The 72,089-nt window shown below is 38.9% G+C and overlaps 3 protein-coding genes and 1 long non-coding RNA gene across 4 annotated transcripts; 3 read left to right on the top strand and 1 right to left on the bottom strand.

Moving 5' to 3' along the window:
* Positions 1-1,053: 1,053 nt before the first annotated feature.
* Positions 1,054-4,299, bottom strand: LOC116013225. The gene is made up of 2 exons (XM_031252871.1): positions 2,483-4,299; positions 1,054-2,212 (listed from the first exon to the last, which is right to left on the bottom strand). The coding sequence occupies exons 1-2, from the start codon at positions 4,297-4,299 to the stop codon at positions 1,054-1,056; spliced, it is 2,976 nt and encodes a 991-aa protein (XP_031108731.1).
* Positions 4,300-21,797: 17,498 nt separating this feature from the next.
* On the top strand, positions 21,798-26,225 carry LOC116013918 (ras-related protein RABC1-like). The gene is made up of 7 exons (XM_031253886.1): positions 21,798-21,881; positions 21,958-22,102; positions 22,389-22,457; positions 24,119-24,184; positions 24,394-24,515; positions 25,063-25,191; positions 25,855-26,225. Exons 2-7 carry the CDS (start codon positions 21,967-21,969, stop codon positions 25,960-25,962), a joined length of 630 nt encoding a protein of 209 aa, XP_031109746.1. The 5' UTR covers positions 21,798-21,881; positions 21,958-21,966; the 3' UTR covers positions 25,963-26,225.
* A 19,267-nt stretch (positions 26,226-45,492) lies between these two features.
* On the top strand, positions 45,493-47,241 carry LOC116012239. The gene is made up of 2 exons (XR_004097127.1): positions 45,493-45,854; positions 46,982-47,241. It is a non-coding gene; the product is annotated as an uncharacterized LOC116012239 (long non-coding RNA).
* Positions 47,242-51,887: 4,646 nt separating this feature from the next.
* Positions 51,888-53,845, top strand: LOC116013224. The gene is made up of 5 exons (XM_031252869.1): positions 51,888-52,511; positions 52,554-52,935; positions 53,062-53,098; positions 53,141-53,752; positions 53,836-53,845. The coding sequence occupies exons 1-5, from the start codon at positions 51,888-51,890 to the stop codon at positions 53,843-53,845; spliced, it is 1,665 nt and encodes a 554-aa protein (XP_031108729.1).
* The last annotated feature ends 18,244 nt before the right edge of the window (positions 53,846-72,089 follow it).

Here is a 72,089-nt window from a genome sequence, read left to right as displayed (position 1 = left end):
ACCTAATTTCCCAATTCTTTCAAGGACTTCATACGGTCCAATATATCTCGGACTCAACTTTCCTTTCTTCCCGAATCTCATTATTCCTTTTGTAGGAGATATTTTCAGCAATACCTTATCACCTTCTTGAAATTCAACCGATTGCTTTCTTAAATCAGCATAAGACTTTTGTCGGTCCTGTGCAGCTTTCATCCTTTCTTGGATCAACTTGACCTTTTCTGTCATATCTTGAAGATATTCAGGTCCTAGAGTCACAGGATTAACCAGATCTTCCCAACATAGAGGGCTTCTACACTTCTGTCCATATAAAGCTTCATACGGTGACATTTGGATACTTGCATGATAACTATTATTGTAAGAAAACTCAATTAGATCCAAATGTTCCTCCCATGATCCTTGAAAATCTAATGCACAAGCCCTGAACATATCTTCCAAAGTTTGTATAGTCCTCTCTGTTTGCCCATCAGTCATAGGATGAAAAGCAGTACTAAGTTTCAACGTTGTACCCATCGCTGCTTGTAAAGCTTGCCAGAATTGAGATAGGAATCGGGAATCTCTGTCAGAAACTATATCCTTAGGTACTCCATGGTACTTAACAACTTGGTTTACATAAGCTTTTGCCAATTGAGTCATGGTCCAAGTGTCTTTCATGGCTATAAACCTTGCTGTTTTGGTAAGCATGTCTACTACTACCCATATTTTATCTTTCCCTGACCTTGTCAAGGGTAATCCCCCCACGAAGTCCATAGAAATAGAATCCCATTTGCCAACGGGAATCTCCAATGGTTGCACCAATCCCTTAGGTTTACATCTTTCAGCTTTGACCTTTTGGCAGTTTAAACATTTACTCACGAATTCTGCGACTTCCTTCTTCATGTTAGGCCACCAAAAATGTTTCTTGATATCTTTATACAACTTGACTCCCCCAGGATGTACTGAATAAGGGGTATTGTGTCCTTCTTCTAAAATTTGCTGCTTGATCTCTGTACATGCCTTTGGAATACACCATCGACCATTATAGCGCAGGCTTCCGTCATTGTATAGTACAAATGGTCATTTCTTTCCATCAACCAATTCAGTCTTTACTTTGTTCAACTCTTGATCCTTAAGTTGTTCTTTCTTTTTTTCTTCAAACATGTTGGGAATAATTCTCATGTGGTATAACTCAATTTCAGCTTTGGTCCCACCTTGCTCTCTTACCTCCAAATTTAGTCTTTGAAATTCCTTGCATAAGTCATCTGGTAGTACCCAAATAGTATTAAGAGTATGACTCGTCTTCCTACTCAAAGCATCTGCTACTACATTTGCCTTTCCTTCATGATACTGGATTACCAAGTCATTGTCCTTAATGAATTCCAACCACCTCCTCTGCCTCATGTTTAATTCTTTTTTAGTAAAGATATACTTTAAGCTCTTATGGTCCGTGAAGATCTTACACTGCACTCCATAAAGATAATGCCTCCAAATCTTTAAAGCAAACACAACTGCCGCTAATTCCAAGTCATGGGTGGGATAATTCACCTCATGTTTCTTTAGTTGTCTTGATGCGTATGCCACCACTCTCCCATTTTGCATTAGTACACACCCAAGACCTTTCTTTGATGCATCACTATATATTTCAAATCCCTCAGTTCCTGATGGTAGAATCAATACAGGAGCAGTGGTTAACTTTTCCTTTAACTCCTGGAAAGCTTTCTCACAACTTTCTTCCCAACGGAATACAATAGTCTTCCTCATGAGATTTGTGATAGGTTGGGCTATTCGAGAAAAATTTGGCACAAACCTTCGATAATACCCTGCTAATCCCAGAAAACTTCGGACCTCAGTAACTGTCGTAGGAGTAGGCCAATTCATCACAGCTTGAATTTTGGTTGGATCCACCGAGATTCCTTCCTTAGTCACGATATGGCCTAAAAATGCCACACTATCCTTCCAAAAATCGCACTTAGACAACTTGGCATATAATTGATTTTCCCTTAGTGTTTGCAACACGATCCGAAGATGATCCTCATGTTCTTTCAGATTCCGGGAGTAGACTAAAATGTCATCGATGAATACAATGACAAACTCATCCAAGTAAGGTCTAAACACCCTATTCATGAGATCCATGAATACTGCTGGTGCGTTTGTTAACCCAAACGGCATCACCGTAAATTCATAGTGGTCGTACCTTGTCCGAAAGGCTGTCTTAGATATATCTTTCTCAACCACTCTCACTTGATGATATCCCGACCTCAAATCTATCTTTGAGAAAGTACCAGCCTCCTTTAATTGATCGAACAGATCATCAATCCGAGGGAGTGGGTACTTATTCTTGACAGTCACCCGGTTCAACTCACAGTAGTCAATGCAGAGTCGCACAGTCACCCGGTTCAACTCACAGTAGTCAATGCAGAGTCGCAACCCCCCGTCCTTCTTTTTCACGAACAATACTGGAGCTCCCCATGGCGATACACCCGGACGAATGTATCCCTTATCTAACAAGTCTTGAAGCTGCTCCTTCAATTCTTGTAATTCTATTGGGGCCATTCGGTATGGGGTCTTTGAAATAGGAGTAGTGCCCGGTACTAGATCAATGGTGAACTCTACTTCCCGTTGTGGAGGGAAGCCTGGAATCTCTTCGAGGAATATGTCAGGAAACTCCCTTACGACAGGGATTTGCTCAATTCCCTTCTTATCCACATTCAAATCTTCCACCATGCATAAGAATACTTCACACCTTTTTTCCACATACTTTCTCATCTTGGCCAAAGATACCAATCTCACCTCGGGCCGACTTGCAACTCCCTTATAGGACACACGTTTTCCTTTTGGGTTCCTCAGTACCACTTTTTGTTGACTACAAAAGATCTTAGCCCTATATTTTCCTAACCAATCCATCCCTAATATTATATCAAAGTCGTCTAACCCAAACTGTATTAAGGTACAAGGGAAACTTTCCCCTTCTATATTTATAGGTATATTCTCAAAAACATTACTACAGGTCACCACCTTCCCCGATGCAAGGTTCACTTTAAATTGTACTTGGGAACTAGGTACTAACTTTAATTTCTCTACAAACCTTGAGGATATAAAAGAATGAGATGCTCCAGAGTCAAATAATACATAAGCAGGTATATCACGAAGTAGAAAAGTACCTGCCACCACATCGCTCACATCCGCCTGAGCTTTACTCATCACAAAGATCCTCCCTTGCTGGGGTCCACTCCTGCTAGTTGGTGTCTTGCTTGTGCTCTCAATGTTACTATTTGCCATGTTCACTCCATTCCTAGCCTTCACTTGTATTCCAAATTGTTGGGTCTTTTCTTGACTCTGGCTAGGACGGAATGACCCTTCCCTCCTGCTAGTTTGACATTCAAATGAGCGATGGCCCTTCTTCCCACAATTGAAGCACTCTACCGGCATCCCTATACAATCGACACCGGGATGATCCTTCCCACATCTTTTACAGTAGAAATGCCTCTCCTTCATCCATCCTCTACTAGTCATCCCCGTACTTTGAGTTGGGAAATCCCTCCTAGGTCTGGGAATCCCACTTCTTTGGTAATCCCGAATAACCTCTCCTTGACTCATCTTAGAGTTCTTCTCTCCCCCTCTGCTACTACCTTCAAATTTCCTCTTACCCTTCTCACGAACCTCCTTCTGCATCTGCTGGACTCGATAATGTTTGGCAGCCCGGTTATAAGCCTCTCCAAGAATCTGACACTCAAACACACAAACAGCTTTTTGAGTCTCAAAATTTAATCCATTTACAAACTTCCTAGCCTTGCTTGGCTCATCCGGGGCTAAGGCAGGGGCAAATCGTGCCAGCTCAAGATACTTAGCATAGTAGTCCTGAACAGATGTCGTCCCTTGACGTAGATGTAGAAATTCCTCGTACTTAGCGGACTTAACATGCTCGGGATAAAAATGATCCCGCATTCGAGCTTTAAGGTCAGTCCATTGAAATTCTCCTTGTTGTTGATACATGGGTCCCATCATACTCCACCAGTTGTCAGCTTCTTGCTGGAAATAGAATGTAGCTATCTCCACCCTCCTTTCTTCAGGACATTCTACAGCCTCAAACATTTTGTCGAAAGTCCTTATCCAATCTTCTAACACTAGTGGATCTTCCTTACCAATGAAGAATGGCGGACGATGCCCAGCTATGATCTTAGCCACATCTGGCCCTCCCCGTTGATTATTGAGAAGCGCATTTCCCAAAGTTTGAGTCAATTGGGTCAATTGCTGCAAATTCTGCGCTAGCAGTTCCTCGGTAGGAGTTCCACGAGGTTCGGCTCTCCTTCCAGACGGAGCCATTATAAACTACTGCAGAACCAATACGAGGTTAAGACAAGCACAAATCACTATCTAACTTACACAGGTGCACACCAAATCGGGTGCAATAGTGACAGTTCTAAGGATTAAACATAATCTTAACCAAGTAAAATAATATCACACCCTCACCACGATTCCTAAAAAAATTTCATTCCTAGAATTTCATCTCTACCTTCTTAAGATCCAATACTTATTTCTTAGAGTTCCACCCTAAAGTTCATGCCTAGGTCTCAACCTAGAGCTCTGATACCAACTGTAACACCCCCAGATTTTCCATCATACAAAAAGGTATAATTAATCATAATTACTAATTTCCCAAAACGGAAGCGCATAAAATCCAGAAGTGCTACTCCACACCTAAGTTTGTTACAACTTAGATGCTAAGGTAGTCTTTACATCTACTATCCTTATTAATACATACTATTACTGCCTTGCATCTCAGTAATATACAACTCAAAAACCATAGTGATTTCTATCACCAAGAGTAGATCCATTTTCTCTTCTATCGCTCTCGGATATCAAGATCTATTCCATACCTGAAATTCATTTGGAAAACAGAATTAGCACATAGTGCTAAGTAATCCCTACTCCACCGTGTAAAATCATGGTTTTGGAAAATAGTTTTATTCTTTGTTTTCGAAAAACAGTTCATTTCACATGATAACACATTTTCAACAAGATTTCTCATATAAGAGATATTCATTTCCTCATTATTGTGCCAATAATCATAATTTCCACCTGTATACACAATATCATACTTATAATCATACCCATACTCACACTCGTACTCATAATCATATAAACATTTAAATAGAAAATAACCAGCTTTTACCATAATAACGTTAAAGATATTCCGATTAACACCACAATTTCCTTCTCGTTTCCACCACCTCACCACAACCTAGTTATTCCAACTAGGGGAAGCAGATCTAGGACCTTTAGTGTGCACACCCCTTGTCGGGATTCCAAGCCCGCAGGTTAGTCACTAGCTCTAGTAACCCTGGATCTGTTTCTACAAGGTTACTCAACGTGGTTAACACCAATCACTTCAGGGCCCAATGTTTGTGAATCCATTGTGAATGTTAAAAGGAATAGTCTCCAACCTCACACCATAATTTTATTTTATCTCATTCTTTACTTTCTCACATAACACACTTTAAATAGTATAAACTTACCTTCGTATATATATATATATCCATACACATATAAGATCATACCTATTTATACATATATAGTAATTTTTCATATCACTTACATACATACAGTACCAAATATGTACATATATATATACGGTAAACATATATATATATACGGTAAACATATATATATATATATATATATATATATATATACGGTAAATATATATATATATACTGTAAATATATATATATATTTATATATATATATATTCGGTATTATATAGGTATATATAAATAATAATAATAATAATAATAATAATAATAATAATAATAATAATAATAATAATAATAATGTTACACGTACCTATGTATATAATATATATATATAAGATTTTACATATATAGATGCCTTCTTCATATATTCACCACAACATGATCATATACTAATTACTTCACATAATCATACACATGTCTACACATATACTCATGATATACCACAATCACACCAAATTTCATCTACTAAAATCTTTATATCCATACTTTATCAAGAATTTCATGAATATCAAGGTGGAAAAAGGTTTTGGTGGACATAAAGATTACCTTTTCTTCTTGAACTCACACTAATTTCCTTTGGATGTTCACTCTTCCACTTCCTTTGATTCTTCTACACAATCCATAAATTATCCACAACATACATAATATTAGATCCTTGAGAACACTAATTATACTAGAATAAATAGCAAAAATAGGATTTCCTACCTAAAATTTTCCTAAAAATTCTAGGAAGTGTATAACATCATAACTCCATATTTAAGAAAACTATTCTTGGATTCATGATCTATGAAGGAAAACAAAGCTTTTGAACCGATTAAAATTGAAATTTACCGAATAGTTGGAGACTTGAGTAGGAATTTTTGGATATGGAAGCTTGAAACTTGATGAAGATGATGAAGGTGATCACACACTCTCTCTCTCTCTTGTATTTTCGAAAATGAGGAAGGAAAAGGGAAAAAAATGGCTTTTATAATTTGATCACACTTTGACTAGTCTCACCTTGTGTGATAAGGTTGAAAGAAAATAATAAAATAATGAAATATCTTCCAACTTATCAGTTGAGGTCCAAACAGATAAAGTTTCGGTGGAAAATAATTCAAATAGAATAATTTTGAAACCAAAAATTTATTCCAGACTAAAACTCAAAATTGGGCTAGGTTCAGTACACCGCGAAATTCTGCGATGCTACGATCACAAAAAAAAAAAAAAATTCACTATTACGGCTAAATTTTCGGGGTATTACAACCGGGTCCTTTTCTCCAGCGTAATACGGTGGTTTACGGTTTGCTATTGCTTTAGCAAAGTTAACCCGTGACTACCCTTGGTTTTGGTTCTGGGCTTGCTGAGCCAGCATAAACCCAGCCATTTGTTCCATTGCTTGGGCCATACGATCCATTGCTGAGATGTTGTCGTCGTTACCAGCAGGGCACACTTCGTCGAGGTGGCATTTTCACTGGACGACAATTTCAGATTAGCGCCCGAGGTATAGGAGTTCTTAAAGAGTTAGCTAGCTAGGCAGTTAGTATAGCAACTACTCAAGTCCTATACGACACTCCCTAACATTCAATTTATCATACCCACTAAGCAGGGGTTTCAATCATAGCATAACGATAATTAATGCATTACGCTAGTAAGCTTACTCACAATAATCCTAAGCAATGATTAACACATGCAGGAAATCACAAGTATTGATCACATTATTCAACAACCAGAATCGTAAGATTCTGCAGAGTAGAAGTGAAATACCCCCTTCTTACGCTGCCTGGTTTCCGTTCCAGCTCTGCTCCAAAGCTTATACTCATTAAGCTGTAATAACGACTTAGGTCGGTCTTAACGAACCTAAGCTGACTCGAAACTTAATTTACTGGAAACTGACTGACTTGAAACTAGGGCTCATAACAAAGATTTCATAGCTTACAAAGATTTCACAGCCTAGACTCCAATCTAACCTCCAAAGATTCGAACCGCTCTGATACCAACTTATAACACCCCGGCCCGGCTATACCGTACAACCGGAGTAGTTACNGAAAACAAAGCTTTTGAACCGATTAAAATTGAAATTTACCGAATAGTTGGAGACTTGAGTAGGAATTTTTGGATATGGAAGCTTGAAACTTGATGAAGATGATGAAGGTGATCACACACTCTCTCTCTCTCTTGTATTTTCGAAAATGAGGAAGGAAAAGGGAAAAAAATGGCTTTTATAATTTGATCACACTTTGACTAGTCTCACCTTGTGTGATAAGGTTGAAAGAAAATAATAAAATAATGAAATATCTTCCAACTTATCAGTTGAGGTCCAAACAGATAAAGTTTCGGTGGAAAATAATTCAAATAGAATAATTTTGAAACCAAAAATTTATTCCAGACTAAAACTCAAAATTGGGCTAGGTTCAGTACACCGCGAAATTCTGCGATGCTACGATCACAAAAAAAAAAAAAAATTCACTATTACGGCTAAATTTTCGGGGTATTACAACCGGGTCCTTTTCTCCAGCGTAATACGGTGGTTTACGGTTTGCTATTGCTTTAGCAAAGTTAACCCGTGACTACCCTTGGTTTTGGTTCTGGGCTTGCTGAGCCAGCATAAACCCAGCCATTTGTTCCATTGCTTGGGCCATACGATCCATTGCTGAGATGTTGTCGTCGTTACCAGCAGGGCACACTTCGTCGAGGTGGCATTTTCACTGGACGACAATTTCAGATTAGCGCCCGAGGTATAGGAGTTCTTAAAGAGTTAGCTAGCTAGGCAGTTAGTATAGCAACTACTCAAGTCCTATACGACACTCCCTAACATTCAATTTATCATACCCACTAAGCAGGGGTTTCAATCATAGCATAACGATAATTAATGCATTACGCTAGTAAGCTTACTCACAATAATCCTAAGCAATGATTAACACATGCAGGAAATCACAAGTATTGATCACATTATTCAACAACCAGAATCGTAAGATTCTGCAGAGTAGAAGTGAAATACCCCCTTCTTACGCTGCCTGGTTTCCGTTCCAGCTCTGCTCCAAAGCTTATACTCATTAAGCTGTAATAACGACTTAGGTCGGTCTTAACGAACCTAAGCTGACTCGAAACTTAATTTACTGGAAACTGACTGACTTGAAACTAGGGCTCATAACAAAGATTTCATAGCTTACAAAGATTTCACAGCCTAGACTCCAATCTAACCTCCAAAGATTCGAACCGCTCTGATACCAACTTATAACACCCCGGCCCGGCTATACCGTACAACCGGAGTAGTTACCGCCACACCTAGATTGAACCCTGTCAGATCAAGAAAGAGTCCACTCTAGATGCACAGGCTAAAGAAGGAATCTGATTCACACATTTTCTACCCGACATAATTATATATATATTGCAGCAGAAAGAAACAAAAGGTAGCTAGGTTAGCTACGAATATATACAGGGATTGACCTATGGGGTCCAAAAACATAGAAGTTCATGTCGGTTACAACTTTACTAGCCAAACTAATACTACTGTGGCTACAAAAGATATTCACACAAAAAGAGTTGTTCTAGACTTTCCCCCAAAACACGTCATCTATCCTAGAGGACGGTACACCGGTCCTGCGTACGTCCCCCATACCAGGTGCCACTCACCTGCGAACCAAGTGAGGTGATCTAGGAAGTGGCACGGGATGACTACCATGGACCACTCGTCCCAAAACTCCGGAGGACTGGGGTCCCACGTGTAGGGATAAAAAACAACAAACTCCAGGGATTACTCCCCTCTAACACTTCCATGGGGTAGAATCCATGCCTAGCTTGGACTCTATCCAGAAAACTCAGCGGTCCACTGGGAACAGGAGTGTAGGCGGGTGCGGTAGGATAGACTGGAGGAGGAGTATACGTCGGAGAGGGAGGAGCAGGAGCGTAACCGGGAGTGTAGGGGTCATCGCCTAACAGGAACTGTTAGTAATCATTGTACTCCATCATTGGGAACACAAACTCAAATAAGCTCTCAGAGCTCATCGGGCTACATGAGCCCACGCTAGACAACATCTGCTAAAAAAAACACATTGAAGTATAGTTAGCACGACGGCTAAGTAAGAAAATCAATGGTCACTCAAAATTCAACAAAGGTTTTTCAAAACAAGTATGTAAGAGTTTTGTAACTTTACCCATTTGTTGAGATTCCACCTGTAAATAAGCTAACAACGAAGACTTGCACAAAAAGAGATTAGTGAACTAATATCAACCTTTCATTTTGGATACAATCACTTCTTCTTAGTGTCGATACAGAATAACTCTTTCTTACTTTTAAATCTTCCATAGTTTCATATTAGCAAGCGTGAGGCCTTTGGAGTATTCTCTTAACTCCCTCTTTGACCACTTGGATCATCGAACTCGGGTTCAGTGGTTGTCCCCCGGTCTAACACTGATCCCCTGGACATAAGGTACGTTAAAATGATTCCTAGCTGGCCTAGCCAGGTCCGTTAAAACGACACCTACCCGGACTTTTGGAGTAACTATACCTTAAGTGTGCACACCCCCATAGGAATACCTCATCCTATGAGTTATACAGTACTCGGCGAATAGACTTCGCCCTTTTTAGTATGAATTGATCATACGATGTAAACAACCACTGGGAAATGGCATTTAAGCCCGCTTCATCCCGTAGGCTAATCAAGGTCCTCCTCAACTTACTTAGAAACTAAGGTTTTGGAAAACATTTTCCTTTCTTTAGTTTTTCTTTCTTAAATCATTCCTTTTGGGCATATTTCACATTTGAGTCCAATACTTGAAATTGGCTACCTTGTTAGCCCATGATGGTGATTTTGTTTAAAATGGATTTTCAAAATACTTTCAGTGCCCGCAGGCTTTCCAAATACCATTTTCTCATCTTTCAAGTAAGGTACCCACTTACTAATAGTGACATTTTCCTCAAAAATAAGGTTTTTGACAACCTATTTACCAAAATAGCATATGTTCTTCGACATAAGTTTCATAAACATTTCATTTGCCCATAGGCTTTTCAAGCATAGTTCCCAAAACCATTTGCACATCTCACCACTTCATCATATACAATACTAGTAACACAAAACACACTTTATACACATGTATGTATCATCTATAATATTACTCATAGGTAGCATGTATATACAACATAACCTCTTCCTTATACATACATACACATATATGTATATTCATATGCATATTCATCCTTTATGGCACTTATACATATATATATATACCTCACGTGTGTATGTATATTTATATAAATATTTTCTTTTTATTTACAATATTTTACACACATATATGAATCACTTGAACCGAGAATATATATATATATATACATCTATAACATATACTACCCACCTAGTTATATACTTATATATTCTACTAACACTTACATATATCCATATATTTTAACACAAAGCTCATAAATTCCTATTTCAACTATCAATCATTAAATCCTAAGTGACAAAACCAACTTAAGGGATTTCTTACCTCTTGGGTGAAGCACTTTTTGCAAGAATAGGTTTGAATCTTTCCAAAATCCCTAGGCAAAACATACCACCATAACAATAATTTTTAAGAGATTTTAACCTATAGTTAGGTTCTAGGGAAGAAAACAAAGCTTTTAACCGAATAAAAATGGAATTTTACCGAATAGTGGTAGACTTGATGAAGAAACTTAGTTATGAAGGCTCTTGAGCTTAAGGATGAAGATGAAGTTTCTCTCTCTCTTTTTTCCCTTCAATTTTTTGGCCAAGGGGGTGGGATTGAAGACCAAGCTCTATTTAAATCAACTCTAAATTAATTTACTAATGGTATGTGGCTAGGAAGAGTGACATGTGTCAACTTCATGTGGTAACTCAAGGAAAATATCTTTGGCTAGACTATTAAGGGTTAAAACAGATATAGTTACGATAGGAAATAATTTAGGTAGGGGTAAATTCGAAACCAAAATTATCCCGAACTCAATTCTAACCTTAAATTCTAAAATCGGGCGAGTTCGTTACATCGCGAAATATAGCGATACTAAGTTCGAAATAAATTTTCACTGTTACGGGCTAATTTAGTTAAATAGGAAATTCAAGGTTAATAGTATGGTGCCTAATAACCCACTGCCTAGGACAATCGGGACAGAACACATACTTTAAAAATTTTTACGGTTCGTGACCGGTACGTACGATCGCAGCTTATTAATGACTATTCTAACTAGTAAAGATTATTTTGAAATATCTATAAATCATAACTCGTGCATGCCAATACCTTAGAATAAAATAAATTTAAACCCCCCCCCCCCCTTTTTCGAACTCTAGACTTATTGGAATGAGTGAAAGGTTACACCCTCAAGCTTCCGGCCCAATATACTTCCACCCTTTCCTCAGTAAAACTCGAATACACTCAGGCCTTGCTGGGCCCTAAGGCTGTAGTCATGGTGGCTGGTGAATGCGATATTCACGATCCTCCCTCTGGCTATATTGGCCTTGACTACAAATTCGTGCTATACGTGTTCCGTATTCCATTCCATCCCTTCTTGTCCACCTTCTTCAACTATTTCCGTATACTGCCCGGATAGCTCGTCCCTAACTCTCACCGCCTTCTTACCTGCTTTTTTACTTCCACTCATTGAGTTGTCATCCAACCAACCATGCCTCTTTTCAACCAACTTTTTCAAGTGTCCCAGGTTGACAAGCCCCCCTCTGTATTCGTGCGAATATCCCAACGACGGGGTTGCCGAGTCATTGCCGGCTTACAGGACTCCCTTAAGCAATGGAAAAAAGACTTCTTTTTCGTCAAACCTTCCGACCCCCAGGACGCCTTTTCTTTCCCTCTTCGTTGGCATCCGAGCTTTTATCGCTTAGATGGAAAGCCCGACTTAGTGGCGGACTCGCCTTTAGAAATCACTGTAGTGGCGATGAAAGGCCAGCTCGTCCCGGTTGACACATGGTCCAACCTAAAGGCCTTAGGCCAGGCGAATTTGCTTCCCGAAGGCCATTTTGAGGCTGGCGGTCCACTCGAGTTGACACGTGGAAATAGTTCGGAATGTGTATTTTTATTTCTAAAAATAATCGAATTATAGGTTTTTCGGCCTTTTACACGAAATAAGCTTTTCAGCTGCTAACTATAATAGACCTTTCGACCACTAATTAGCTAAGGGTCTTTCGACCTAAGGGGCTGACTTTTCAGCCTACCCTAAATTCTAGATTTTTAAGCCTTTACGATAGCTCGGACTTTTCAGCCCTTACTGGTAAAATTTCTTGAGGTGATGTGAGTTCCAAATCCTTTCTATCGGTCGACCATTCATTGCTTCCAACCGGTACGTCCCAGGTTAAACTACAACAGCTATGCGGTAACGCCCTTCCCACTTCTTTGCAAACTTTCCCCCCTTCATTGGGCTGACTAGCGGTCCGACTTCTAAGCACCAAGTCCCCTTCAAAAGAGTAGCGGGGATTGGCACGCTTGTCTTGATATCTTTTGGCCGACCTCTAATATTCGGCCATCTGGCGCTGAGCAACTTCTCTCCTCACTTCTAGAAAATTCTTTTCTATCATCAGACTTTCTTCGTTTATCTCGTCGGTGTATCGCATGACTCGGTCACTAGGCTCGAGTACTTCGATCGGCACCTTAGCTTCAAACCCATATGTTAAGGAAAAGGGTGTTTCTCCAGCTGTCCTCCTCGAACTTGTGCGGTAAACCCATAACACTCATTCTAACTCGCTCACCCAACTTCCTTGCAGATCACTTAACCTTTTCCGTATTCCATCCATGATACTTCGGTTGACGTTTTCCACTTGTCCGTTCGCCTTAGTATGCCGAATCCCGAACTGCTCACAGAACTTGGTAAAGGGTCGGCAATCAAACTGTCGACCGTTGTCACTTATCAAATGCTCGAGAATGCCAAACCGACAGATTATGTTTTTCAACAGGAACTTCCTACACTGATACTCGGTTATGGTGACCAATGGCTCGGCCTCCACCCACTTAGTGAAATAATCAACAGCTATTATGCAGAACTTGTGTCCGCCCGGCGCGATTGGTAACGGGCTCAGCAAGTCAATACCCCACCTTGCGAAGGGGATAGTGGTGGTGACCGGCATATAGAAGGAAGTCGGCCTTGTTTCCTTTCGAGCAAAGGCTTGACAAACAGGGCACTTGGCTACTTTCCGAATACAGTCTCTGATCATGGTCGACTAATAGTATCCTTGCAGCACTAGTTTTCACGCCAAAGTGTGAGCTCCTTGGTGCGCCGAGCAAAATCCTGAGTGCGCCTCCTCCATTACCTTTTCAGCATCGGTCGGGAACAAACACAGTAAGAGGGGTCCCTCGAAAGATCTTTTGTATAGTCGTCGGCTCTGCACGACATAGGACGGTGTCATTCTCTTAATTCTAGCTGCTTCCACCGGGTTATCAAGTAGTTCGACCTTTTCTTTGTACATGATGAAGCTGACCAATACTTGAGCCTCTGGAGTAATTTCCTCCCCAGTACTACTGTTTCTCTAATGTCGTCCTTGCTGGCTTATCTCATTCACGTTCTCTATGACCTTATCCCGAGTCTCTATACTCGATCGTTCCACCATCTCATTCTGACATATGCTCACTAAGTATTCTGGTATTCCTCCCAACTTTACCTTAGATAGAACGTCTGCCTCCGAGACTTCTGTTCTGAGAACATGGTCGATCTCATAAGCTTGGAACTCCCTTAGGAGTCCCTCAATCACATCCTTATACTGCCTCATTCTTTCTCCTTTGGTCTCATAAGTTCCCTTCACTTGCTCGACCACCAACCGTGAGTCAGTCCGGATACGTAACCTCTTGGCTCCTAAAGCTTTGGCCACCCATAGTCCACCAAGGACAGCTTCATACTCAGCTTCGTTGTTGGAGGTTTTGAACTGGTATTCTAGGGCGTAGTACAATCGGAATCTTTCTAGGGTAGTTAACATTACTCCCCCTCTATGGTGCTTTTGACTTGAGGCACCATCAGCATGCATCTCCCACCATTCCTCGGAATCAGAAACAATCACAGAGTCGTCTTTTGAATCCTAAGTTGTGCACTCGACTATAAAGTCGGCCAATACTTGGGTTTTGATGGCAGGTCGTGGTTGATACTCAATTCCATACTGGGTCAGTTTGACAGACCACTTTACTAATCGACCGAAAGAGGTCGGATTCCTAAGAACTCCTGCCAATGGTTGATATGTTAATACTCGAATCGGGTGAGCTTGGAAGTAGGGGACCAACTTTCTGGTCGTGACTACTAATGCATAGACCATCTTCTCGAGTGGCGAGTAACGAACTTCGGCAGCCTTTAAAGCTCTACTGACATAGTATATCGGATGTTAAACCTTGTTTTCTTCTTGGACGAGGACCGAGCTGACAGCCTGCTGGGAGGCGGCTAGGTAAAGAAACAGTACTTCGTCCTCCACTAGTTTAGACAATAGTGGAGGGGAAAGAAGGCACTTCTTGAGATCTTTGAAGGCGGTCTACACTCCTCTGACCAAACGAACCCGTCCCTAGTCTTCAAGGCGTCGAAGAGAGGTAGGGACCGGTCGCCTGATTTAGACAGAAATCGACTCAGTGCTGCTAACCGACATGTCAAGTGCTGCAACTCCTTAATAGTTTTAGGCGGCTGCATGTCTAGGACAGCTGATGTTGTGTGTATAGTGGTGAGGGTGAATGTGGTATGGAAGTGGTAAAACGAAGAGTCAAGACTCCCCGAGTGTCGTGTCTCTCAAGGATGGCGAATGGGAACCGAATATGTGTGGCATTTAGGAAGTTGAAAGGTAAGAGTTACAAGAATCAAAGGGGAAGGTTTTGTTCATGGTTGGTTGTGTAAGGTGAAAAGGATAGAAAATACAAAAGATAAAAGGTAAGGGGTGCATGCCAAAGTTAAGCCAAAGGATTGATTATCGTAGGTAGCTTGGAATTGGGTTTCGGGATTGATCTAGGGAGTCATGGTCTTTGTATTGAGTGGCGTCACACTCAAACTCTCAATCCTCATTCGGTTGAGGCATTTCATCGAACACCTAGCCTACCACTCCTCTCGGATCTCATCCTTTCGGATTAAGAGCGGAGATATAGATGAGTTGGGCTCGTGAGAGGCCGCTATCGCGCACTGTCTCACTTCCACTCGGTTTACTACCTATCCCGGCCGGAAATAGAAGTAAAGATTGAACAACATCATCCATACAAATATCAATCATACTCCCACAAATCTCAAGATCATAAGATAAATTCTAAGCATCAATCTATAGATCAACAAGGGCACACACACCCAACTACTCTACTCTACCAAAATAAACATAAATAGAAACAATATAAACAATGCAAGAATATAAAAGAGTAAACTTTATATTAATAGAAGAGAAATTATACCTAAAGAGCTTGAATCTACATCTTCATCTTCAAATCCTAAATCTATTCTAAGGAGGAATGTTTTCTTTCCCAAAGGGGAAGAATTTGGAAAGGGAAATCAGATCTAAAGCTATTGGGGGCTGCTAGAAACTGATCTAAAAGACCTATAAAGGGCATATATATATAGCCCCCAAAATTTTGCCCTAATAATTTCCGCGCTGTGTCGCGTCCACGCGGCTCACACGCGTGTGAGCGTGCGTGGGAGCGAACCAGTAAGCAACCACGCCGCTCACACGCGTGTGAGCGTGCATGGTGAAGTTTGTTTCTTGTGTCTTCTTCTATGTTGTAGCCCTCGTCGATACGGTTCCATAGCCACCTGCCTCGCCTCATTCGGACATTCCTAGCTCCGGTTACGTCCGTTTTACTGAAGTCTCGCCAGAATGCCCTGCGAAGTGCAAGAATTGTGCAAATTATATAAAAACACACAAGATTAGTCCCTAGACCTATATGCAATGAAATTATCCTATTTTAGCATGTTTCTAGGCCTAATGGACATCTATTATAGCATATTTTACACCTAAATGACCCCTAAAATATGGCTACTTTTGGCACTTATCAACAGCCCTAACCTTTTCAAGGTTTGACTCAATCCCTCGCCGAGTTACCAAGTAGCCCAAGAACTTACCCCCTTGTACCGCAAAAGCACACTTCTTAGTATTTAACCTCAGATTGTGTTTCTCCATAACTTAGAAGCTGGCAGCAAGGTTGTCCACATGATTTTCCTCCTTGAGGCTTTTCATGAGCATGTCATCAACGTAAGCGGCCATAGACTTTCCCAACAGGTCTTTGAATAGTTGAGACACCATTCTGGTATAAGTCGCACCAGAATTCTTCAAATCGAAAGGCATTACTCGGTAGCAGTACACTCCATCCGGAGTGACGAAAGCGGTTTTCTCCACGTCAGGCGCATGCATGAAGATTTAGTGATAACCTCTTAAGGCGTCCATGAAACTCAGTAAAGCACACCCTGTTGTCTCATCCACCGTCTGATCAATCATCGGCAACGGGAATGTGTTTTTGGGGCAAGCTTTGCTTAAGTCGGTGTAGTGGACACACATTCTCCAAGCAGGCGGCTTTGGGACCAACACTACGTTGGCCAACCATTTAGGGTATTTTACCTCCCGGATATGCCTTGCAGCTAGCAATGCATCAATTTCCTTCTTCACAAACTCCCGTCGATCTGTCGAGAAATGTCTTTTCCTTTGAACCACAGGTTGGTAAGTCGGGTCAACCGCCAATCGATGAGTTATTATGGACTGGTCTACCCTTAGCATATCCTCAGGTCCCCATGCAAAGATCTTCTTATACTTCTTCAACACTCGTACCACTGACTCCTTAACAGCTTTAGACAAACCCTTACCGATCCTCGCCCGTCTTTCAAGGAAGGTCGGATCAATTTCTACCTCCTCTAACTAGACCGCTGGTTCATGTCGTTCTAGGGTCCGCTCCACCATGTTTTCCTTCTTAGTAATGGTATGGATTCGCAGGTCGGACCTTCCTATCTTGCGACAAGACTGTAGGTAACAATCGCGAGCCACTTTCTGATCGCTGCGTACCACTCCAACTCCCATAGGCGTTCGGAACTTCATGCATAGATGCTTCAAAGATATCAAGGCTCCTAGGTCTTCCAATCCCGGTCTCCCCAAAATCACGTTATGAGAGCATTCTAACCGGACGACCACAAACTCCATCTCCATAGTGGTAACCTTTGGGTAAGTGCCTAACTCGACCAGTAACTTTATAGAACCTTCGACCTCAATTGAATCACCGGTGAACCCAGCCAAACAAGTGATGATCGGCCTAAGGATATCTCTATCCAATCCCAACTTATCAAAAGTATCGAGATAAAGCACGTTAACACTACTTCTCCTCTGAAACAGGTTGTTTCCCCTTATCGCGGTTACCCTCTCCGACTTGACTCGGGTTCTCGCGCTGCTATGGCAAACCCTGACGCCACTGACACGGAGTACTCCTTTGTATAATGGCCTCCATTTCTTTCTTCAAGAAATCACATTCCTCGATCGAATGAGTAGTCGACCAATGCAACCGACAAAACTTGCCAGTTCCCGAAATCTGCCCAGTGGTCGGGGGCACGTTTGTTGTTCATACCTCAGTTTGAGGCTGAGCCTGAACCTCTTGAACTGCGATCGGCTGTTGGCGGAACGGTAGGACACCCGCTCTTTTAGGGTTCCGACCAGTCTCTTGTCGGCTTAGCCAACTCATATCAAACCTTCTGGTTCGCGGCTCTTCTAGACGAGGCTTCTTGGGTCGGGACAACCCTCCTTCCTGGATCTTTTTCTGCCATATCGTGTCCTCAGCATATGCGTGTCGGTTGGCCCTTTGAATGGCTTGAGCGTACGAGCTCAGCCACTCGGTATGGAAGTTGGTATACAACTTTCCCAACCTTAGATTCTCCATGAACAAGATTAGCATCGTCTTGTCATCCAGATCGTCCACCGCGTGAACCTCTTTCTGCCACCTTTCCAGGAACAACCAAAGTGACTTAGTGGGATCCTGCTTAATCCCGAATAGGTACATAAAGTTCTTTTTCGGACGTAAGTAGGCGTCATAATTTGTCAAGAAGAGCTCGGCCAATTCGGTGAAACTACTCACAAAATGCTCGAGCAATTTCATGCACCACCTTTGCGCAGAACCGGTTAGAGTTGTTAGGAAGGCCTTACACATCAAAGGATCCTCGGCTCCATGAATCTGCATCCGAGCTTGAAAGCTAAGCAAGTGCTCTCGGGGGTCTCCGGTTCCATCATACATTAGATTCTCAGGTAATTTAAACTTTGATGGGGTCCGGAAAGCCATGATTTCTGGAGAGAAAGGGCACGCCCGTAAGAAAGATTGAGCGTCCCCAGTATTCCCATTCACTTGGTTTTGTAAATCTCAAACTTGCCGAGCTAATGCAGCAACATCCCCCGGCCTTCGACCTAGGCCAGCTGGCGACTCCCCACTATTCTCATGGATTGAGTGTTCCTCAATTTGTCTTTGAACCTCATCATACCGCAGTTCCCGCCTATTTCTAAGCTCATTAGGAGCGACCTCCCTCGGATTCTCATCACCCGGCACATCTTGGTTCGCAAACCTGTCAAAGACGGACTGCCGCAGTCCTCTCGATGGAGATCGATGTGAAGCGGCCGACCTTTCTTGCACCACCGGTCGAACAGACCTTGCTTGCTGAACCACCGGAGGCCTCTCTCTTTCGTGAAGGCGCACCTCTCGCTCGTAAATGTCTACCAGTCGAGTAAGCGCTCCAAGAATTCCAGGTTACTCGGGTTGATCTGGCGCGACCAGCGGAGCAGGCGGAGGCGCCTCGCCGACTTGAACCCCATTAGCTGGTGGGTCCTCCACCCGCACTTGCTCACTTTGGGCACGAGAGTGATTGAGTTGCTCTCGCAGATCGCCATTACGAGGTCGGGATAACTGCTCCCGCAGATCCCTTCCCAGAGATACAGTCTGTTCAGCAGTGCCGTTCACTTGCACCTGAACTTGCGTTCTTCCTTGTCCCTGATCTTGACGACATCTGGTAGTCACCATTCACTACTATAGAAAAATGATACTACGTCGCCTAATTAACGTCGGTTTTTTACAAACGGACGTTATATGTCAATAAAATAAAGCAAAAGTAATATATATTTTTTACGACGTCGGTTCTTGGCAAAAACCAACGTCATAAATATATATATTTTTAATTGTAAGACATACAACGTCGATTCTCCCTAAAATCGATGTCGTATGTTATTAATAATTTATATTTAAAAAAATTAAAGACATATGACGTCGTTTCTTCATAGAACCGACGCCTTATGTTCGAAATAAATTTAAACAAAAAAACGTAAAGACATACGACGTCGGTTCTCGGTGAGAACCGATATTATATGTTATAAAAAATTTATTTAAAAAACAATTAATGACATACGGCTTCGGTTCTCCATAGAACCGACGTTGTATGTTCTATATAAAATTTTAAAAAAAATGTAAAGCAGCAGCGCCTTATTTAACCTGTGCACTCCTCTTCTAAATAAAATCATATCAGATCCTCTTCGCACTCCTCTTCTTCCCTTCCTCTTCTTCCCTTCCTCTTCTTCCCTTCGTACAGCAACAGCGCCTTAAGCCCTACCTTTAACCTTCATCTTGTTAGCCTTCATCTCTATGTTGAGTCTCGCCGGTAACCTTTGGAGGAACGAAGACAACGATCATCGGAGAAACAGCAACAACGCAGCGACTGAGGTGACTAGCGACGTTGAGTAGTGCAGCGACGAAGGTGAGCGACGACGGCGAACCTGAAGCTCAGCGACGAACCGAGCTCCCTCCAGCGACGAACCTAGTTTGAGTATATCTCCAACCGAACAGCGAACCTGAAGAAACAGCGATGACGGCGTGAGCTCCCTCCAACAGCGCAGTTGCTACTCCTCTTCGAGTCTCCGGTATGTCTCCTTCAGCGAACAAGTGTACAGTTGTGGAGTGCAGGTAAAAATCAAATCAAATCTATGTTTGTTTGTGTGCCTGCAGCGTGGAGTGCAGAAGATGTAGAGATTTAGATTTGAATATTTGTTTTAGTTCTCTCTTTTAGAGATTTGCATATTTGCATATTTATTTTTTTTGCGTGATCTGAATATTTGCATGATCTGATTTGCATGATCAGAATATTTGTATTTTTTTAATTATAAGAGATACAACGTTGATTTTTTTTTTAATAAAACCGACGTTGTATCTCTAATTTTTTTAAAAAAAATAGACATGACGTCGTTTTTTTTAAAAAAAAAACCGACGTCGTATCTCTATTTTTTTTTTAAAGAGATGTAACATCGGTTTTTAAAAAAAAAACTGACGTTGTATCTTAATTATTATTTTTTAAATAACCTACGACGTCGGTTTTAGAAAACCGACGTCGTATCATTTATATACTACGCTGGCGAGAATAACGTCGCAAAATAACCGACGTTATATGTAGAAAATAACCGACGTTAAAAGTGTTTTATGTAATAGTGATTGCTTCGTACCTCCTTCTTTCTCAGTCAACTAGAGACCACACAACCTTTTGATCGATCTCTACAAACGGCGCTAATGTTGGTTTTATCTCCCAAGGAATGGTCGAACAGCAGGCCAACACCATCGGAAAATCGACTTAACACAATCGGAAAACTGGAGTAACTTTTCAGCCCTCTTTGTATTACGAATTGCCTTTGAGTACAATGAATGACTTATGCATCTCTCAAGGCTTAGAACTCCTATTTATACAAACCAAGATGGATTTCTCCCTTAGGAAACTTCTAAACTACTTTAGGAACTCTTTCCTTATTACATTTTAGGCAGTTTATTAATCTATCTCGACCTTCCTTCCGTATTTCCTAACTTCCGCCGCAGAACCTTTTAGGAAACCTTCATGACCGCCTATTTTACACCGCCCTTCATGCGCCGCCTTTCTCCTCTCGGCCCTTTCTAGGTTGGTTTGGTCCGACTCATATCTTTCTTACTTCTTTAGCCCGACCCTTCCTCCATGGTAATCAACTGTTTCAATAGCTATGTTCAATCACTCTCAGCTTAAAATCTTCAGCTGCCTTGTAACCTTCTCAACGGTCCCTCGATCGACCGATCGTCGACCGACCTTCGATGTGTCATCATATCTTCCTTCGAGCCCTCTCTCCCTCTGCATCGGTTGTCCCTTCCTCCTACACCGAGTTCTTGGTACTGAACCTTAGTCTATCCCCTATCAGTAAAAGTATTATATTTTTCCTTAAAAATATTAGACTATCCCTAACAAATACTTTATTATAATATAAGTATTACATTTTCATATTTATACCATAGGAAATTAAGAATCCGACAGTCTCACAGGTAAAAATTCTTTAGACTATCATACAAGTGTCACTTTGTGAAAAAGGCCACTACTCAGTGAAAGCGCGTTGAGTCGGATAGCCGAGTTAAGACGGGAGATTTTCCGCTACACTTTCCCGTTCTTCGTACAATGCACAATTGATCCATGTATGCATATACATTGTAATTACTTCTTATAATAATATATAAGTTTGAGAATTGCATATTGTTTATCCATCGTCAGAGAGCAATCATGGAGACGAATAGTCAATCCCCGGAGTTTGATTTCCTATTCAAGTTGCTGCTGATCGGAGACTCCGGCGTCGGAAAGAGCACTCTTCTCCTAAGCTTCACCTCTGAAAGCTTCGAGGATTTATCCCCCACCATTGGTACTGCTCTTTCTGGTTCTAATTTCCCGCAGTTCAGATAGTCATGGGCTTTGAATGACTTGACATTATCTGAATCCATTATAAATAAAATCATATGCTTTAGATTTTATTTCCGTTCTTGTGTCCTTGGAATCACATAAAAGCTTGTTAAAGTCATGCGGTTGATTTGCATATACGTGCGCACTGTGTGCTTTTCCAATTGATATTTTATGATGGAAAGTTTTCACTTTTATCCTCATTTGATGACGATTCTGAATCTGGTATATGCTGATTTATATAATGATAGGTGTTGATTTTAAGGTGAAATATGTCAATATGGGAGGGAAGAAGATAAAGCTTGCAATCTGGGATACAGGTAATACAGAGTGGAATATTGCTTTCACCTGTTTAGTATGGTTTTTAGTTCCTCATCTGAAGCTTTTATTTTTGACCTCCTGCCCCTCAACCTTTGGAATATTTACTGCTACATTCTTTATATTTTTGCATATTGTTATGCTTTCTTTCTGGTTATGCAACACAATGTGCTTTAACCCAGCTTTTCATACTAAAAGTCCAAAACAATGACATAATGAGGCTGATTGCCATGTTTTATCATTTGAACAATATGTTATCTGTCTGTTGCATTGAAATCTAAGAAATGGGAGAAAACACTGTGCTTTGTGCTGGTATAAGAACTTTAGTCCTCTGGATTTCTCTTATAGTTTATCCAATTTAGTTGGTTATGTCTCTTTTGCTTCCAAGGAGCTGATCTAGTAGATATGGTAACTGATGTTATACAGCATGATTGGAATGAAAAGGAAAGGGCACCAAGACGAAGATCTAGGAAAACAGGAAAGCATTAGTCTGTCTTGAGGAGCTCATAAAATAAAAAAGCCAAGATCCTTCACTTTTCAAAGCAGAAGTACTTAGTACATAGCATATGTCTGATCGTAAGATAATTTGTTCTAGAGTTACGTGATGGAATCATATGAGGCTAGAATTAATTGCCATATTAACTTTACTAGTTAACATAGATGACCTCTAAGAATGATGCAGTTTACACAATCTACATCCTTGAACCAAGTGAGATTTTCCCCGTGTCCATTCGTCTTTTACTCTTCTATTAACTGCGCATTGAACAAGCTTTCCATCCTTGAAATGATATATATATATATATATATATATACACACACACACACACACACACACACACACAAAGAGAGAGAGAGAAGCCCGGTATCCATTACATCTTCACTTTTTTTTACTCATGCCCACACCTCACCAATGACCAATCACACACTTTGACAAATGCTCCAACTTCGGTATTTGCTCAAATCTATTGCCTCACAACTAAACAATACAACTTTATTAATTAAGTTTTGCAATAAAAACTAATAAATCCTTGTTGAATGGAAGGCTAAATCAGAATGATGAATATCAAAAGAGAAAGTAACTATTGCCTCTTAAATACTCCGTACTACTTTGATAAATAGCAGCTGATTGCATAATGTTGATGTCCTTGCCCAAGTGTTCCTCATTTTAATTTCCCAAGCAAACTTGGCAAAATACACTCATAGAGATTTGCTTCACTATCTCCATTTGCATCTACTATCATTACCAAATTAATTAGAAGAGTTCTATACTTCTGTTTGAATGTCAATTAAATTCACCTCACCCCATGGGGGTGTGGATGAGATGGCGTGGTCTCTTCTAGCTTAACAAGAGGTCTCAGGTTCAAGTTCTCGGAATGCAACTCCTTAAAACCTATCAGGGAATGTTTGCCACCCTTGAGGTCTTACCTAGCACGAATAGGATTAGTCTCGGTGTGTGGTAGCTAATTGACTGGTTGAAGAAACTTGTGTTCAGACAAAACAAAAAAGTATATTCACTTCCTATGGTGACATTTTCGATTGCACATTTAAGCTTGTTTAGGCTGTAGTGAAGGTGTCAAGCATTTATTATTGTTAATTTTGTTTATTAGGGTTCTGAAGCTTGTTTCCCCTGGATTTACATGCTTCTGGATTTTTTGTTTTGCAGCTGGTCAAGAAAGATTCAGAACACTTACAAGCTCATATTACAGAGGAGCACAAGGGATTATCATGGGTATTTATTCTTTACTTTGTGCTGTGGAGATGATTTTTGTTATAATAAAAATAAAAATTATTACACCACAATTAACTGTGATGTTCTAACTTAGAAGTGACATTTACTTAATTTCCTAAAATTTTCTTTGACTTCAAGTGCAAAATTTCTTTCTTATTGATTAAGATAACATTTTTTCCTAACATAGCCTTGCTTTCTGGTCTGAACAGTTTATGATGTAACACGACGAGAAACATTTACCAATCTTTCTGAGATTTGGGCTAAAGAGATTGACCTTTACTCCACAAATCAAGATTGTATCAGAATGCTTGTTGGAAACAAAGTTGACAAGGTACTTTTCTTCAAATTTAAATTGATTATGTTTCTTTTTTGATAAATTCATTCTTTGTTATATCTTTCCTGTTGAAGTCAATTGTATTTTTTGAGGGGGGTATGCTTCAGATGGGAAATCTGTCATCATATCATATGGCATCCTGAGTTCTGGACTCATGTTAGCATTCTATTGTTACGTTTATGCAACATATTTGGACATGCATACATTATAGTCTAACTAGTTCAGATCAGCCAAGTGAAATTTCCACTTAACCTACAGGAAGTAATTAAATACATTTGGATTCTGTTTCTCCTTTTGCCTCTAACACTAAGTTGGTCGGCTATGACATGAATCACAATGGAGCCTAAATGTTGATATTACTGTATTCCAAATTCCCAGTGTTTCTTCCTTGTCAATTTCATTAAGTTTCTATACTTCTTTTTGTTAATGCTTGTCAGACATTTGGTTTCCCCTAGTCAGAGAGATGCTAAAGAGTTATAATGCAAAGCTTTAATTGGTACTTGCTTTCTGACTTGTTAATGCTTTTTACATCCAATTATTTCAGGAAGGTGAAAGGGCTGTAACAAAAAAAGAAGGAATAGACTTTGCTAGGGAATATGGATGCCTCTTTATAGAATGCAGTGCAAAAACACGAGTGAATGTGCAGCAATGCTTCGAGGAGCTTATCTTGAAGGTCCATAATCTTGTCTTCCTAACTTTTTTTTTCCTATGAAGCAATTTTCTTTTTTTTTTTCATGCAAGTATTTTCAAGCATATGTTTCTTTGATAGTTTTTGTGAAGTTATATTCAACTGAAGTTACTTATAGTGAAGACAATAGCAATTACAAAATGGGATGTCTTCTTTTGGTTTTGATGTATTAAGTGGATGCTCAAAGATTACATTAAAGAAAAAGATGGGCTGAATACAAAATAGTTTGGGTAAAAGCCGAACTGATACTGAACCAATCTGTCTCTCAACAGTGAATTCATTGGTAATTCCTCCATGCTTCATCATTAGGCTTTATGGCCACTTTGATCTCCAATACTCAATTACCACTTTCATCTCCACTTCTTCCTTTAATCAGCTTCTCGTACCATATCCCCTACCTCACTCCTTTATTCTGCCAAATCTTTTCACTACCATCTTGTTTCCTGCAACTTTCCCCTTCACGTTAACATATACTGTATAATCTGTTGTATTGATATTTCTTTGCTTCCTCTGATAAAAGTTTAAGTATGTTTTTGCTATTGGCAAGGCTCATCTTTTAAGTTGATGATATATAGTAATTTTTAATTGTGGTTAAATATCTCTCACATGGAATACAACGAATGAATCAATGGTGGTGATGATATGCAGATTCTTGATACACCAGCCCTCTTGGCTGAGGGCTCCAAGGCTATCAAAAAGAACATTTTCAAGGAAAAGCCACCACAGCCTATTGATTCATCAAGCAGTTGTTGCTGATTGTTTTTGGCTCCCAATCAAATTTCTTACATTTTTGTTTGGGTTAATGTATTTATTCTGCTATGCTCTCACCTCACCATTAGAAGATCTATCATTACATTTTATGCTCAATATTTTGTAAATTCTGATATAGCTGGCATATATACATAAAATGCACAGGCCAATTCTTTTAGTAGCATTTCTGGCATGTTGTCTCCTCTGTACGTTTGGGAAATGTGAAATGTGTGGTTTTTGATTGAAATAAAAATATATGTTATGGGAAATATAGAGACTATCTGATGAAGGGTGTATGTTCTCAAGCAATTTTCATTGCAAAAAATGTGATAGCCACGAGGCAAGAGGGGACTACTGGATTGAGTGCAGCGAGTAAGTTTGAGTCCGATCGTTATATTGTGGACCAGGGTCCACAGAGCTTTGTGGACCATAGTCCAAAACGACACCCGTTCTGTGCCATTGAACATAGGTAGCTCCACTTGTATAACATATTCAGTTCCATTTTATATACAAGAAACAATACCGTTTTGGACCATAGTCCACGGTATAATTTGTCGTTAAAAGTTGTATAGTAAATTAGTAATAATTATAAAAATATCATTTTATTTTTAAAAACTTTGAACTTTTTTCATATATAAGACTAAGATTGGTTTTTAGTTTTCTCCTATAAACTTTTTTCTTATTTGATCAATAATACCTATATGTATCCATACTTTTTAACATGCTTCCACGTAAAAAGTGAAGATTGATTTGATCCATCTATTAAATCAACAGTTGAGGGTTGTTAGAAAAAAAAAAGGGGGGGGGGGGGGGGGAATTATGTGAGTGTTAGGGTGGAATTATGTGTTAGGGAGGGGATGGGGGGTAGGGTTTGTTTAGTGAGTGTTAGGGTGGAATTATGTGTTTTGTTTTTTTGATTTTTTTTTTTGGGTTTCTGTTCAAATTAGGGCTTTTTTTTTTTTGTTTTTTGTTTAATTGTAGGAATTTTGTTTTTGGGTTTTTTTTCATAATATTATGCAACTTTTGGGTTACTTATGTGTGTTTGATGTTGTTTTTGCTATTAGAACTATGTTTACTGTTGTATTAGTGGTTAATTTTACTACTGATTGAATTAAGGTGTTAGGTTGTGTTTCATTTTTTGTTTTTTTTTTCTTTAATGGTAGGCAGTTTGAGTTTGGCTTTTTTTTTTTTTTTTTTTTTTTTTGTCGTTCAAACTACATAGTAGTTTGTTTGGTGTGTTGTGTGCCATTAATCCATATGTTGTGTGCCATGTTAGTTTATGTCGTATGTCTCATTTTTTTTAAACCATTTTTTTCTCCTAGGTTTTGTTGTTGACAACTATAGAGAGAACTCATTTTAGGAGATGAATATCAATTGTATATCAATTCTTGGAGTATAGTGAATCTGTTATATGATTGAGAAGGTTTAACTAAAAAATTGGTTTTATGAAAAAGCTATGCATCAATTTACAAAGTATTATTTTTGTATGAATATGTTGTTAAATGTTAACTATGTATGTAAAAGAATCATATTGTTGATCAACATTATCTAGATTTACTATAAACTTTGTTTTGAAACAGTAAAGTGTGATTATGGTTTTGATTTCATTATCATTTGTTGCCTTTAATTTGGCTTGGGTTTAATAATCAAAACCAAAATATATTATTTGTGCTTAAAAAGATTAAAAAAGATTCAAACAAATAGGCTAGATAGTATCTAATTGTGGTAGTTTTAAGTTGTAGATTAATTTCATGTTAGGTTGTATTTATTGGTATTATAATAGTTTGGTATTGAATAGTTTAGTATGTTATAATATTATTTAAACATTTATGTGGTTCAATCTGCGTGCTACGATGATGATTATCTTGATTTTCGTAGGTTGATTTTTGTATGTTATAATTATGTACGCCGTTAATATTATGTTCTATGTCATGTTTTTATCATGTGTGTGCCCTGCTCGAAGATGTTGTGTGTCATGCTTTTGTAAGTTTATATTCGTTAGCTATTTCAATCATGCACATTTCTTATCTGAATGTATCGACTATTTTCCTTTTGTTTTTTTTTTTTTTTAGTTTTCTTGGTCTCTCTTTTTTTTTCTTTTTTTTCTTTTTGCTTTTTTTTTTGTGTGTTGTTTTCTTTGTACGCCAATTGGTGTTTTTGTTGTGTGCCACAGTTTTTAATTATGTATGCCATTTTGGGTCGCATTGTGTGCTACTGTTGATTATTATATATGTTTCTTGCTGGCAGCAAAAAGGCACAGTGGTGCACTTGACGTCTTATATTTCTAATGAGGATGACGATTTTGTCGATGCTCCAGATACTGATTTAAGTGTAGAGGAATTGGGAAGGTCTCCTTTGTCTACCACCAAAGATTGTTGGTTTTGTGCACTATATTAACATCACCATTTTGATTTTGTTGTCATTTCCCATGGCAGTCCCCTAGGAGTTGATCAAGTATAGCTTCTTCTTTTTTTTTTTTTTTTGTCATTGTTGTTTTACCATATTAATCATTTAATTGTGTCCGGTTTACATTTCGTGCGCACGAGTTTGCACTTTGCACTGTATGACATACGTTATATACTGTTATGACACATGTTATAAACGGGTGTGGCACACGTTTTAAATTGTTATAACTTATTATAAACGGGTACGACACTCTACGACAGTTATGTTATATAATGTGCCAATTTGTTCTGCCTCGTGTGCCCTCCTGAAAATGTATGACATAAATGGCATTCAAACATAGGCTCACAATTTATGGAAAATAAATAATAATCGCAAATTATACCGGACTTTTCATTAATTGCGTAAAGCCAAGTCTTGAGAACTCTATTCCGCGCGTGGAATTTATTCCCCTGTCTGTCTTGTATGGCACACAATATATGCTCGTCACACAATATTTTCAACTTTGGCACACGATTTTGAGCAAATTAACACACATAGGTGAACATTATATCCCAAAAAATAAAAATGCTTAGGTCACTGTCAATTTTACAGTACAAATGGTCAAACATTTTCAAATTGTAGGACTGCCAACATTTTTCTAATCAGTCATTAATGCTCTTTTGTCATGTCTAATTAAAATTTGTAGTTTGGAATCACCCTGAACTAAAGCGTCAATGAAGACTTACATTTAGTCTTTAAAAGCTATGCTATGTGTTCCCTTTGTTTTTATTCTGTTTTTTTTCTTTTGTTTAAGTGGACACAACAAAATCAAAATAAGTTATACTTGGTTTAATTTGGTTCCCTTCATTTGTGCTCATTGTGTGCCCTTTTTGAAAACATACAAAATATTTCAATTCAATGTCTTCGTCTCGGTTCTTCCTCATGGTGCTGCATCGAACATCAAATCTTACCGTGGCTGCGTATTGTTTGTAAAATCGAACACCTTCGTCAACTGTTCTAAATCGTTGACCAAGGTTTGGCTTTATTGATTCGTCACATTCCGGTATAAATTCGTCGTTTGTTTCATGACAGATTTGCACCTTACATGCTTCACTGTCATTCCCTTGTATGTCTAGTTCAGTGTGCAGACAACACAAGTAAGCATAATTGGCATTCAAACATCGGCTCACAATATACGAAAATAAAAATACTAACCGCAAACTGTAGAGGCCTTTACACGTTGGGGATTTATTCCCTACGTCTAGCATGTATGGCACACAATAAATGCACGACTGACACACAATATATTCGATTTTGGCACACAATAACTACAAATTCTACAATTATGGCCAAATGATCAAACATAGGCTCACATTTTATTAAATAAAAAAAAACTCAAACTGGTTACTGTTAATTTTTCGCTACAAATGGTCTTGCATTTTCATATGATAAATAGGCCTTGCGAATTCTATCTTTTTGTTCCCTATCTCAATTTATGAATTACTTTATGAATCCGTTTATCAAACATAAATTCATATGGGCAAATTGGGCAAGCAACAAATTATATATACGCACACGTCAAACTCTCAGTTTCCATGCGTCTTTCCACTCAACATGGAAGATTCAAGAAAGGCACACGAATTCGGAAGAGCCTGGCCAAACAACGAATTATATATGGGCACACGTTAAACTCTCGAAATTCATGCGGATGAAACATAACACTTTGAAAGCTTCAGTGATAACTAAACATGGAAGCTTCAAATAACGCATACAAATACGGTCTATTTTTTTGAAGCTTGAATAAAGTTGTGAATCTTACCTTCAAACATTCCCGGGGCATGTTTCTCCATGTAGGCGTCTCCTATCCCTTGCTCAGAATTCCATTCACAGTCATCTCCCATGGTATCATCACACACGTCTTCAACGCTGCTGGCCATGGGTTGTGGATTTTCACTTCGTTTGTTTTTTTTGGTTTCCTACTGATGAAATGCAGTATTGATTCTCTACCTTAATTATAAGTCAAGAGTAATTATATCTTTGTCAATTAAAAGCCTTCCATAATTCTAATTCATGTTAAATCTCTTATTTGCCCTTAATTACTAATTCTATGTGCCATTACCATATCCATGACATTCTTATCTTAGCCGTTTATTCTTTTTGATTTGATGGGTAGCATTAATCCTCATAGTCCTCCTCATAGTCCTCTATAGTATATAGTCCTCATGTGAATAAGGGCTTTTATATATATATATATATATTTATTTATTTATTTATTTATTTATTTATAAAAGCATAGCAATATACTAGCTATGTATTTATAAAAGCATATGCTTTTATAAATAAATAAATAAATAAATAAATAAATATATATATATATATATATATATATATATAATTATTCGGGGATGGAGCGGGGCAGGAAGGGGTATCCCCGTCCCGACGGGAAATTTCACAAATACCCCGTCCCCTTCCTCGATCCCCGAAATTTTTCCCCATCCCCGTCCCCGTTAGAGACGGGGACGGGGCACATTGCCATCCCTATCTACAAGTAACATACAAAGAACAATTAAAAATCAAAGTCACATACAGTCTTATAGAACATAGTCACATACACTGGAAACAAAGTCTAAAATCAAGCATTCACAGGAAAGTGGAAACTTAAAAAATAAAATTTTATTATTAGCAACAAAAAAAATATTTCACACATAAAAACTTGTTAAAAATGAAGTATTAATAGTCTAGAAAATATTAAAACAAAAAAAAAACAAAAAAATAAAATAAAAACATACATTGTATTGATTACTGAACTAGTCACTGGTGGAGACCGACATACCGTGGAGCAGATGGAGCAAGTGGAGACTGTTGGGCGCTGGCGAGTGGCCGTGAAGTCGAATTGAACTGGTCGCTGGTGGCCGAGCACATGGAGCAGACAGTGAAGAGCAGACGACGGTCGACGGACACTGGACACGGTCGATGGACACTCGGACGCCGGTGGAGCAGTAACAATTAACGAGAGGAGTGAGACGTTGGAGAGTGGAGACGAGAGTGAGTGATGGAAAATTTTAATAAATGTCCTCGCAAGTGTACGAATCAGTTGTAGTGATAGTGTGCAATGCCAAGGGTCGAACCCACAGGGAACTAATGCTATGCAATTAAATTGAAAAAAGATTGGAAGGAATAATTTTAAAGATTGTAAAATGATGTTTCAATTGCGGACAATTAAATTAAATAAGAAATAATTGAGAGAAATTGCAAAAGAAATGCAGGCAAAATTTGGGAAAGTAAAAGAATAAAAATGAAGAAGCAAATGATTTAGTAACCAACAGGAAAGACAAGTTTCAGTCAAATTAGAAAAGCCTAGGAACATGAATCCATTACCACTACTAGTTTTGCATTTTTGAGTCTAATACTGCCAATCAAATTAAGGGTTCGTTCTTTCGTTAATATGATAACTTCGTATGGCATCCAAAGGAAATCATGTGCTTTAATCGAATGATTAAAACCCATTAAGCAAAGAAGAACTTACGGAATACCCGGGTTGTGAACCACAATAAATAATTAAATAAGACATCTAATTGCTTATCTTTCTATCCTACCGAGCATGGAATTAATAGGCATGGTGTATACTCAATTAATTCCCTCAATTAGACTAATTGGAAGCTAAATTGGCCAAATTCAATTAATCTCGATACAAATCTAGAATAAAACATAATTGGACTGGCAAACATAAACATAAATTAATACAAAGACTTTATGGCAATTTCATCATATTCCTAAAATAAAACAATTAGTAGCTCATTATAATTGACAGAAGCAATCAGAATATAATCTCCAGCTAAGCATTAAACATTGTATATAATTCAAGAATTGCTTAGTAGTATAACACAAATCTCAATGACGTGAAATTAAAGGGAAAGGTAGGAAACGAAAGAAGGGAAAAGAATTGTTTATGCCAATGTCAAATTGCCCAAATGAAATTAAAGCTGTCGTGAAGAATTGATGCACCGCTGGAATTGATTCATTGCTAACTCAAAGATCCACCGCCCGGAATGTTGTTGCCGAATAGATCACTCTCTGTGCCGCTTCCATAATTGATCCGGAGCTAATTGATGATCCTTTCTTGCATTAATTTCCCTTTATTTATACTGCTTCAATCCCAACAGCCTTTCCTAGTTTCATCCCAGAGATCGCTCGCCGGAAGACCGATAGAAGCCCTGAAAATCGCCTGGTCAATTGAATCCGCATATGAATCGGATCAATTGAGACGAACCGTTGCCGCCTCCTGAAATCTCGCTGCTTCCTCTGATCGTCGGCTCCGTAGAAGAAAGTCAAGGAAAATCGCTTTGGCTTTTAACTAATGAGCTAATACATTTATTATTTAACCTAACCTAAAAGTAATAAAACTAACAGTCCAAACAAAACTAATTATTAAAACTAATAAAAGAATAAACGAAAATTAACCAAATTTGTAAATAAATTATAAAAGGAATTTGCATAAATTAACAATAAAAATAACGTTTATCAGTGAAAGGAGGCCGGAGTATTGGAGGGAGGAGTTGCCCTGGAGACGAGAGTCGAGAGGGAGAGGCGGAGAGACAGAGAGAAATTAAAGATTTCAGGATCACATATTCATATACATAAGTATTTATATTTAATTATTTATATATATATTAAAAACTTCGGTTAACCGTTCGGTTAATTCGGTTAACCGACCGTTTAGAACCGAATTAACCATTAACCGAAGTTAGGATTCTTTTAACCATTAACGGAACCAAACATTTCGGTTCGGTTAATGGTTAACCGAAATTTTTCGATTCGGTCGGTTAACCGAAATTTTTCGGAAGTTTGCACACCCCTACGTAAAAGACTCTGATGTGATCAAATTTGCAAACTCGGCTTTATATTATGTTTCAAAGTCATTCCCGCAGGACAGAACAGGATCCAAGGCCGAAAAGAAGGAACAAACGAAGAAGCAACCGAGTAGGGATCAATCCACGTTGCCTCCACGCGTGAAGAAGGAGTGGAACATTTCCAGTAGGGTTCCACGCCATACTCCACGCGTCGAGCTAACGTGGGCCGGGCCATTAAGGGCAATTTCGGGATTTTGACTTTTGGTTGGCTATTTAAACCCTTCACCTGCATTTTTGAGGGGATCCCCAATTTTTATATCTGATTTCAATTGTTCTCTCCCCTTTGGGGGAAATTCCCCCATATCCTTAGTGTTAGATTTCTTATTCAAGAGTAGATCTAGTTAGGTTGATGGTATGAAATGAAGATGTAATAGGATTCCTTGGATTAAAGTGGTATCTCTTCTCTACTCTTATCTTAGTTTTTTTTTTTAAATACTCTTATCTTTGTTAATTGCATTACTATTTCCTTCTAATTTCTCTTTTTTTTTATCTCTTGTTTTGTTTCCTTTTGCTTTGAATGATGATAACTTAGATTAGATTAGGGGATTGGTGGCCCCAACCTAGTTGATGTGGATGATTTGTTGAAATGCTTACATTTGATTGTAGACATGATGAATTAGGGTTCTATTGCTTTGTGTGGTTGATGATTGATTTGATTTGTGCCTAAGTGTGGTCACATTAGGTAGCAAAGTCGAGCGAAGTGTGGATCGCGTGATAGCGGATCCACATGAGTCCTAATCAACCACATCCTCGCCCTCGATCCGGAAGGATGGTGCCCGGGAGGAGTGGTAGACCAAGTGTTCCATGAAATGCCCCAACCGAATGAGAACTTGGGAGTCCGGATGTGACGCCACTCGGTGATGGTGCTGTGAGCTCCCTAGTTTGAGTCCGAATCACATTGTCTATAATCCCATTGTATGATCATGCCGCATGAGCTAGCTAAGACATCAATCCCCGTTCCTTTTCATTGTTTACCATTAGCTTACCATTGCTTCCTCTTGTCTTTATGATTCTTTGTTTTCTAGCCATTCATGTAACTCTTATCTCTTAACCTCCTAAATGTCAACATGTAATTCAACTCAAATTTGTCATCTTTGAGAACACGACACTCGTGGAACTTCTTCCTTATTTTATCACTCATTCCACCTCACACTAAATAACCACATCATATTCTCCTTAAGAAATTGAGAAATTGATGTTCACTTGAATTGTTTAGACTTGAATTGATTATTATTACTTACTGTGGATTGATAATATTTTAGAATTATGTTATATTTTAAAACTAATAGTGTTTTAGTATATCATTGTAGTTTTATATTACTCCGTAATATTTTAAAAGCTAAAATTATAATTTCAAAATAGTAATTTTAAACAAATAATTAAAATTTGCGATGGAATATAAGTTTCGTGATGGAATATTTGTTGCACTAAATGTAACGGAATTGCGATGGAAAATAATTCCGTAGTTTTATTTTGCGACGGAAATAATTCCATCGCAAATTTGCACGCCTTATTCCGTTACCAATTTTGTGTCCTTATTTTGTGACAGAATTATTCCGTCGCGAATAAAAATACGACAAGCTAATAGACGACGGAATGGATTCCGTCACAAAACGTGATTCGCGACGGAATTTTTTCGTTGCGATTCACGATTTTTTCTTGTAGTGAAAATCCTCACATGGGAAGGTGATGGGGTTGTGATGGCTTTGAGGCCATTAAATTGAGGAAGAGAAGTCATCATGATGGCTACAAACAAAAACATGTGATGAATGAATATTGAGCAGGTGTATAGCTTTGAAGTGATTTTTTTTTCTTTTTTCGAGTGAATACTTTTCCCTTCTTCGAGTGCATAACTTTGCACATTGGGTATGCATAACTTTAAAACTTCAAGTGCATGACTTTGAACTTTCATATGCATAAATTTAAAACTTTAAGTGTATAATTTTAAACCTTCAGGTGCATAACTTTAAAACTTCATGTGCATAATTTTAAACCTTCAGGTGCATAACTTTAAACCTTGAGGTACATAACCTTGAACTTTGAGGTGCATAACTTTGAACTTTGAGGTGTCATCAAATATTGTCAAAAAGGATTTAATCAGATTTTGAAGATATGATTACTTGGTAGTTTTTCTGCAAACTAAATGTTTAATGAAAATGCACTTCATGTAAATTCATTGTAAATGAGAATGCAATATAACTTTTGAGTATTGAAGTTCTTGTTTTGAATTCTCAACTAAAAATGTTGTAATTTGTGTTGTAAGAGTGCCAACTCCAATGACATCATTTCTGATTCATGCATGCGAGAATTTAATGATGCTACAAAGCTTACTGATGAGATCAACTCTATGATAAAGGCTTGTCTTCCATCACGACTTGAAACACGTACAACGTCTTGAAATTTTTTTTTTTAAATTTTCCTTCATTTTGGGCAGTTGGTCAAGATTAGATCAACGACTCAAATCTCACCTTATTATTATTATTTTTTTACCTTTCCCAGGTGAGAACTTGTGGACAAATCCAAACCATTTATCTGTAAGATCTGATGGATGAGAAATTAAGTAAAAATGAGCGGGGTCATTTTCATAAATATTACAAATTTTTAAAATGAGCGGGGTCATTTTTATAAATATTACAAAGTTTCATTTATTTTCAACCATTAGATCTACTAGTATAGATCAATGACTTTGATTTGTCCACAGGTTCTCACCTGATTATGGATATATAGGCTTTGTTGGATATTTATATAGTAATGGAGATTAATGGTTCAGATGTCTACCATGAAAGCTCAAATAATATTTGGAGTTGTGGAGTAGTAAATATTATTGAGTTTGGTAGAGATGATTTTGGGTTATTTGAGAAATCTCGAGATGTTCGAGAGATCGCGAGAGATGCCTCGAGAGGTCGGTTCGCACGAGAGATCAGTTCGCTTTGAGAAATCTCGAGATGTTCGAGAGATGCCTCGAGAGGTCGGTTCGCACGAGAGATCGGTTCGCGGAGAAACGATGTCTTGAACTGAGTTTTGCGTGAATCGTTTTGTCGATGTCTCGCAGGTACGCAAGGAAACTATGTCTCGAAGGCAATTTACGCACTGCTTTTATCTCTCGATGTCTCGATGTCTCAATGTCTCGTGAATGTAGAAGTGGCTTGATGTCTCGAAGCTTGGATTCAAGTTTGCATGACTAAGAGGTGAGTTACGTACGCATAAGTTAATATCTTAATTTGCATGTTCAAAATGCATTAAAGATATTGGAGCTATTAAAATATGAACATGATTATTTAAAATCATAATTTCATATTTGGGTACAAAACTTACGTACGTAAACCATAATATTAAAACCCAAAAAGAATATATTTCATATATATCTTTGGAAGTCAGTTTTTAAACTGGTATAAACTTCCAGTAACTGCTCCTAACAGTTAGAATTTATTTCTATAAATTCTAGGAGTGTCATCTGATCAAATGTGCAATTTATTTTGCATGATATCTTGATACCTCACAGTTCAATAACTCTCCAGTAAGTTCTTATCAAGCAACCTAAGAACTTTGTTTTCATCTTCTTGTATCCCATAAGATTTAATCTTGATACCTCGTTGCTTTTGAAGAGGAAAGATTAAAAGCTTATAGGAAAGTGATATCACGCCTGAAGATCTCATTTCCTCTCCTGTTTTCTCCTCTTATCCGAAATTGATCCAACAATCTATAAGCTTTTAATTCCATTTCTGAGGAATGATGAATTCTGGGTTCCTTGACTTTGCTGTCAACATCCCAAAGTTGGAGCACTTTGAAGGCATGGGCTTTCGTAGATGGCAAAAGAAGATGAAGTTCCTCCTTGCGGCCCTGAACGTGGCATATGTTCTGAGCACCCCGAAGCTAGTGGAGCAAGAGGATGAGACGCTTGAAGCAACCCGTCGCCGGCTCAAGTGGGAAAATGATGATCTCGCCTGTCGTGGCCATATTCTGAACAGTATGTCTGACACCCTCTTTGATATTTATCAATATGAGGAATCCTCTAAGGACCTGTGGGATGTGCTTGAGGCAAAATATATATCTGAGGATGCCTCTAGCAAGAAATTCCTGGTAAGTGAATTCAATGAATTCAAAATGGTGGACAATCGTTCTGTCATGGAACAATTCCATGAGATTGTCAGAATCCTTGGACAGATAAGGCAACATGGCATGAATATGGATGACTCCATTGCCATTGCCAGTATCATAGATAAGTTGCCACCTTCCTGGAAAAAGGTACATCGTGCCTTGATGCAAAGGAAGGAAGAACTTACCATGGAGCAACTTGGTGCCCACCTGTATGTTGAGGAAGGAATCAGACAGAAGGAAAGTAAGAACAAGGGCGGTGCAAGGGACACCAGGGCCTCGGGTTCTACCATCAACCTTGTTGATGAAGGCAAACCAAATGGGAACCGCAAAGGGAAAGGGAAACCGGGAAAGGTTACCAAATCTTCTAAGTTCAAGAAGAATGGAAAAGGAAAAAGGAAGGCATATGTGAAATGCTGGGTGTGCAACGGTCCACACTTTAAAAAAGACTGTGAAGTTTGGAAGAAAAGAAAGGCACAAATGGAAGGTAAATCTTCTGGTGATCATGGCCAAGTAAGTGGCCAGTGGAAACAAGGTAAATTTATTAATCTTGTTTCTGATAGTATTGAAAATTTCATTGCTATGATATCTGAAATTTGTGTCATGCAGACTGATGACTCGTGGTGGATTGACACTGGGGCAACCAGACATGTCTGCAAAGATATAAATCTTTATAAGGTTTATAAGAGTCTGGAAAATGGTCCAAGCCTGTACATGGGAAATGATTCCATGGTGAAGGTGAAAGTGATTGGACAAGTTGAGTTGTTGCTTACTTCTGGAAAGAAATTGACGCTCACAGATGTGTATCATGCCCCAGATGTTAGAAAAAATTTAGTTTCTGGCATTGTATTAAACAAGTGTGGTTTTAAGCTTGTATTTGAAGCAGACCGTTTTATTTTATCCAAGGCCGGTACGTTTGTAGGCCAAGGATTTCTTTGTTGTAATATGTTTAAGTTGAATATTAGTAAAGTTGATGGTTGTGTTTACACTGTGTGTTCATCATCTTTATGGCATTCACGGTTATGTCACGTTAATTATGTGCGTTTATTTGACATGGCAAAAGATGGATTAATTCCATCATTGGAATTAACCAAAGAATCATGCACTGCATGCATGTTGAATAAAATAACTAGGAATTCTTTTCCCAGTATAAAAATGAATTCAATTTTACTTGAATTGGTGCACAGTGACTTGTGTGATTTTCATAGCACCCCTTCACTGGGAAATAAAAAATATGTTGTCACCTTTATTGATGACTATTCAAGGTACTGCTATGTGTACCTCCTACATTCTAAGGATGAAGCCTTAGAAAAATTTAAAATATTTAAATTGGAGGTGGAATTGCAAACTAGTCAGTTAGTAAAAATTTTACGTACTGACAGGGGTAGTGAGTATTATGACCCGGCATTTTTCCAATCTGTGGGTATCATTCATGAGACCACAGCACCCTACACACCACAACAAAATGGTGTAGCAGAAAGGAAAAATAGAGCTCTCAAGGAAATGGTAAACTGCATGTTGTCAGTTTCCGGTCTGAGTGAAGGTTTCTGGGGAGAAGCCATGTTGACTGCATGTTATGTACTCAACAGAGTTCCAAATAAAAGAAATAGGGTAACACCCTATGAACTTTGGCACAACAAAAAACCCCATTTAAATTATTTGAAAATATGGGGATGTAGGGCCGTGGTACGGTTGCCTGATCCTAAACGAAAGGCTCGGGAGAAAAAGGCATTGATTCTATTTTTATAGGATATGCAGTACACAGTAAGGCATACCGGTTCTATGTTACAGAACCAAATGACTTTGTTTCGGTTCATACCGTAATAGAGTCCCGGGATGCTATTTTTGATGAAAATAGATTCTCATCAATAAATAGAACTCAGGATTTAATTCCTAGTTCTAGTGGGTTCAAAGTTGATGATCAAATCCATGATCATGCAGTGTCAAAGGAACCAGAACTTAGAAAAAGTAAAAGAGCACGAAAGATAAAAACATTCGGACCAGATTTCTAAATGTATTTAATTGAAGGATCAAGGGAGTCTACACAGACTAAAAATCTATATTTTAATATAGAAGATGATCCTAAAACTTTTGAGGAAGCTGTAACTTCTCATGATGTTGCTTTCTGGAAAGAAGCAATTAATGATGAGATGGATTCCATAATGGGAAATAATACATGGATTTTAACTGATCCACCAAATGGTTGTAAACCCATAGGGTGCAAGTGGATTTTCAAAAAGAAAATGAAAGTTGATGGTTCAATCGACAAATTTAAGGCCAGGCTTGTCGCTCAAGGCTTTAAACAAAAAGAAGGAGTTGACTTCTTTGACACTTATGCGCCAGTAGCAAGGATTGCTACTATTAGATTGTTAATTGCCATTTCGGCTATACACAATCTAGTAATTCATCAAATGGATGTGAAGACTGCATTCTTAAATGGTGAATTAGAGGAGGAAGTTTACATGAAGCAACCGGAAGGTTTCGTGGTTGCAGGACAAGAGCATAAAGTTTGCAAATTAATTAAGTCACTTTATGGCTTAAAACAGGCCCCTAAGCAATGGCATGATCGGTTTGATCAAGTGGTGCTGGCTAATGGGTACAAAATAAATCAGTCTGATAAATGCATCTACAGTAAATTTAATAACCAAAGACAAGGGGTTATTATTTGCTTGTATGTAGATGACATGTTAATTTTTGGAACTAGTCTGGAAAAGGTTAAGGAAACTAAAGAGTTTCTTAGTTCCAGTTTCTCCATGAAAGATTTGGGAGAAGCAGAAGTTATTCTTGGAATAAAAATAATTAAAGTACAGGATGGTGTTAGATTAACACAATCTCATTATATTGAGAAAGTGTTAAACAGATTTAATCACTTGACTGGTTCTCCAGTTTCTACTCCTATGGATCCTTCATTGAAATTAATTCCAAATGAAGGTGATCCGGTTTCTCAGTTAGAGTATTCTAAAGTGATAGGATGTCTAATATATGCAATGACAAGTACTCGTCCCGATATTGCATTTGCAGTATATGCAATGACAAGTACTCGTCCCGATATTGCATTTGCAGTAGGTAAGATGAGTAGATACAGTCCCGATATTGCATTTGCAGTAGGTAAGATGAGTAGATACACTAGTAATCCTAGATTTGCAGTAGGTAAGATGAGTAGATACACTAGTAATCCTAGTGCAATGGTAGGTAAGATGAGTAGATACACTAGTAATCCTAGTGCAATGCATTGGATAGCATTAAAAAGAATATTGAAATATTTGAATAAAACCATTAATTATGATTTGGTATATTCAAAAGATATTTCCATCCTAGAAGGATATTCTGATGCTAGTTGGATATCGAATCAGGAAGATTATTCCTCAACTAGTGGATGGGTTTTTCTGCTTGGAGGAGGTGCAATTTCCTGGGCATCCAAAAAGCAAAGTTGTATTTCTGATTCAACTATGGCATCTGAATTTATTGCATTAGCTTCTTCATGCAAAGAAGCAGAGTGGCTAAGGAATTTAATTATGGAAATTCCAATTTGGCCGAAACCGATGTCACCAATCTTAGTGCATTGTGACAGCGCTACTACACTGGCCAAAGCATATAACAATGTTTATAATGGCAAGTCAAGGCACATAGGCATGCGACATAGCTATGTGCGGGAGCTCCTAATTAATGGTGTTGTAGCACTTGACTTTGTACGGTCCCGGTTCAATTTAGCGGATCCGTTTACTAAAGCCTTGGCAAGGGACATGGTGTTGAAAACATCGGAAGGGATAGGTTTAAAACCCGCGTCTAGTCGAGAGGTGAAGGAAAGCACAACTCACGCCTAAGTTATAACGTTAGGTCTTGAGTTCAATGTTGATAAGTACTTCATTAATCGGCTGCAAGTACTAAATAAAAGGTATCCCTAAAGTCAGTACTTGGACTGCATTGTTGTAGGGATGAGTTTTACTCTTAACTAATCTTTTGAGAAAATGCTTGGTGCAGGGCATGATATAAAAGATTAGCCTATATGAACATGAGGTGTGGCCGCTTCAAAGAGCTTTGGGTTTGGCTTGGATATGTTCATGAAAGGATACGGACACATGGCCTTTTCAATAGTGTCAAGTTTTTTAGTATTGTGACTGTAAAACTTGTGTGTATTTTACCTACATTTCTTCAAAGAGACTGCGTGGTTCAAGGCTCGTCCACCACTGCAATCCGAATTGGTGTGTCGCGTATTATACTATGTGAAAGTTCAATCTTTAAGACACTTTCATTTATGCATGAGTTTTGGATTTATCTTGGTACAGTATTAATTGTTACTATATAAATAGAGGAGGACTGTTGGATATTTATATAGTAATGGAGATTAATGGTTCAGATGTCTACCATGAAAGCTCAAATAATATTTGGAGTTGTGGAGTAGTAAATATTATTGAGTTTGGTAGAGATGATTTTGGGTTATTTGAGAAATCTCGAGATGTTCGAGAGATCGCGAGAGATGCCTCGAGAGGTCGGTTCGCACGAGAGATCGGTTCGCTTTGAGAAATCTCGAGATGTTCGAGAGATGCCTCGAGAGGTCGGTTCACACGAGAGATCGGTTCGCGGAGAAACGATGTCTCGAACTGAGTTTTGCGTGAATCGTTTTGTCGATGTCTCGCAGGTACGCAAGGAAACTATGTCTCGAAGGCAATTTACGCACTGCTTTTATCTCTCGATGTCTCGATGTCTCAATGTCTCGTGAATGTAGAAGTGGCTTGATGTCTCGAAGCTTGGATTCAAGTTTGCATGACTAAGAGGTGAGTTACGTACGCATAAGTTAATATCTTAATTTGCATGTTCAAAATGCATTAAAGATATTGGAGCTATTAAAATATGAACATGATTATTTAAAATCATAATTTCATATTTGGGTACAAAACTTACGTACGTAAACCATAATATTAAAACCCAAAAAGAATATATTTCATATATATCTTTGGAAGTTAGTTTTTAAACTGGTATAAACTTCCAGTAACTGCTCCTAACAGTTAGAATTTATTTCTATAAATTCTAGGAGTGTCATCTGATCAAATGTGCAATTTATTTTGCATGATATCTTGATATCTCACAGTTCAATAACTCTCCAGTAAGTTCTTATCAAGCAACCTAAGAACTTTGTTTTCATCTTCTTGTATCCCATAAGATTTAATCTTGATACCTCGTTGCTTTTGAAGAGGAAAGATTAAAAGCTTATAGGAAAGTGATATCACGCCTGAAGATCTCATTTCCTCTCCTGTTTTCTCCTCTTATCCGAAATTTTTCCAACAGGCTTGCATTCACATGCAAACACCCCTAAAATACAAAGTGTGGACAATTTGAGGTCGTAGGATTAGAGATAGGTATGGATTAGATTTACACGGATTGTATGAATTAATTTAGGTGTTTAATTTTAAAAAGGGGTAATACTGGTAATGCATGCATTGGTTAGATATGGAATTTATTTGGTTAGGATATATAACACAATTAGAGGAATTGTAAATTTGGCAGGATTCCATTGTGAATTTCAATGCAAGCCGTAAGTTTGGTAGGATTACAATGTCCAATTATAATCGGAAAACCACCATCAGGAAAACAATTCGACAAGCTGAGGGGAAGTACATTCAATCACCGACTGATATACTAAACATTATCTTGTTAGTAATTTTTTCTTTTCCTTTGAAGATGGTCATTACTAAATCACTAGAATGAACATGCTAACGTCCTGTAGGTCTATTAGGACACCCCGTCATTGAATACATGCTCATATAAATTCTCATCATAGGTAATATGATTCGAACACAGCGTACAGGTTGTTCCATGCACACATTATTGTAGCGAGATGCACACATAACAATGACTGAATATTAAGAGTGTTTACATGGAAGCAAAAAATGGAAAATGTGGAACCAACATTGATTTTTACAGAGATGGTTATAGAAGCTATGCGAAGGCCAGGTATGAAGTGTATTACCCATTGGTCAATGGTGTGATGTTACAACTGAAAAACAAGACAGCTACTGACTTATATACAATAAGAAAGAGACGGTTGAAACAGACTACATATATCTATAATTACATATATGACCCCAGGACTTGAAATATCATGCAGCCTTAGCTTCGTCTTCCCCATGTGTCTTCAACATGCTGCTCTCTAATACCCGGTAAGCTGGAGCATGAATGTCCTGAGCGCCCATCTTAGAGAGGAAGGTTTGGAACGAAGAGATAGGTAGAGCTTTAGTAAAACCGTCTGCAATCTAACCAGATGAAGGAACAGAGAGGGGTTTGATGGCACCGTGACTAACCTTCTCACGAACAATGTGGCAATCTATTTTGATGTGTTTTGTTCGCTCGTAGAACACATGGTTCTCTGATATAGCAACGATTGATTTGTTATCACAAAAAAGGCCGCGGGTCCGATCATTTGAACCTGCAAATCTTTCAACAAGAATATGATCCATTGCGCCTCACAAACAACTACGGCGAGGGCCCGACATTTTGCTTCGGAAGACGAACGAGAGACAATGGCTTATTTCTTTGTCTTCCATGATACAAGGGTAGAACCTATGAATACGCAAAAGCTGGTGATAGACTTGTGTGTCTCTAAACATGCTACCCAATGAGAATCAGAAACAATGTTGAGCTGCAGATCACAATTTTTGGGATAAAATAGACCCTGACCAGGCGCCTTCTTGATATACCGAAGAACTCGATGGGCAGCGATCAAATGCTCATTCATTGGAGTATCTACAAACTGGCTGAGATATAACAACCGACCAGCAAGGCGTCGATAGTTGCTGGCATCTTTCAGTAGCGTGCCTCCTTCTTTGCGTAGTTGATGACCAGAAATCATGGGAGCATTCGCAGGTTTACAAGTAAGGAAACCTGCCTCATTTAGTATGTCCAGCGCGTATTTGCGTTGGCAGATGTTCTACCCCTTTCACTAGCATGTGCCTCTATACCCAGAAAGTACCCCAGACTACCGAGGTCCTTTATTTTGAATGTACCATCCAGAAAAGATTTAAGTTCTTAAATCAAACTCAAACTAGGACTTGTAACCAAGATGTCGTCAACGTATACAAGGATGGCGATGAATTGCGCACCACGGCCTAGACTTCATACGGAAGTGGGTTCGGTGAGTGGGGATGCCAGCACAAAGACTAATTCCTTTGATTTTAAAATCTTTCTGATGACGAACCGAAAGCCTAAAACCTTCGTGATCTATCCAGTCTTCTTGTGTACTCCAGACTTGACATTTTCCTTAAGAAAATAAAAAACTACTCCTGACCAATCAACATGGTTTGTTTCCATTAATGCACTGAGCATTCTCAACTTTCTATCAAAAATGTCATCCGTCCATGAGAATTCATAGTCTATCTTCAACATCTTCTTCTTAATAGGAAATGGAACTGATGTGGGTTGATCTTGTGCCTTAATATCCGTCCACAATCCCTCTTTACTGTATGTGTTCAAAATAGTTGGGGTGAAACCCTTCATCTCTGTTAGGAAAACGAAAGGCTGCCCTACTGTTACCGTGAACAATGGTGATATTTACTCCATTAACAGCGGAGCGAATCTCATCAATCTCCACTTTGTTCTCATCCTCTAGAATCTTAGCGTTGATATAAAATTGGGCAACATCATAGAGATGTACCTCATTGTGAGCAAAAGTCACAAAGTTATACAATCCTCTATGCTCGGGGCACTGTATTATCTTCCTCCCAAACTGCTTATCCAAGACATATTGAAAAAAGCCATTGTAATACCCTAATATTTTAAACAATTCTTATTTCAATAAAATATTCTTAAGAACAAAATTTATTATTTTTCAATCCTAAATATTTTAATTCAAATACTTTCAAAAACAAATTATTTTACTTCCAAACTCAAATAAATTATTCTATACTTTATAATTTTATTATCTAAAATCATTTTCTCTAAACTCCTATTTTATTAAGCTTTTACAATAAAACTATATATTTAATTTAAGCTCCTACAATAAATTTTCGTTAAGCAAGTGTGTAATTAAATATGTTATACTCTTTATTTTAAATGATTTGGTACAAAATATTTATAAATTTATTTATGATTTTAAAAGCTCTATTTAAATATGTTATACTATTTATGTGTTCACAGCCCCAAATCGTGTCTCTCTCTGTACCCGACTTCTCCCTCTCCCTTCGCGTATTGTTGGCCGGCGGACGACGAGCGGCGAGATTAGGCGAACAGCGGCGGTAGTGGTCGGCTCCAGCGACGATCGGCGACCTCCAACAGCGGTGGTGAACGGCGTCGCGTTGGGCAGAGCTCCGGCGGTCCTCCTCTCCCGGCGGCGACGAGATGGACTCCTCCAACAGCGACGAGCTTCGGTCCCTCCTTCCCTCTGTTTTTTTTTTCGGCGTAGCAGCCCCGATGAAGCAGCAGGCGCGAGGAGGTGGAAGGCCGGCAGCTTCCCTCTTCTTCTTCCTTTTTCCGGTGCGGTGGCAGAGTGTTGATGGGCTATGTGTGGATTAAGAGGTATTGATTTTGGTTATGGTTTAACAACTTTGATTAGTGTTGATGATGAAGTTTAGTTAATTAATGATGGTGGGTTAAGGTGATGATTAAGAATACTTAGGGATTAATTAGGTGATTATGAGTTTAATGGTGATTTTGAAGGGTAATTAGAGTTGTTGATAATAATGATGATTAAAGGTTGATTAATAAGTGTTGATTTATTCTTGATGCTAATATTGTAATTTGATGGTGATGATTACATAATGTTTAGTATAATGATGGTGATTATGAGCTATTAGTGACGAGTTAATGATGACGGTGATTGGAGGTGATTATTATGGCTAATAAAGATTAATGTTAATTATTAAATGATTAATGATGGTGGTTAAGTTAAAGATAATGATGGTTGTGAGGTGTTAATGGTGGGTTAATTATGGTTAATGAGGTCACTATGGCTTGATAATGATATTGGTGATGATTAAGGGTGATTGTTGATTATTAGTAAATAATGATGGTGATTGGACGATTATAAGCTAATGATTTTATATTGATGATTAAGGAAATGGTGGTTTAGTGATGAGCCGGTCATGGTGTTTATTGAGTGTGATTATTGTTGCTTAGTTGCTAGTAATGGTTGGATAATGGTGAATAAAATGATGGATTAATATTGAGATGATAATGTTGTGATTATTGAATGATGGGTATAATAATGTTAATAATGATGAGTGGTTATGTTGTTGATAATGCTTATGAGCTATTAAGGGGTTAAAGAGGGTGATTAGCATGCTAATGGAAATTAATTATTAAAATAGTAATTAGTATTAAATGGGTTTATTGGATGACTGAATGTTTACTAGTGATGATGATGATTATGGGTTATGGATTCATAATGATGGTATTGATTATGAAGGGATGATGGATTAACGATGATTATGATGGTGTTCCCACTAATAGGTTGATGATGTGAAAATGGGACTATGGAGATGTTAAGTTGTTAAGAAGGATTGATCATGTAGAATGAGGTTAATGAGGATGTTCTAATTATCTAATAATGAGATGATAAGTTAATGATGATGGCAAGCTAAGGATTTATTAAAATAATGATAATGGTAGTGAGCAGCTGAATGAAGGTTTGAAATGATTCACAGGTTCCTTGTTGAAGTGGATAATTTAGGAGATGAGCCTAAGAGCATGTGTTTGACTTTTGGAGCTTTAACTTCGAGGTAAGTTTCTATGTCCGTCAAAACTACTTTGCCCTATCAGTGTGCTATTTATCTAAATTGTGTCCTTAAACTTTAAAAATGCTTTTTGGTTCAAAGTACGATAAATAACAAATTATGGTTATTTTTGTGTTGACTCGTGATTTTCAAATCTATTATAATTGGGATTGCTTTGAGTATTGCAAGAATCTATAATTTTATGATATGTATTTATACTACTATATTTTAAATTGAAAGACAAGTACTATTCTGAGAGATTATTACTATCCTGGAGGAATTATATAAAATTGTACTATTTTTGGAGGTTTATCCCTTTCTGTGAGGATTATGATGTGAATTGTGATGTGGGCTAAGGCCTTATGTTGGAATTAAACCTGGTAGAAATCATCCTGGGTTAGTATTTGAGGAGTAACCTAGTAGAAATCATCTTGGGTTACTAGGACTGGTTTACTACCCGTTGGGCTTGGAATCCCAGTTAGGGGGTGTGCACACTTAAGGTAGTGGTCCTGTTTCTACCTGTGGTAAAGTGGGGGTTGTGTTGTGTTCAGTAGAGGGTTGCTGTTCACTTAGGGCTTCACTGAGATGATGTCCCTACCCCACTATTGTGATATTGAGAAAGAGATTGAGATTGATTATGATTGGGATACTTCCACGTATTTATTTGGATACAATGATATTTGAGAAGCATGATTTGAATTCCTCCTTATCTATGATTATTGGTATATACGTTTTGAGAATGACTTATGAGAAAGTTTATACTAGAAATGCTTACTTTGAGAATATCTATATTTTTAGATGAGCACTTGATGAGTAAACTATGTTTATTTTTATGCCTCGACACTTGATTTATATATCTATCTATAATGATAAATTGGAGGTTATGCTTTGAAATGATTGTTGGTTGAGAATTGCTATAAAGACTATTTTTATTTTAAGAATTCCCCTTATGATACCTTGAGAGTGACTAGCGATGGCTATAAAATTACTCTATTGCTTTAAGCATATCTAGTATTATACTTGAGAAAGTGCATATCTTGCTTATCTTTGGTGTGAGTTAAATCTTTTGAAAACTACTATCTTTGATGGAAAATCCTTTTGAAAATATTCTTTTAAGCTTTTGACTAAATGGTTTATGGAGTACGGTCTACTTATGTGTAACCCCTCACTAATTCCAATAAGCTGCGATCGTACGTACCGGTCACGAACCGTAAAATTTTTAGGAATTTTGTTCGGACCCGATTGTCCTAGGAAATGGATTTTTAGACACCATACTATTATTCTTGAATTTCCTATTGAATTAAGTTAGCCCATAGCAGCAAAAATTTATTTTTGATCGTACATCGCGAAATTTCGCGGTGTACCGAACCTAGCCCAAATTGGAGCTTTTGACTGGAATAAAATTGTAGTTTCAAGAATATTCTATTTAAATTATTTTCTACCGAAAATTCATCTGTTTCAATCCCGATCAGTCCAAGTTGAGATATTTTATTATTTTATTATTTTTTTTTCCTTAATCCTTATCACATAAATGTGATTAAGTATAAAAAAAACAATTTTTTTCCTTTTCTTCTTCCTATTGCCGAAAAGAGAGGAGAGAAAAGGGAGAGCTCACCATTGTTTTCTTCCTTCAAATTCCATAGCCAAATCCTTCTCAACTCTTGATTTTATTCGGTAAGTTTTCAATTTTATTCGGTAGAAAGCTTTGAAATCCTTCCTAGGTTATGAATCTATACTTAATTTCTTGAAATCTCTTGTTATGGTGATGATTTGAATCTAGGGTTTCAAAGTGAAATTTGGGGAAAATCATCCAAAGTTGTTCCTAAGGAATTGTGACCACTTTGAGGTAAGGAAATTCCTTAAGTTGGTTGAGGTTTCTTGAAATTGAGTAATTGATAGCAATTGATGAATTAGGGATGTTGATGTGAATTTTATTGTGTACATATTAGTAGAAATTGTGAGCATCCATGCCTATGAAGGTCATAATTTGGAAGATATGTACATATATTTATGATGTGAGTATATCATGTACATTATATATATATACACATGCCATTTTCGAAAATAATATATAATAAAATAAAAATAATTAGTATATATATATATGTATTAAAACCGTATGTGTGTATATATATATATATTATATGTATATGTTGTATTTATGTCCATATAGGCTTATACTTGTGAAAATAGTGAAAGGAAATCAGGGTAGATTCTGGCAGTAACTTCCGAGATTTATTGGGAAAAATTGGTAAGGTATTTTAATCCTATTTTTTTTTAGACATGTAGTTCTATAGGTGTAGAACCCGCATATAAAGTTTCATAATGATCGGAGTAGTATAAGTATGGTTTTCGAATTTTTCTTCAAAACTGGTCCAGAGAGAGAAAAATTCCGGACAGCACACTGTCAAGGGCAAAGATGGAATTTTCTGTGTTTATTCGCGGACCAAAATGACCAAAACTTTTTACGGACATCAAGTACTATGAGTTGGGGTTCTACCATAAAAATTTCAAGTGAAAAAGAGTTCGGGAACTATCTTTACCGGCTCAATCTTTCGGACTGCGCCAAACTGAAAATTTCTGGCAGAGTGGGCGGACGCGACCTCGGACGCGCGTCCACTGCTCGTCCGTCGGCGTCCAGGGGTGCGAAAGTGAGATTAAATGTGGTTGTTTGGTGTAGGCTTTGATTATTATTGTTGATGTTTAGTTGATGGGGTTGTAATGATCTTAAGAGATTATTATGACTATGAATATGATGATGAGAGTTGAGATCTCTGTATTTTGGTATTATCAGATTACCTTGAGAATGAATCAATGTCGTGAAAGAGAAAAGAGAAGGAAAACCCTTATGTTTCTGACGAGTTGATGAGGACTTTGATTGACCTACGGGAGGGTTTAATTACCGTGGCCCGATGGTTGTTTATTTGACAAACCTCATGGGAGGGCTTAAAGTGCCATGGCCCAGTGGTTTTGTTTATGTCTCCTTGACAAACCTCATGGGAGGGCTTAAAGTGCCATGGCCCAGTGGTTTTGTTTATGCCGTATGACATGCAATTCATACTGAGGGCGAAGTCTATTCGCCGAGTACTGTATCACTCGTAAGCTGCGGTTTGCGGGGGTGTGCACACTTAAGTATAGTTACTCATGAGATATCGGGCAAGATTCGTTTCAACGAACCTAGTTAGGCCAACTAGGATTCATTGTAACGATCCGGTATAGATCCAGGGGAATCGATAAGATACAGGGGAATGCCAGACATTGACCCCGAGTCGAGACCCAAGTGGAAAGGAGGGGACATGATTGATTGCTTCTAAGGCCTCAAGCTCTCAAGTTAAGGAAACTAAGGATATTTTTTCTTTTTTTCTGTTATAATGAATGATAGATACGCTGTAACTACGAGAGAAGAGAAATGTGTGAAGGACTAGCACTGAATTATGCTAGTGATCTCGTTTTCTTGAGATGATTAGTGAGGAAATTTCCTTATGATTAATGATTTCTCTACCTATTTGTATTCTCAAATAATTTTGTCCTATTGCATAGGAAACTTCCTTGGTAAGAAAGAATAAAGTTTTCTACATCTTGGTTTTCAAAACCTTTATTTAATTTCGGGAAACCAATGGATTTCCTTGCTTAGCCGTTGTGCTAACTACACTTCAATGTGTTGTTTTCAGATGGAGTCCAGCGTTAGTTCTTGCAGCCCGACGAACTCCCTTAGTTCGTCGGAAGATGTGGGTCGTGGCTTAGACTACGACGTTTTTGTGCAGCAGATGAGTGGTGCCGACCCTTATGCCCCTGGCTATGCTCCTACAGCTCCCAACAGCTCACTGGCAGTAGATAGTTTTCTTCCTATTCCCGAGGGTCCTGATGTACATGCCACTTTTGGTTTTTACCCCATCGAGGTGCTAATGGGAAGTAATCCCCTAGAGTTTATCGTTTATTACCCTTACCCGTGGGACCCGAGTCCTCGCGAGTATTGGGAGGAGTGGTCTATGGTCATGGTCACTTCTCGTTTCCTAGACCATATCACATGGTTCGAAGGGGAATGGCACCTGGTCTGGGGTGAGTTTACGGGTCCGGTGTATCGCCAGATTGAGTAGGCAGGATACCCGGAAGGTCTGTAGGGGTTTATCCCTTTTTGTGTAAATATTATGTAGGCAGGGGAGTGACTGATCCTGAACTTATGTTTTGGCCGTTGGGCAAAAACCTCGGTGCATACTCTGTAAATATTTATATATATATGTATGTATATTATCTCAAAGTGAGTGGTTGTGTTTGTTGAGTGAAGTTTCTTTTAGCCTGTGCACCTAGAGCGGGGTCTGTCAAGAGAATGATAGAACTCGTTTTGGGTGTGGCGGTAACTCCTTGGGTTGTACGGTAAGCCAGCTCGGGGGTGTTACAAAGTGGTATCAGAGCCTAGGTAGTGTCATAACCTAGGTTACGCCAGAGCCTTAATTTGAGTCAGCCTAAGTTGTTAAGACTGCCCTAAGTCACTATTTCAGTTAAGGTTAAGTATGAGCTTCTGGAGCAGAGCAGGAAACCAGGCAGCATAAAAAGGGGGTACCTCATCTGTACTTTACAGAATCTCTTGATTCTGGTTGATTGAATGATTTGATATGTAATTGTGATTGCTTGCATGTGCTAATCATTGCTTATAATTATTGCAAGTTGGGTTGATAACATACTGCATGACTAACTGCTATGCTAAAAGAGGCATCTGTTTGAAATAGGGGGAGTTGCCCTATAAGACTTGAGTAGTTACTAGGCTAATTGCTTAGCTAGTTAACTTCTTAAGAATTCCTATCTTTTGGACACTAACTTGTAACTGTCGTTTAGTGAAATGCCTCCCAGACGAAACGTACCTGCTGGGGATAGCAATGATGTCTCGGCGATGGACCGTATGGCCATGGCAATGGAACAGATGGCTGAGTTCATGATGGCTCAGCAAGTTCATAATCAAGCCCAAGTGCAACCACGGGTCGATGTTACTAAAGCCATAGCAGCTAGACAACCACCGTTTTATGCGGGGGAAGAAGACCCGGTGATCCTTGAAGAATGGATCAGAACATTTGATAAACTGCTAAACGCTGTGAATTGTCCTGAGGTACAGCGAGTGTCTTCTGCAGTATACTACCTGACTAAAGTTGCGGACAACTGGTGGGCAACGGTTGGACCTGACCTTCTACAAGACCCAGAATTTGGCTGGGAAGAGTTCAAGGCGGAATTAAGAGGTCAGTTCTACAGTGAACGAATTAAGGGCATCAAGTGTGAAGAATTTTTGCGACTTGAACGAATTAAGGGCATCAAGTGTGAAGAATTTTTGCGACTGAAACAACAAGGAACAACGGTGCAAGATTATCATGACAAGTATGTTGAGCTGAGAACAACGGTGCAAGATTATCATGACAAGTATGTTGAGCTGATGAGATTTGCTCAGGATATCGTACCTGACGAGCCAAGCAAGGCGAGGAGATTTGTAAGGGGATTGGACTGGGAGCCAAGCAAGGCGAGGAGATTTGTAAGGGGATTGGACTGGGGAGTGAGAAGTGCAATCGCACCATTTATGTGCTCTACTCTCAGGGAAGCATATAATAGAGCGTCCGATCATTACCAGGTGTATCTTGACCAGCAAGCAGTTTATGGTCGGAGCAAAAGGAAAGCTGAGGATAGACGAGGAAAATCTCAGTGGGAAAATAAGAGGCTTAACCAAGGAGGAATTAACCCAAGGCAAGGAGAGAGGAAGGGAGGAATAACTCCAAGGAAACAATCTGGTTGCTTGAAATGCGGAAGAAATCATCCAGGAGAAACTTGTCAGGGAGTGAAGATCATCTGTTACAAGTGTGGCCTCCTGGGACACAAGGCTTACGAATGCCCAACCAGGGTAGAAGATTAGGGACACAAGGCTTACGAATGCCCAACCAGGGTAGAAGATTATCAGAACCGCTCTCAGAATGCCCCAACCAGGGTAGAAGATTATCAGAACCGCTCTCAGAATGCAAACACCAGGGTAGAAGATTATCAGAACCGCTCTCAGAATGCAAACCAAAGAAGGGGATCTACTGAGACTAACGGCCAGAAACCCATGGAAAGAAGGGGATCTACTGAGACTAACGGCCAGAAACCCATGGTACCAGGAAATCGGGGGGTTAACTCTCAGCAAGTCAACCGAGGAAGATTGCCAAAGGCCACTGCAGGTTCCAGCAATAAAGGGAAGGCACCTATGGGAGAGAACAACACAGGGAACCAGGGCAGAATCTACGTCGTCAATAGCGCTCAGGCTCAGGCTAGTGACGTCGTATCTGGTACATTTCCTATTAACTCAATGCTTGGGTTGGTATTATTTGATACGGGAGCTACTAATTCGTTTATATCCTCTACATTTGCGGATAAATTGAAGTTAAGGTCTATTATCAAACTAGATTTGAATGTGAAAACTGCCTTTGGGATAGTAGTAGCCTGTAAGGAAGGATATGACAATGTTTCAATAGAAATAGCAGGATTCAACTGTCCTGGAAACCTTATTCGTTTTGAATTAGAAGGCATTGATGTGGTGCTTGGGATAGATTGGCTGAATAAGTATAAGGCTCAAATAAGGTGTGATGAGCGAAAGGTAGTCCTACGAGGACCGAAGGGAAAGAAGATATCCTATCGAGGAACTGAGAAGCCACCCGAACCAAAGTTGATGACGACGCAGAAGTTGAAGAAGTACGTTCACAAGGGGTGTGAAGTGTACCTCTGCTTCGTGCAAGACACCGAGATAGAAGCACCTGAGATCAATCAAATCCCAGTGGTGAGTGAATTTCCCGATGTGTTTCCGGACGACCTCACAGATACAGTTGGAATGAAGAATGTGAGCAGGCATTTCAGGAACTTAAGAAAAGGTTAACAACTGCTCCAGTACTAACCTTACCTGTTGGAACAGATGGCTATGAACTGTACACAGATGCATCTCACAAGGGACTTGGATGTGTCTTAATGCAAAAGGGAAAAGTAATAGCCTACGCATCTCGTCAATTGAAACCACATGAGGCTAATTACCCAACTCATGATCTAGAGTTAGCAGCTGTGGTGTTTGCCCTTAAGATCTGGCGACATTACCTTTATGGAGTCACTTGCAAAATTTTCACAGATCACAAGAGTTTAAAGTACATCTTTACTCAGAGAGACCTTAATCTAAGACAAAGAAGATGGTTAGAATTGATTAAGGACTATGATCTAGAGATCCAATACCAAGAGGGCAAAGCAAACAAAGTAGCTGACGCTTTGAGTCGAAAATCAAACCATGCTCTTTGGGTATTACCTGAACAATTGTGCAAAGACTTTCAGAAGCTTAATTTGGAAATAAAAATGTGTGGTCAAGTGGAACAAGAGATGAGATTGTGTTACCTATCGGCCACTCCAACCCTATTTGAAGAGATAAAACAGGCACAAGGAGAGGATGACTGGGTAAAGGGTATAAAGGAAAAGATGATTGATGGAAAATATGGCCCGTTTGAATTGCACCAGGATGGGAGTGTAAGATTCCAAGGTAGGTGGGTGATACCTATAGGTTGTAAGAAAATAATGGACCTACTGAAGAGAGAAGGTCAAGGTTGTAAGAAAATAATGGACCTACTGAAGAGAGAAGGTCACTATACACCGAAAATAATGGACCTACTGAAGAGAGAAGGTCACTATACACCCTATTCCGTTCATCCTGGTGGAGATAAGCGTCACTATACACCCTATTCCGTTCATCCTGGTGGAGATAAGCTTTATAAAGATCTGAATTCCGTTCATCCTGGTGGAGATAAGCTTTATAAAGATCTGAAACAAAATTTCTGTGGTGGAGATAAGCTTTATAAAGATCTGAAACAAAATTTCTGGTGGGCAGGCATGAAGAAAGATACTGCCGAATTTGTTGCCAGATGCTTGAATTGTAAAAAAGTTAAGGCAGAGAGAAGTAAACCGAAGGGTACTACAACCATTGGAGATTCCTCAGTGGAAATGGGACTCAATCTCTATGGACTTCGTAGGAGGATTGCCCAGGACTAAAGCTGGAAGTGATCAGATATGGGTGGTTGTTGATCGATTGACCAAGACAGCGAGATTCATCCCGATGAACAAGACTTGGTCGATGGACAAACTGGCAAGAGCCTATATTAAACATGTAGTTAAATATCATGGAGTACCATGTGATATTGTTTCAGACAGAGATTCACGATTTTTATCGAGATTTTGGGAAGCATTGCAAGTAGCAATGGGTACGCAACTCAAGATGAGTACAGCCTTTCACCCTGCTACTGACGGTCAAACGGAACGAACAATACAAACATTGGAAGATATGCTCAGAGGATGCGTACTGGACTTTCAAGGGTCATGGGATGAGCAATTGGACCTGATAGAATTCTCCTATAATAATAGCTATCATACGAGTATTAAGATGGCTCCGTATGAAGCACTGTATGGGCAGAAATGCCGAAGTCCTCTATGTTGGAGCGATAGAAGTGATGTGGTTATTCTTGGACCCCAATACTTGCAAGAAACCACTGAAGCCATCAAAGTGATTCAAGGGAGAATGAAAGTCGCGCAAGATCGCCAAAAATCTTATGCCGATCTGAAGCGACAATTCGTGGAATATCAGGTTGGAGAAAAAGTACTATTGAAAATCTCGCCCACAAAAGGAGTTAAAAGATTCGGGAAGAAGGGAAAACTAAGTCCTCGGTACATGGGGCCTTATGAAATTCTGGAAAGGATAGGGAATTTAGCCTATCGATTGGCCTTACCGATGGAACTTAGTAGGGTACATAACGTGTTTCATGTTTCTCAACTTAGAAGATATGTACCTGATGTAACACCCCCGAGCTGGCTTACCGTACAACCCAAGGAGTTACCGCCACACCCAAAACGAGTTCTATCATTCTCTTGACAGACCCCGCTCTAGGTGCACAGGCTAAAAGAAACTTCACTCAACAAACACAACCACTCACTTTGAGATAATATACATACATATATATATAAATATTTACAGAGTATGCACCGAGGTTTTTGCCCAACGGCCAAAACATAAGTTCAGGATCAGTCACTCCCCTGGCTACATAATATTTACACAAAAAGGGATAAACCCCTACAGACCTTCCGGGTATCCTGCCTACTCAATCTGGCGATACACCGGACCCGTAAACTCACCCCAGACCAGGTGCCATTCCCCTTCGAACCATGTGATATGGTCTAGGAAACGAGAAGTGACCATGACCATAGACCACTCCTCCCAATACTCGCGAGGACTCGGGTCCCACGGGTAAGGGTAATAAACGATAAACTCTAGGGGATTACTTCCCACTAGCACCTCGATGGGGTAAAAACCAAAAGTGGCATGTACATCAGGACCCTCGGGAATAGGAAGAAAACTATCTACTGCCAGTGAGCTGTTGGGAGCTGTAGGAGCATAGCCAGGGGCATAAGGGTCGGCACCACTCATCTGCTGCACAAAAACGTCGTAGTCTAAGCCACGACCCACATCTTCCGACGAACTAAGGGAGTTCGTCGGGCTGCAAGAACTAACGCTGGACTCCATCTGAAAACAACACATTGAAGTGTAGTTAGCACAACGGCTAAGCAAGGAAATCCATTGGTTTCCCGAAATTAAATAAATGTTGTGAAAACCAAGATGTAGAAAACTTTATTCTTTCTTACCAAGGAAGTTTCCTATGCAATAGGACAAAATTATTTGAGAATACAAATAGGTAGAGAAATCATTAATCATAAGGAAATTTTCTCACTAATCATCTCAAGAAAACGAGATCACTAGCATAATTCAGTGCTAGTCCTTCACACATTTCTCTTCTCTCGTAGTTACAGCGTATCTACCATTCATTATAACAAAAAAAAATAAATCCTTAGTTTCCTTAACTTGAGAGCTTGGGGCCTTAGAAGCAATCAATCCTGTCCCCTCCTTTCCACTTGGGTCTCGACTCGGGGTCAATGTCTGGCATTCCCCTGTATCTTATCGATTCCCCTGGATCTATACCGGATCGTTACAATGAATCCTAGTTGGCCTAACTAGGTTCGTTGAAACGAATCTTGCCCGATATCTCATGAGTAACTATACTTAAGTGTGCACACCCCCGCAAACCGCAACTTACGAGTGATACAGTACTCGGCGAATAGACTTCGCCCTCAGTATGAATTGCATGTCATACGGCATAAACAAAACCACTGGGCCATGGCACTTTAAGCCCTCCCATGAGGTTTGTCAAGGAGACATAAACAAAATCACTGGGCCATGGCACTTTAAGCCCTCCCATGAGGTTTGTCAAATAAACAACCATCGGGCCACGGTAATTAAACCCTCCCGTAGGTCAATCAAAGTCCTCATCAACTCGTCAGAAACATAAGGGTTTTCCTTCTCTTTTCTCTTTCACGACATTGATTCATTCTCAAGGTAATCTGATAATACCAAAATACAGAGATCTCAACTCTCATCATCATATTCATAGTCATAATAATCTCTTAAGATCATTACAACCCCATCAACTAAACATCAACAATAATAATCAAAGCCTACACCAAACAACCACATTTAATCTCACTTTCGCACCCCTGGACGCCGACGGACGAGCAGTGGACGCGCGTCCGAGGTCGCGTCCGCCCACTCTGCCAGAAATTTTCAGCTTGGCGCAGTCCGAAAGATTGAGCCGGTAAAGATAGTTCCCGAACTCTTTTTCACTTGAAATTTTTATGGTAGAACCCCAACTCATAGTACTTGATGTCCGTAAAAAGTTTTGGTCATTTTGGTCCGCGAATAAACACAGAAAATTCCATCTTTGCCCTTGGCAGTGTGCTGTCCGGAATTTTTCTCTCTCTGGACCAGTTTTGGATAAAAATTCGAAAACCATACTTATACTACTCCGATCATTATGAAACTTTATATGCGGGTTCTACACCTATAGAACTACATGTCTAAAAAAAATAGGATTAAAATACCTTACCAATTTTTCCCAATAAATCTCGGAAGTTACTGCCAGAATCTACCCTGATTTCCTTTCACTATTTTCACAAGTATAAGCCTATATGGACATAAATACAACATATACATATAATATATATATATATACACACATACGGTTTTAATACATATATATATATACTAATTATTTTTATTTTATTATATATTATTTTCGAAAATGGCATGTGTATATATATAATGTACATGATATACTCACATCATAAATATATGTACATATCTTCCAAATTATGACCTTCATAGACATGGATGCTCACAATTTCTACTANCCCGAAATTAAATAAAGGTTTTGAAAACCAAGATGTAGAAAACTTTATTCTTTCTTACCAAGGAAGTTTCCTATGCAATAGGACAAAATTATTTGAGAATACAAATAGGTAGAGAAATCATTAATCATAAGGAAATTTTCTCACTAATCATCTCAAGAAAACGAGATCACTAGCATAATTCAGTGCTAGTCCTTCACACATTTCTCTTCTCTCGTAGTTACAGCGTATCTACCATTCATTATAACAAAAAAAAATAAATCCTTAGTTTCCTTAACTTGAGAGCTTGGGGCCTTAGAAGCAATCAATCCTGTCCCCTCCTTTCCACTTGGGTCTCGACTCGGGGTCAATGTCTGGCATTCCCCTGTATCTTATCGATTCCCCTGGATCTATACCGGATCGTTACAATGAATCCTAGTTGGCCTAACTAGGTTCGTTGAAACGAATCTTGCCCGATATCTCATGAGTAACTATACTTAAGTGTGCACACCCCCGCAAACCGCAACTTACGAGTGATACAGTACTCGGCGAATAGACTTCGCCCTCAGTATGAATTGCATGTCATACGGCATAAACAAAACCACTGGGCCATGGCACTTTAAGCCCTCCCATGAGGTTTGTCAAGGAGACATAAACAAAATCACTGGGCCATGGCACTTTAAGCCCTCCCATGAGGTTTGTCAAATAAACAACCATCGGGCCACGGTAATTAAACCCTCCCGTAGGTCAATCAAAGTCCTCATCAACTCGTCAGAAACATAAGGGTTTTCCTTCTCTTTTCTCTTTCACGACATTGATTCATTCTCAAGGTAATCTGATAATACCAAAATACAGAGATCTCAACTCTCATCATCATATTCATAGTCATAATAATCTCTTAAGATCATTACAACCCCATCAACTAAACATCAACAATAATAATCAAAGCCTACACCAAACAACCACATTTAATCTCACTTTCGCACCCCTGGACGCCGACGGACGAGCAGTGGACGCGCGTCCGAGGTCGCGTCCGCCCACTCTGCCAGAAATTTTCAGCTTGGCGCAGTCCGAAAGATTGAGCCGGTAAAGATAGTTCCCGAACTCTTTTTCACTTGAAATTTTTATGGTAGAACCCCAACTCATAGTACTTGATGTCCGTAAAAAGTTTTGGTCATTTTGGTCCGCGAATAAACACAGAAAATTCCATCTTTGCCCTTGGCAGTGTGCTGTCCGGAATTTTTCTCTCTCTGGACCAGTTTTGGATAAAAATTCGAAAACCATACTTATACTACTCCGATCATTATGAAACTTTATATGCGGGTTCTACACCTATAGAACTACATGTCTAAAAAAAATAGGATTAAAATACCTTACCAATTTTTCCCAATAAATCTCGGAAGTTACTGCCAGAATCTACCCTGATTTCCTTTCACTATTTTCACAAGTATAAGCCTATATGGACATAAATACAACATATACATATAATATATATATATATACACACATACGGTTTTAATACATATATATATATACTAATTATTTTTATTTTATTATATATTATTTTCGAAAATGGCATGTGTATATATATAATGTACATGATATACTCACATCATAAATATATGTACATATCTTCCAAATTATGACCTTCATAGACATGGATGCTCACAATTTCTACTAATATGTACACAATAAAGTTCACATCAACATCCCTAATTCATCAATTGCTATCAATTACTCAATTTCAAGAAACCTCAACCAACTTAAGGAATTTCCTTACCTCAAAGTGGTCACAATTCCTTAGGAACAACTTTGGATGATTTTCCCCAAATTTCACTTTGAAACCCTAGATTCAAATCATCACCATAACAAGAGATTTCAAGAAATTAAGTATAGATTCATAACCTAGGAAGGATTTCAAAGCTTTCTACCGAATAAAATTGAAAACTTACCGAATAAAATCAAGAGTTGAGAAGGATTTGGCTATGGAATTTGAAGGAAGAAAACAATGGTGAGCTCTCCCTTTTCTCTCCTCTCTTTTCGGCAATAGGAAGAAGAAAAGGAAAAAAATTGTTTTTTTATACTTAATCACATTTATGTGATAAGGATTAAGGAAAAAAAAATAATAAAATAATAAAATATCTCAACTTGGACTGATCGGGATTGAAACAGATGAATTTTCGGTAGAAAATAATTTAAATAGAATATTCTTGAAACTACAATTTTATTCCAGTCAAAAGCTCCAATTTGGGCTAGGTTCGGTACATCGCGAAATTTCGCGATGTACGATCAAAAATAAATTTTTGCTGCTATGGGCTAACTTAATTCAATAGGAAATTCAAGAATAATAGTATGGTGTCTAAAAATCCATTTCCTAGGACAATCGGGTCCGAACAAAATTCCTAAAAATTTTACGGTTCGTGACCGGTACGTACGATCGCAGCTTATTGGAATTAGTGAGGGGTTACAGTCTACCCTCCTTAAAAATAGTTTCGTCCTCGAAACTTCCTCCTTATCGTCTAAAGTTTCAAGGTAACTCGCTACTTTCTCCCGCTTACACATACCAATATTCAGCACTTAGCTAGCACACAAATTGATTTAAATACATGTATCAAGCAAATTGACTCTACATACATGAGTCAAATAATTCAGGATAGCGTGCCCTCATATCGTCCTCCAACTCCCAGGTAGCTTCTTCTGGGCTATGATTTGACCATTGAACTTTAATCATCTTGATTGATTTTCGCCTTGTGTCTTGGGTTTTGGAGTCCAAGACACGAATTGGTCTTTCTTCATATGTCAATGAATCGTCCACTTCCAATTCTTCTGGCTCTAGTATATGGGAGGCATCAGGTACATATCTTCTAAGTTGAGAAACATGAAACACGTTATGTACCCTACTAAGTTCCATCGGTAAGGCCAATCGATAGGCTAAATTCCCTATCCTTTCCAGAATTTCATAAGGCCCCATGTACCGAGGACTTAGTTTTCCCTTCTTCCCGAATCTTTTAACTCCTTTTGTGGGCGAGATTTTCAATAGTACTTTTTCTCCAACCTGATATTCCACGAATTGTCGCTTCAGATCGGCATAAGATTTTTGGCGATCTTGCGCGACTTTCATTCTCCCTTGAATCACTTTGATGGCTTCAGTGGTTTCTTGCAAGTATTGGGGTCCAAGAATAACCACATCACTTCTATCGCTCCAACATAGAGGACTTCGGCATTTCTGCCCATACAGTGCTTCATACGGAGCCATCTTAATACTCGTATGATAGCTATTATTATAGGAGAATTCTATCAGGTCCAATTGCTCATCCCATGACCCTTGAAAGTCCAGTACGCATCCTCTGAGCATATCTTCCAATGTTTGTATTGTTCGTTCCGTTTGACCGTCAGTAGCAGGGTGAAAGGCTGTACTCATCTTGAGTTGCGTACCCATTGCTACTTGCAATGCTTCCCAAAAGTGGAGAGAGAACTCCAAAGGCCTCACACTTTCTATCTAGGACTAAGTGGAATTTCGAAATACGAATGTAGTTACTCCGTAGCTACAGGAAAGAGAGATGTAACAATTTTTAAGTACCCAAAGGTTGTGGGTGATCTCTCTCTTTGAGAGGTGAAAAGTGATGAGCATCTCATTATGAGGGAAAGGTTTTTACTAAAGTGATCACAAGCAAGATATGTGACTTATGTTTTATACTACTTACTAGTATGTTTAATTGTTTAGCAATATATTGTTGAGTATGTAAATGAATATCAAATGACCCTGTCAAGAGGGAAAATGTTATGAGACGTTATGGAATTGTGCTCATAATCTATGCAAGTTGCTATTTATGACTGTTGCAGGTAGAATCTTGCAGATGAGTAAGGTATAGGGTTTCTATGTAACAATTTTTACAAAACCTTTATTTAGTTTGAATAACCCATGGATATCCTTACTTAGCCGTTGTGCTAACTACACTTCACTGTGTTCTTATCAGATGCCGTCTAGTGTCAGTTCTTGCAGCCCGGTGAACTCCGAAAGTTCACCGGAGTATGTGTGTCAGGGCATGGATTATGATGATTACATACAGATGATGGGGGGAGAAGACCCATACGCACCTGGTTATGCTCCCGAGGCTCGCACCAACCCAGATACTCCTATGGCTCCGTCGGCTCCTTTTGTCTCTTGCCCGGTTATGGACGAGGTCCAGGCTGCTTACGGCTTTTACCCCATAGAGCCGTTAGATGGTAGCGATCCCCTGGAGTTCATTGTGCACTACCCCTACCCTTGGGACCCTAGCCCTCGGGATGTTTGGGAGGAGTGGTCGATGGTCATAACCACTTCTCGGTTTTTGGACCATATTACCTGGTATGAGGGGGAGTAGCACCTGGTCTGGGGAGAGTTCACTGGCCCCGTGTACCGCAGGCTTGACTAGACGTTGGATCTTTGGGAGTCTTTGGGAAATTTTTGGTGTACATATATTTTTTTGTAGCCTCGGTGATGGCTAGGTATGACCAGTTGCGTCTAGGTGGAACCTTGTTGGTATTTTGGCCCGTGGGTCAATCTTATGTATGTATTTTTGCAACATTATATACTTCGCTTAATGAAGCTTCACCAGTTGCTATGTATGAAAGTGTTAAGTACCTGTTGAGTGATTATTGTGATGAGAATAGTTCCTTTAGCCTGTGCACCTAGAGTGAGGTTTATCGCGGAATGATAGAACTCTCTCTCTAGGTGTTGCGGTAATGCCTCGGATGTACGGGAAGGTAGGTCCGGGGTGTTACAGCGTGTGGCGTTCCAGATTGGTCCTCCGGGGCTTCGCTTTTGCCTGGTTTGCTCTTTAAGCTCAGCTTTTGGTCCTATTTGTTCCCAGGGCTCCTGTTTTACTTCTTTTAAGCTAAAAATAGCTTTTGTGCATCAGTTAGTGATTTTCAAGCATTTACGCACATAATTTACCAAATAAGGATACTATAGACGCGATAAAACACCCTAAAATGTGCCTGAAATAAGGGTATCTCGGAGTCTTATCAAATTTTCCACACTTTGTTTCTTGCTTGTCCTCAAGCAAGACTTTTTTTCTTTCTAAGCATATAAGTCTTCGAGATACTCTCTCATGCAAAACAAAGCTTTTGGCAAGTCAAAATGATGGGTGTCTAAGATTGTTGAAATGGGGGAAATCATTTGTGTTATCTATAAAGGATTTTGGTCAGATGCCAGCAACTCAAGAAATATTTCCGGGAAATAAAAACCTTTTGTAGATAATCAAATAAAACAAAGGATCACACTTCTCGCACCATACGCAAGCATGCATTTCCAAAGTTTTGGTTCACCTTCTATTTAAATAGGGCCTCTAGCCGATCTCACTAGTGGGAACGATGTGCACTAGTTAATCAACTTTCCATCCTTATACGCCAAAGCCCAACGTAAATGTAAATGAGGGTAGGGGCATAGACCACTCACCGCTTTTGGCTTAGCGCGGTCCCTCTTTCTTCTCATTTCCTAGGATAACGTCATCGAGCCACCCGACTTCACATGGAGATCCATGCTTTTTCGAAGGTCAGTGCAATGGGTACTCGAATCCTAGCAAAGCGGCTCACCTCAGCTCTATTTTCTCAATTCTTGGGATCTTTTTATGTGAACAACCGACTCCAGATAATGCTTTTTGCTAACAGAAGAGTATGGTTTGGACACAACCCAACGAATTGGCATCCCTCAATTTTTAAACTCTTTGGTGATTGGCCTTTTGCCTTTTCAACTTCTCCTCGTGTCAACCCCTCATGACTTTTTCTATTTAATGTTCAAGGGTTTTGTTTTCTCATTAAGCTCACCATTAGGCTCACCTTTTGCCCCATGCCCTACCAAGGTTAGTTCAATTTCGGGCCTCGCTAGTTTTATCTTTCTCAAATTAAAGAGTGCACACTCCCACTTCGAGAGATCCTTGACTAAGATCCTACGTAAATAAGAGGTGAACATCATGCAAGCAGGCAAGAATATAAACTTATTTGGCTCTAAACACTCTCATGGGTGCGAAAAGTAACTTCCTCAAAGATATTTCGAGAGTAAACATTTTTGGGCATCTAGTCAAAATTCTCCCTAGATAACACAAATAATAACTCTTTTTTCAAAACTACAAATGCACCCGCTTATCATTCCCANACATAAAGCGATAAAGATAAATAAAGCAAAGTAAAGAGATAAAAGAAATAAAAGTCGGAACCCCGCGCATAGGGATCCTAATGTTCAAACGGGACTAGCAATCATATTAACCAAAGTCACAGAACTCAGAATCAAGTGTCAATCAGTTAGGACCGAGAATAGTTGAGGAAGGCATCAATCATCACCGAAGGGATGGAATTGCCTGTCGAATCTAGCTTCAAGAGCGGCAATTCTTCTATCATTATCCTCCACCGCTTGTCTCATGCGGTTGAGGTCCTCGGTGTGAACATCCTGTCTTGCGGAGATGGATGTGAAGTGGCTTTGCTGCCAAGTATGCTCCTCGCGCCAATAGTTCATTTGTTCCTCATGGAGCTGTCTATGAAAATTCTGCGACGCTGCCCAATCCATAGGAGTAGGGCCTTGCTCTTGTGCAACATCGTCCTCCTCATTCTCTTCCTCGTCCTCATCATCATTATCAGAAGCATTTAAATCGGGTGCATCATCACCTCCAAGCCGTAGTTCTGCGGCAAAGAACTCACCCACGGTAAAAGAAATTGAGCAACCATCGGATCTCTCTCCCATCAACTGGTTCAGTAGGCCCAACCCAATACACAGTTTAGTAACAAAAGGTCCAATAAATACAGTCTGAACCTTTGGCTTTTGTTGGGTTTGGAGCCATTTCCTAGCCTGAACGCCCATGTTGATACTGACATCATTCTCCATGCACCACATGTAGAATAAGTCCTGCTTGTATGCCTTGTTTCTATTCGTGGTTCGGCCAGAGAGATTTATAGCAAAGGCTAATCTGATAGCCTTCAGAGCATTCCGGGTGATGAGCTTTGCCTTCAAGTTTGAAGAGTTGTATGGGGCATTGTTTGTGATGCTTCTCCAATATCGTCTAGCAACTTCATCTGAATCAAAATCTTCTTTGAAATCTCTGAAATATGGCATGGACACGCTTGTTGCATCATGAAAATCGAGTGTAACACCCAAAGTGTTAACAGACGTACTGTAGTGGTTGCCGAAAAGAGTGAATAAAATAGATTCCCTTGCATCGTTGACTTCCCTTCTAATCTCCAGGGTCGCCAAGAATTCATAGGTGACAGGTGCATAGGTGGGTCCTCTCCACTGAAACAGATAGCGGAGTTGTGGGTGCCTAAGGAGCATATTCACTTCTTCCAAACAACCAAATTCTCTTAAAACATTATCCTCAAAGTGACGGCCAACATAAAGCTGCTTTCCTTTATAGTTGTCTACTGTCGCGAGTTGAATGGGTGTCAAGTGTCGTAGTGACCTTGACCCCGGCTCTTGTATAGCCTGCTGAGCTGTAGTGTGCTGCCATGTCCTTGATCGACTCGATTCTCCTACATCATGCTTTGATTTCGTTGCAATTTCTTTCGAGCATCCCATCCTACAAATTATAGAAATTATCATTCATTGTAATTGGCTTTGAATAAGTCACCATTATATTTGTGTAAAATTCCTTGCCAAGATAATGGATTTTAAACATATAGGGCTAAGAATTTTTGAAAATTTCGCCATAGTTTCCCCTATATTTTGGACAAATCAAGCATAAGAATATCAACAATATCAACAATATCATTCCATTATCACACACACGCATAAATTCATCATAAGATATATCAATTTGATAGTCAAATAAGAAGTCAACTACAAAAGTCAACTTCATCTTCTTCCCCAAATTCGAAATTAGGGTTTTAAAATTGAAAATTCAATTTGGGCAATGTAGCATGTGAAAAGTCAAATTGATGATATATAATAGTTCTATAACAAGTTTATTCATCAATTCAAACATCAATTTCATAATTTCAACAAGAAATCTAACAAACCCATTTGTTCATCAATGGTGTTCACACTTGAAGTTCAAGAATATACAACAATCCATCAATGTAACCATCAATAATGAAAGAAAACATCAAAGGATAGTTCTATGAAGCATTATAACCAATTTAATCATTCAAAATCATTCAAAATCATGCAAGGCATTGTAGAATAAATTTCTCATTCAAACTCTTCCAAACTCATGAATATTCAAGGATAAAGAGTCAAAAAGATGAAAGATTACCTTGATGTTGATGTTTTAATCTTCTTTGAATGGTAAAAAGTGAGAAGTATGTTCAAACCTTGAGTTTGGTTCTTCCTTGCGTGGAGAAGAGAAGAGAAAAATTGATTTTGGGAGCAAAATAAGGTGGGATGGCCGAACAAGGGTTTTAAACCCGTAGGGGTCTCCACCCCGGTCACACTCGTGTGACCGTGCGTCGGAGCTCTCTGCCTCGCTCCCACGCATGGCAACACGCGTGTGAGCGTGTGTGGGAGGCTACTGCTTCGTTCCCACGCACAGCTACACACGTGTGAGCCTCGTGTAGGTCCACTGCATCGTTTTCTTCTGATTTTTGGCCTTGCCTCTCATACCTATATCCAATTTAAACTCTTCCAAAGCAATTTCTAGTCTCGAATCCTACAAATTAGTCCTCAAAACATGGTTCCATATGATTGTAGCAATTTATTAGAACAAAAACATTAAAAACGAAAGCATAGCAATAATGTAAAGCATTTTATTAAAACCTTGGGTTGCGTCCCAAGTAGCGCCACGGTTTACGTCATTGGCTATACGCATTATACCTTGGTTTGAATTCAGCCATATTCCTTGGTGGTGGGTAAGAAGCATTTTGGTACCCACGTGTTTTTCCAAGTAAGCTTATTGTAACACCCCAATTTTCAACTCTTACATTTATTACAAAATCCGTAATAAAACGCTGCGAAAGCTTACATCATATCAACAGAAAACCGGGTGCTACCGCCACACCTAGAGTGAATTCTATCACCTCTTTGACAAACTCTACTCTAAGTGCACAGGCTAAACTTACAACATTAATAACAATCCCTGTCTACATCAAAGAGTAGACCTCAACCTGTACTTCCCTTCTATTCCGAGCTCATCGGCTACAGGGGCCCACACTAATCTGCAACTGATAAGAAACACATTGAAGTGCAGTTAGCGCGACGGCTAAGTAAGGAAATCCGATGTCACTCAAAAGTAGACAAAGGTTTGAAAACATAATCATTTGGAAAATAGAATATCGTTCAGTGAATCAAAATCCACTCGTCTCGTAAGACAAAATCATTTCTTTCTCAAAGACGTTACAGAGTAACTCTTTACTCATTTTTAAAACTTCCTTAGTTTCATATAGTAAGAGTGAGGCCTACAACCTCGGGCCATGGCACTCCAGCCCTCCCGTAGGTTCCTCCCTTATCCCAACCCCGGGCTGTGGCACTCAAGCCTTCCCGTGGGCACCTCTCCTTATCCCAACATGACGACATAACGGCGAATAGACTTCGCTCTAACAATATAATATAACGACCACTGGGCAAGGGCACTTAAAGCCACCCGTGGGTCAATCAAGGTCCTCCTCAACTTACTTTAGAAACTACGGTTTTGAAAACATGATTCTTCCTTCAATTTTTCTTACTCAAATCATTTCTTTTGGACATATTTCACCAATGAGTCCAATATTTGAAATCGGCTACCTCTTTAGCCCCTGAAGGATTTTCAAACATCATTTTCTCAAACAATAAGGTTTTGACAACCTTTATATCAAAATAGCATACGTTTTTCAACGTAAGTTTTCATAAACATTTTTGGATACACTTCATATGTCCATCTCACACTTAAAATCAACCAACATCCTTAACTATCGTCCTCAACAACTTTTACTATGATCAACACCATTAGATCATAACTTGAGGATATCGTACATCCAAATATATATAAATTCTAATAGGTAAGGTCATTGCCTAACCATAACCCAAAAACATCCAACAACTACTTTCTCAAGATTCACCATATACAACCTTTATCTCAACATTTCCATACGACAATTTCCTCAATACACATCATAATAATATCTTTACCTAACTTTATCACCATTAACTCACTAACTACCTCACAATTATCATTAACACATCCATAATCATACTAAGCATAATTCAGAAAATTCAGCTTGGCGCAGTCCGAAAGATTGAGCCGGTAAAAATAGTTCCCGAACTCTTTTTCACTTGAAATTTTTATGGTAGAATCCCAACTTATAGTACTTGATGTCCATAAAAAGTTTTGGTCATTTTGGTCCGCGAATAAACACAGAAAATTCCATCTTTGCCCTTGGCAGTGTGCTGTCCGGAATTTTTCTCTCTCTGGACCAGTTTTGGAGAAAAATTCGAAAACCATACTTATACTACTCCGATCATTATGAAATTTTATATGCGGGTTCTACACTTGTAGAACTACATGTCTAAAAAAAATAGGATCAAAATACCTTACCAATATTTCCCAATAAATCTCGGAAGTTACTGCCAGAATCTACCCTGATTTCCTTTCACTATTTTCACAAGTATAAGCCTATATGGACATAAATATAACATATACATGCATATCCAAGCTATGAACATTTATAAAAAAATATTTCCAAAGCTCAAAAACACCATATTTCAACCAAAAATCAATTATCCAAATTCAAGTGACTAATTCCAACTTAAGGGAATTCCTTACCTTGTAAAGGATTTCTAACACCTTAGGAAGCAATTTTGGATCCTTTCCCCAATTTTCACCTTAAAACCTAGGTTCAAAATCAACACCATAACATCATGTATCAAGAAATTAAACATAGATTCATAACCTAGGAAGGATTACAAAGCTTTCTACCGAATAATATCGAAAACTTACCGAATAAATTGGAAGTTTAGAAGGATTTGGCTATGGAACTTTGGAAGAAAAAATGGTGGAAGATGATCACACCTCTCTCTCTCTCTTTTTGGCATTTGGGGAAGAAAAGGGAAAAAAAATTCCTTTTATATTTAATCCCAACTTATGGGATAAGCTTTAGGAAAAAAAATAATAAAATAATAAAATATCTCCACAACATATCAGTTGTGGTCCAAACAGATAAAGTTTCGGTGGAAAATAATCCAGAAAGAATAATTTTCGAAACCACAAATTTATTCTAGTCAAAAGCTCCAAAATGGGCTAGGTTCGGTACACTGCGGAAATTTCGCGGTGTACGATCAGAAATAAATTTCGACCCTTATAGCTCATCCAATTTCAACTTAACTAAGCAGGAAGTTCATACTTAGTCATAACATGCCTAATCATCAATTTTTAAGGAAATCCGAGCTGAAAATTCGTCCTCGAAAATTTTACGGTTCGTGACCGGCACGAACGATCGCAGCTTAATGACAACTATACCTCCGTATAAAAATTCCCTTGACATATCGGGAGATCATCTTATGAATGTCATAGCCTAAAGATATATTTTCCGACCCTTAGACTTATCGGAAAGACGAGGGGTTACACTTATCGTTCCTCCGCTTCGGTTTTGGTTTCACCTTTGATTTGACCTTCGCCCTTCCATCATCATCAGCTCCTTCTTTTGCCTTCTCCTTGTCATCATACGTGGCTTGTCCTTCGAATCTCACGGTAATTTCTCCTGAACTAACATCTATTCGTGCACGACAAGTAGCCAGAAATGGTCTTCCAAGAATTAAGGATTCATGGGGATCATCATCTCCCATCTTACAGACAATAAAATCGACATGCACAAGAAATTTTCCTACTCTTACTAGAACATATTCCGCTAAGCCTTCAGGATACCGTGTGGTTCCGTCAGCCAAACGTAGAGTCAGCCTCGTTGGTTTCAAACGTGGTAAGTTCAATTTTTCAAAAAGATTTAAAGACATGACATTGATAGAAGCACCAAGATCAGCAAGAGCGTTTCTAGGTTCCATGTTCTGTATAGAACAAGGGATTAACAAAGCTCCAGGGTCACCCTTCTTTCTGGGGTTTCCCTCAGTCAAACAAGCCGAAGATTCTTGGCTTAAACATGTAAAATTATCACAAATGTCATTCTCAAACAACTCACGACATTCTTTGCTATTGAAGAATTTTCGAATAAAAGCTTTAAATTTACCTTCTCAAGCTGTTTCCTTTTCTTTTGAGCTTTTGATGTTGTCTCTTGGTAGTTCCTTTTCTTTCGGGCCTTCTTCCGAAGTGGTTTCCTCCTTGCGTTCCTTTATTGATATGGTGCATGAACTGTTCGCATTTTTTAATTCAAGATTAAGACTACAAGAGGTAGTCTTGTTTCTTTGGTCGTCTACCTTACATTGACAAGTTCCACAGATAGCATCCATTGGATCACATTTCTCATGTGTTTCTTCTTTGGCATCAATGGCGTTGACTCTCTCTTTCGGGTTGTTTTTAGTGTTGCTTGGGAGTTGTCCGTAGTGTCGATCTGACATCATCTTAAACATCTGAGAGATTTGATTCTCAATTGTCTTTAGTGTAGCCTTAGACTCTTGGCGAAGACTAGAAATTTCTTGCCTAATCTCTTGAGTAATTTCTTGTTTCAGATTTGCCCGATCATTTTTGAGTTCCATGATCGTCCTTGTAAGTCTTTCATCTACCTCACGGATGTCATCCCTTCTCTGTTGAGTAAAATCAAGTTGAGAGTCGTATTGTGGCCTGAATTGGGTCATTTGATTTCCATTACCTTGGTTTTGATTGTACATTAGTCTGTTCTTGTCATTTTGTCCATATGCAGGCTTCTGTCCATAGTTGTATTGTCTTTGCGCTTGATATCTGTCATTGTGGCTATTGTTCCAACCCTCTCCCTGTTTCCAATTGTTGTTTGATCTTTGGTTTTGTCCATAAGCATTGTGGCTATTGGAGTTTCTTTGATAATCTACCGCCTCGACTTGTTCAGATGCAGACGTAGAAGTGCAAATATTGGCGTCATGAGGTCCTCCACAGATATTACAATAAAGTGCCAATGCCATNTCATACTTAGTCATAACATGCCTAATCATCAATTTTTAAGGAAATCCGAGCTGAAAATTCGTCCTCGAAAATTTTACGGTTCGTGACCGGCACGAACGATCGCAGCTTAATGACAACTATACCTCCGTATAAAAATTCCCTTGACATATCGGGAGATCATCTTATGAATGTCATAGCCTAAAGATATATTTTCCGACCCTTAGACTTATCGGAAAGACGAGGGGTTACACTTATCGTTCCTCCGCTTCGGTTTTGGTTTCACCTTTGATTTGACCTTCGCCCTTCCATCATCATCAGCTCCTTCTTTTGCCTTCTCCTTGTCATCATACGTGGCTTGTCCTTCGAATCTCACGGTAATTTCTCCTGAACTAACATCTATTCGTGCACGACAAGTAGCCAGAAATGGTCTTCCAAGAATTAAGGATTCATGGGGATCATCATCTCCCATCTTACAGACAATAAAATCGACATGCACAAGAAATTTTCCTACTCTTACTAGAACATATTCCGCTAAGCCTTCAGGATACCGTGTGGTTCCGTCAGCCAAACGTAGAGTCAGCCTCGTTGGTTTCAAACGTGGTAAGTTCAATTTTTCAAAAAGATTTAAAGACATGACATTGATAGAAGCACCAAGATCAGCAAGAGCGTTTCTAGGTTCCATGTTCTGTATAGAACAAGGGATTAACAAAGCTCCAGGGTCACCCTTCTTTCTGGGGTTTCCCTCAGTCAAACAAGCCGAAGATTCTTGGCTTAAACATGTAAAATTATCACAAATGTCATTCTCAAACAACTCACGACATTCTTTGCTA

This window comes from Ipomoea triloba, chromosome 3, assembly GCF_003576645.1.
Source record: "Ipomoea triloba cultivar NCNSP0323 chromosome 3, ASM357664v1".
Classification (NCBI taxonomy): Eukaryota; Viridiplantae; Streptophyta; class Magnoliopsida; order Solanales; family Convolvulaceae; genus Ipomoea; species Ipomoea triloba.
Note: the sequence above shows the minus strand (reverse complement) of the source record. Positions and strands in the feature narration are given on the sequence as shown.

Excerpts from the sequence above, each read along its gene's own strand:
- LOC116013225 (XM_031252871.1), bottom strand. The coding sequence starts at position 4,299 with ATGGCTCCGTCTGGAAGGAGAGCCGAACCTCGTGGAACTCCTACCGAG. Across the intron at positions 2,213-2,482 it reads AAGGAGCAGCTTCAAGACTT|AGTGGTTGAGAAAGATATAT; the intron begins GTTAGATAAGGG and ends TCATCAAGTGAG.
- LOC116013918 (XM_031253886.1), top strand. The coding sequence starts at position 21,967 with ATGGAGACGAATAGTCAATCCCCGGAGTTTGATTTCCTATTCAAGTTG. Across the intron at positions 22,458-24,118 it reads GCTTGCAATCTGGGATACAG|CTGGTCAAGAAAGATTCAGA; the intron begins GTAATACAGAGT and ends TTTGTTTTGCAG. Across the intron at positions 24,516-25,062 it reads TTGGAAACAAAGTTGACAAG|GAAGGTGAAAGGGCTGTAAC; the intron begins GTACTTTTCTTC and ends CAATTATTTCAG.
- LOC116013224 (XM_031252869.1), top strand. The coding sequence starts at position 51,888 with ATGCCTCCCAGACGAAACGTACCTGCTGGGGATAGCAATGATGTCTCG. Across the intron at positions 52,512-52,553 it reads TACCTGACGAGCCAAGCAAG|GCGAGGAGATTTGTAAGGGG; the intron begins GCGAGGAGATTT and ends GAGCCAAGCAAG. Across the intron at positions 53,099-53,140 it reads CAGAATGCAAACCAAAGAAG|GGGATCTACTGAGACTAACG; the intron begins GGGATCTACTGA and ends CATGGAAAGAAG.